This window comes from Mauremys mutica, chromosome 2, assembly GCF_020497125.1.
Source record: "Mauremys mutica isolate MM-2020 ecotype Southern chromosome 2, ASM2049712v1, whole genome shotgun sequence".
NCBI classification, from domain to species: Eukaryota; Metazoa; Chordata; order Testudines; family Geoemydidae; genus Mauremys; species Mauremys mutica.
The window spans coordinates 40,403,908-40,463,413 of NC_059073.1; the positions used below are offsets into that span (position 1 = coordinate 40,403,908).

At 47.3% G+C, this 59,506-nt stretch overlaps 8 non-coding genes across 8 annotated transcripts; all 8 read right to left on the bottom strand.

Moving 5' to 3' along the window:
* Positions 1-12,326: 12,326 nt before the first annotated feature.
* TRNAY-GUA lies at positions 12,327-12,420 on the bottom strand. The gene is made up of 2 exons: positions 12,384-12,420; positions 12,327-12,362 (listed from the first exon to the last, which is right to left on the bottom strand). It is a non-coding gene; the product is annotated as a tRNA-Tyr (tRNA).
* Positions 12,421-13,197: 777 nt separating this feature from the next.
* Positions 13,198-13,270, bottom strand: TRNAA-AGC. Its single transcript has one exon. It is a non-coding gene; the product is annotated as a tRNA-Ala (tRNA).
* Positions 13,271-14,400: 1,130 nt separating this feature from the next.
* On the bottom strand, positions 14,401-14,494 carry TRNAY-GUA. Its single transcript has 2 exons — positions 14,458-14,494; positions 14,401-14,436 (listed from the first exon to the last, which is right to left on the bottom strand). It is a non-coding gene; the product is annotated as a tRNA-Tyr (tRNA).
* Positions 14,495-15,271: 777 nt separating this feature from the next.
* TRNAA-AGC lies at positions 15,272-15,344 on the bottom strand. Its single transcript has one exon. It is a non-coding gene; the product is annotated as a tRNA-Ala (tRNA).
* Positions 15,345-16,474: 1,130 nt separating this feature from the next.
* Positions 16,475-16,568, bottom strand: TRNAY-GUA. The gene is made up of 2 exons: positions 16,532-16,568; positions 16,475-16,510 (listed from the first exon to the last, which is right to left on the bottom strand). It is a non-coding gene; the product is annotated as a tRNA-Tyr (tRNA).
* Positions 16,569-17,343: 775 nt separating this feature from the next.
* On the bottom strand, positions 17,344-17,416 carry TRNAA-AGC. Its single transcript has one exon. It is a non-coding gene; the product is annotated as a tRNA-Ala (tRNA).
* Positions 17,417-18,546: 1,130 nt separating this feature from the next.
* TRNAY-GUA lies at positions 18,547-18,640 on the bottom strand. The gene is made up of 2 exons: positions 18,604-18,640; positions 18,547-18,582 (listed from the first exon to the last, which is right to left on the bottom strand). It is a non-coding gene; the product is annotated as a tRNA-Tyr (tRNA).
* A 769-nt stretch (positions 18,641-19,409) lies between these two features.
* On the bottom strand, positions 19,410-19,482 carry TRNAA-AGC. Its single transcript has one exon. It is a non-coding gene; the product is annotated as a tRNA-Ala (tRNA).
* Positions 19,483-59,506: the final 40,024 nt, after the last annotated feature.

Here is a 59,506-nt window from a genome sequence, read left to right on the forward strand (position 1 = left end):
TAAACAGGAGATGTTCACAAAAAGCATGATGCAACTACTTATTTCACCTGGGAAGCCTTCCCTCATAGTGTAATATAAAATGTGATATAAAACTTGTGTAATCTCTCTCCATTTTCAAAAGGAAAGGAGGAATAAATAAATTAATTGGCTGGTCAAGGCCCTACATTAATTCCCAGGATTTTTTTAAAATGTATTTGCACACAGACACCCAATACTTTAATTAACGACTGTAAGACAAAGTGACTGAAATCCATAATAGGAATCAACACAAGGTTTTCCTAATATGCCTCAACCCCAATATAACGCGACCTGATATAACACGAATTTGGATATAACGCAGTAAAGCAGCACTCCGGGGGGACGGGGGGACTGCACGCTACAGCGGATCAAAGCAAGTTGGATATAATGCGGTTTCACCTATAACGTGGTAAGATTTTTTTGGCTCCCGAGGACAGCGTTATATCGGGGTAGAGGTGTAGCTAACCTAAATCTCCTTTGCTGTAGATAAAGCCCAATACGGGGGGACTGCACGCTACAGCGGATCAAAGCAAGTTGGATATAATGCGGTTTCACCTATAACGTGGTAAGATTTTTTTGGCTCCCGAGGACAGAGTTATATCGGGGTAGAGGTGTAGCTAACCTAAATCTCCTTTGCTGTAGATAAAGCCCAATACTTCTTGTCCTACTTTAAGTTGACATGAAGAAGAGTTGATCGTCAGCCTCACCTTTTACATATTTGAAGACTGTTAACAGATTTCCCCCTTCAGCCTTCCATTGTCTAGACTAAACATGGCCAGTTCTTTCAACCTTTCCTCACAGGTTGTATTTCCTAAACTACTTCTCACTTTTGTTGCTCTCCTCTGGAGGCTCTCCAATTTATCCACATCTTTCGTAAAGTGTGGCACCCAGAACTGGACACACTACTCCATCTGAGGCCCAACCACTGTCAAGTAGAGTGGGGCCATTACCTCCCGTGTCTTACATATTACACTTCTCTTAATACACACCAGAATTATTTTGCCCTTTTCACAACCACATCACTGTTGACTCATATTCAATCACTGATCTACTATAACCCCCAGATCCTCTTCTTCAGTACTACAGCCTAGCCACTTATTCCTCATTTTGTAGTTTGTGCGTTCGATTTTTTTTCTTTCCTAAGTGAAGTACTTTGCACTTGTTTCTATTGAATGGCATCTTGTTGATTTCAGACCATTTCTCCAATTTGTCAAGGTCAATTTGAATTCTAATACTGGGCTCCAAAAGAGCTTGATCAACAGCAGGTCACAAAGGCAGTATGGAATTCAAATTATGTCTGCAAACACTCTTTTAGGGGCATGGGAACTAACACAGTGGCTCAGACCATTGGCTTATGAAATCTGTTGGGTTTTTTAAACCTCACTACTGTAACTCTATGTTCCAGTGGTGGATTAATGCACAGGCCCATGGAACATGTGCCCAGGGACCTCAGCCAAGTTGGGGGCCTCTCAGGAGTGCCAGAACCTGGGTAGAAGTGTGGGGCCCACCAGTGCCAGAACTGTATCCCTGTACCCTGCTCTGTTGTGTATTTGGTTGTCATGGTTTTTGTTGCTATGGCAACTGAGTTAGATTATTAGGGGATAGCCCAGCCTGTTTCGGCCGGTTGGGTGAGCTCTGTGTCTGTAAATAAAATGGTAGTTTTGTTAGCTGTCTGCTGTCTGGCCTCAAGTGATTTCTTCCTAAACCGGCTGCCCCCAAGGATATAACAAGTGGCGACAATGGATGGGATTCTGGTGCTGCTCCAGTAACAGAAGGAAGTAGAAGTCAAGGTAAAGAACAAACAAACAAAAAACCTGCTTGTTTGCACTGACTGTGAAAGTGAAACTAAAAATCATGGCTACTCTGACCAGGCCACTGGAACCTTTTGATGAGAATATAGAGCAGTGGCATGTATATACTGAGCGTTTTGAGCTTTTTGTTATTGCAAATGACATTATAGAAGCGAAGAAGGTGCCAATATTCTTAAGTGTTGTAGGGGCTAAAACCTACTTCCTGCTATGCAGCTTACTACACCCTGTTAAGCCTAAGACTAAATCTTACAGTGACATTGTGGAAATCCTGGGGTTCCATTTTTCCCCAAAACCACTGGTAATTGCTGAAAGATATAGGTTCCACAAAAGAGACCAAAAGGAAGATGAAACAGTTGTACAATTTGTAGCAATTTTAAAAAAGCTAGCAGAACACTGTGAATTTAAAGAGACGTTAAATGATGCCCTGTGTGACAGGTTAGTGTGTGGCCTCTACAGTGAAGCTATACGGAAGTGCCTACCGACAGAGGCTCAGCTTACATTACAGAAGGCTGTTGATATTGCTGTCTCCATGGAACTGGCTACAAGGGAGGCGCAATACATCGATGCATCCCCTAGGGTGCAAAAAGTGTCACAAGAACTGACCCACAAAACTGTGCAGAGTCAAGAATGTTACCGCTGTGGTAAGCCGGGTCACCAGGCATCAGAATGCTGGTGTAAGGACCTGGTGTGTCGACACTGTGGCAAAAAGAGACACATTGAGTGTGCCTGTAAGAAAAAGAGGCTGGTGGTCTGGCTGACAAAAAGAGGAACCCTGCATACCCTAGAGCAGACCCAGGATGACTACACCATCTTTGACTACAGGTATTTTTCCACTAGGAGAGGGTGGGGGTCAAACTGGGAACCAAATTATTCCTGCCATATGCAAATCCTATTTAAGGCTGGGGAGTGAGTGAGTTAATCTGGGTTCTTCTCCACTGCCTCCCCACCCAGGAAGGAAGACTGCTGAAAACACCTGAATAAATGAACTAAGCTGGGGCGTGGGGCTGAACCCAGGCGAGAAAGGTCTAGTCTGTGAAAGGAATATCTGGATATTTTAGCTGCATAGTGAACAACAACATAAAGGATGTGTAGAGACTGACACTAAACACTACACAGAGGTCATGAAAGAGAACACGTGGTCTGGGAGTACTAACAGAGACAAACTCTAATATCATAATGTGGGCAGTTCAGGGCTTGTTCCAAAGCCCAGCAAAGTCAATGGGAAGCCATTCTTAAAGAAAACAGAGTGAAGTAACAATCTGAATAACTCAAGAGGAGGGCTGATCAGATGCTGCATTTATATGGTTATGGGAACACAGCAGAGGCAGATTAAGATTTATTGGGGCCCTGGGCACAAAGAACATGTGGGCCTCCCCACAGCTTGGGGGCCTAGGAGCATCAGAACCAGGCGGGGACATGGGCCGGGGCTGCTCTCTGGCATCTGGGCCCCGACCCAGGGCAGGCGGAGGGTCTGAGAATCCCCACAGAAGCCCAGGCTCCCTGGGCGGCTCTTACCATGGCTCGGCTCCAGCTTCTCGCCTGGCCAGGGGCAGGGCCTCGGTGGGAAGAGGAGGAGCATGTTATATCCTTGGGGGCTGCCGGTTTAGGAAGAAATCACTTGAGGCCAGAGAGCAGACAGCTAACAAAACTACCATTTTATTTACAGACACAGAGCTCACCCAACCGGCCGAAACTGGCTGGGCTATCCCCTAATAATCTAACTCAGTTGCCATAGCAACAAAAACCATGACAACCAAATACACAACATATTCCTCCCCCACCAATAAGAACATCCCCTAAATAAAACACACACTAGACTAGAGAAGGAGGGTAGACTGCCTCCATTCCCGGCTAAACCCTGGGGATTATTTTGCCCCATAACCGTGGGTTCTCGCCCTAGCTAAAGATCCAGCCGATTAGGAGGCCTTCTGTCTCTAGGTGGATTACGGCGAACTTCTGGTGTTGTTGCACCCGAAAGTACCATGGGCTCAGGGTCTGCAGCACGAACAAGTGAGGAGGTGGTATCAGCTCGTGCTGGGCAAAGGGGTATCTCAGCCGCCGGCAGTAATGGAGGAGAACAGTCAGGAACAGCTGATTCGTGATTCGGTGTCTCACCAGAAGAGGTGAAGTCAGACCCCTCAACTGCAGATGTGTCCTGAGGACTGGCATGACCTGGCAACAGCTGACCTACATGTCGCCGCCAGGTAAGATTCTCTGCAGTCCGGACTGTGTAGGAAACAGGTCCTGTTTGAGTGATGATTGTGGCAGGGACCCATTTAACTCTGCAAGTAAAATTCCGAGCCAAAATTGGCTGTCCCGGGCTAAAGGTTCGGTCTTTTGCTCTGGGTGCCCGTCTGATGACTTGATATTGCTGCTGATGTTGCACAATTTGTCGGGGTTCAGCTGTCGTCCCATCATTAGAAAGGCCGGGGATGCCTGAGTCATAGCATGAGGTGTATTTCTGTAGGAAAGTAAGAAGGTATCCAGACGCTTTTGAATGGAGTGTTACCCCCTTGCTGATTTCAAAGCGTGTTTCATTGTCTGCACAAATCTTTCAGCTAATCTGTTGGTGGATGGATGATATGGTGCTGATGTGATGTGGTGTATTCTCTACCTGTTCAAAGTAGAAGATTTCCTTTTGGGCACTATCTTGATGTTTGACCGGCAAAGGCAACCTTGAGAGGCCATCTGCATTGCCGTGCAGAGTGGATTTCCAATATTTGATTTCATATGTGTGTGCTGAAAGTAACAATGCCCAACGTTGCATACGACTAGCAGCTAATGGGGGAATGCCTGTGTAGGGTCCAAAAATTGACGTCAGAGGTTGATGATCTGTGAGAAGAGTAAACTTTCGCCCAAACAGGTACTGATGAAACTTGAAGAATTCACACTTGTCTTTGCGAACTCATAGGCCATACTCTTCCAGTCTTTGTAGGGTAGCCTCTAAATTCTTTAAGTGATCCTCTTCATTTCTTCCAGTGACCAGGATATCATCCAGATAGCACTGAACTCCTGACAAGCCACACAAGATCTGGTCCATAGCCCTCTGGAACAGGGCGAGAGCAGAAGTTATTCCGAAGGGTAGGCGACAGTATCGATAAAGTCCCTTATGAGTCACAATAGTCAACAGCTCTTGGGACTTTTCATCGATGTGCATCTGTAAATATGCTTGACTCAGATCAATCTTACTGAACTTTTGTCCCCCAGCCAGGCCTGCGAAGAGGTCATCGATGCGGGGAAGCGGGTATTGCTCTGCACACAACACTGGGTTGACAGTGACTTTAAAATCACCGCAAATCCGGAGAGAGCCATCTTTCTTCACTATTGGAACGATAGGAGTGGCCCATGAGCTATGGGTAACTGGTATTAGGACTCCCATTGGTGACCAGGCGCTCCAGGTCTGCTTCAACTTTTGGCCTGATGGCATATGGCACAGTTCGGGCTTTCAGATATTTTGGTGGACTGTCAGGTTTAATGTTCAATGTCACAGTGATTCCCTTCATACTTTCCAAATCATCTCCAAAAACAGCAGCATGTTTCCTTAGTATAGGGGTTAGACTGGTTTCTTCTTTAGTCATCCAGTGCACTTCTGCCCAGTTCAGTAGAATCTTCCCAAGCCAAGACCTTACCCATTAAGGCTGGATAGTTACCTCTCACCACAAACAGTGGCAATTTAGCAGCCTGTCCATTGAGCTCCACCTTAACATCAATAGTGCCCAACATGGGCACAGCTTCTCCTGTATACGTCTTCAGAACAGTTTTTGTTGCCTTAAGCGGAAGATGCTGTAGCTTTTCTTTATACACAGTCTCGGAGACCAGCGAGACGGCTGCACCGGTGTCCAGTTCCATGCGTATAGGTTTGCCATCCAACAACGGGGTTACCCAGTATTCATGTGAGCCCACTGCCAAAGACAAAACATGCAGTGGCACTTCAACTTGCGATGAGGTGTCACCTTGATCATCCTCGGGACATACTGCAGTGCAGACTCAAAGTGAAGGAGCTGTGGAATACCTACCACAAAGCGCGGGAGGCAAACTGCCACTCCGGTGCTGCACCCACGAGCTGCCAGTTCTACAAAGAGCTGGACACGATACTTGGTGGCGACCTCATCTCCACTTGGAAGGACCCTCTGGATACTTCATTGGCTTGCGTGCCAGTCGAGAGTGGACCGAGTCAGAAGGAGGCAATCTTGGACAAAGAGTGGGAGGGGGACCCAGAGGCAGAGGATCACTCAGAGGCCAGAGATGTATGCAGTCAGGAACTCTTTTCTACCCTGGAGAAGCCTAGCCAGTCACAGCAATCGGAGCTTGGCAAAGCGCAAACAGGAGAGGAGGCCCCTGGTAAGTGGATCTGATTTTGGGAATTGCTGAAGTGAGTTGTTGTGGGCAGGAGGGTTGCAGAAAGCAGGCTTGTCTCCGACCTCATGTGTAGCCTGAGCGGCAGAACAGGATGTTGATTGACTCCCTCACTTCATGGGAATCTCCCTCAGAGATCTCCAGGAAACTCTTGTGGACATACTGGGCAATCCGCTGCCGCAGGTTCCTTGGCAGAGCTGCTTTGTTTCTTGCCTGATTAATGGTAACTTTCCCACTCCACTTTGCCATGACGGGTGTGGGGACCAATGCTGCACACAGGCTAGCTGCATAGGCGCCAGGGCAGAAGCCTCAGCCTTGGAGAAGACCATCCCTTGATTCCCTGCTCACCCTCAGCAGCGAGATATTTTCCATAATGATCACCTCCTGTGGAAACTGTGGGGACAGGAATGATTATCTGGCCCACCCTACAGTGCTGGCTCTCCCCAAGTGCCCAAGAGCCACATGCCCAGTGTACAGCAGGGTCCAGGAACAGTGATTTACCCTGCCCCTGAGGCTACTCACCATTTTGGGGGTCTTGTGGCTCATGTGTGCTTGCCTGGGGTCAGCCAGTTAGTGACAGGTGTGTGAATACTGGCTGTGTTTTAAAGCACTGAATCAGTGTTGTCTTTGTTGCAAACAATACTACTTCTGTAAAATGTTGCATTTAAACATCACAGATATAACCTTGGGAGCCCAGCCTCCCTCTTTGTTATCGGCGGCAGAATGGCTGAGCAGAATTAGAAAGCAGCCAAGAAGAACTAAGGAGAATTTTATGCGTGAAGTTATGATGCACTCTGTGACGGGTTGGTTCACAGAAACCCCCTTGGGAGCTGCCACCTGATGTGCCAAGACTACCTCTGCTTCTGTTTTCCCTGCCAGCTCAGGACTCCAGCACCCTGTCTTGATGAGCCATACACTCCCGTCTGCTCCAATAAAGACCCAGGGTCTGAATTACTTGCCCCAAAGCTGCAGGTTTACCTGAAAACAGCCCACAGAAGTGTGCTTGTCTTTAGCACTCAGATACCCAACTCCCAATGGGGTCTAAACGCAAATAAATCCATTTTACCCTGTATAAAGCTTAGGCAGGGTAAACTCATAAATTGTTTGTCCTCTATAACACTGATAGAGAGATATGCACAGTCGTTTGCTCCCCCAGGTATTAATACATACTCTGAGTTAATTAATAAGTAAAAAGTGATTTTATTAAATACAGAAAGTAGGATTTAAGTGGTTCCAAGTAGTAACAGACAGAACAAAATAAGTCACCAAGCGAAATAAAATAAAATGTGCAAATCTATGTCTAATCAAACTAAATACAGATAATCTCACCCTCAGAGATGCTTCAGTAAGGTTTTTTTTCCTCAGACTGGACACCTTCCAAGCCTGGACACAATTCTTTCCCCTGGTACAGCTCTTGTTCCAGCTCAGGTGGTAGTTAGGGGATTCTTCATGATGGCTCCTTCTTTGTTCTGTTCCACCCCTTTATATAGCTTTTGCAAAAGGCGGGAATCTTTTGTCTCTCTCTGGCTTTCCACCCCTCCCTCCCCCCCCTCCCCATTGGAAAAGCACCAGGTTAAAGAGGGATTCCGGTTCATGTGACATGATCACATGTCACTGTAAGACCCCAAGCCTTCATTCTACCCAGCCTGACTCACAGGAAGGCTTGCTTGCAAACAGAGCCCCAGTCAATTGTCCTGGTTGATGGGAGCCATTGAGATTCCAAACCACCATTAATAGCCCGCACTTTGCATAATTACAATAGGCCCTCAGTTATATTTCATATTTCTAGTCCCAGATACAAGAGTGGTACATTTATACAAAATAGATTGACCACACTCAGTAGATTATAAGCTTTGTAATCAGTGATGAGCTGCTAAAATCTTAACAACCGGTTCTCTATAAAAAGTTCTGATTTAAGAGATGTGCCAGAGCATGTATTTTTTGTATCAATAGGGTTACCATACGTCCGTCTTTTCCTGGGAGGAATTTTTAAATTTTAAAAATTCCGCCCAGACAGCAATTTAAGAACCGAAAGCTGGACATGTCCAGGAAAATACGGCTGTATGTTAACCCTACCTAAAGTTCTTTTTTAAAAAGATGGGCCTGAACTAGAAATGAGCTCCTTTTCACATGTGTGGGTCCCCGCCACTCCCTTGGGGTGTGCTAGGGTGACCAGATGTCCCTATTTTACAGGGACAGTCTCAATTTTTGGGTCTTTTTCTTATATAGGCTCCTATTACCCTCACCCTCTGTCCCGATTTTTCACACTTGCTGTCTGGTCACCCTAGGATGTGCACATGTGTGGGTCCCAGCTGCTCCCTGTCCCCCCTCATTGAAGCAGGTGTGCAGGATTAGTGCCCTGAGAACTGCAGGGCACCAGTGGACATGGGGCTGGCTGCAGACAGGGGCGTGGGGCAGGGCTAGCTGGAGGCAGGGAGTGTGACACGGGCTGGCTGCAACAGGGGCTGGCTGTGGGTAGGTGATGCAGACAGGGGCTAGCAGGGGGCAGCTGCGGGCAGAGGGTGGCTGTGGGCAGAGAGTGGCTGTGGCAGGGGGTGGCTGCGGGTGGCTGTGGAAGGGGCTGTGGCAGGGGGTGGCTGCGGGGGGCTGTGGCAGGGGCAGGGCTAGCTGCAGGTGGCTGTGCCAGGGGATGGCTGCGGCTGGGGGTGGCTGCGGGTGGCTATGCCAGGGGGTGACTGTGGGCAGCAGGGGCAGGGGGCAGGAGCTGTGGAAGGGGCTGTGGCAGGGGGTGGCTGCGGGCGGCTGTGGCAGGGGCTGTGGCAGGGGCAGGGCTAGCTGCAGGTGGCTGTGCCAGGGGATGGCTGCGGCTGGGGGTGGCTGTGCCAGGGGGTGGCCATGGGCGGCGGGGGCAGGAGCTGTGGCAGGGGCTGTGGGCAGGAGATGCAGGTACTCACACGCGGGGAGCGGCTGGGAGCAGCCCGAGCAGCCAAACGCAGCCGGGGCCCCCCAGGCAGCAGCAGGAGCCCCAGGGCCAGAGGTCCGAGGAGTAGCAGCAACTGGGCCAGGAGGCAGCTCACATGGCTCCCGCAGCAAAGTGCAGCGCCCCCCTGTGGCCGGGAGGAGGAATTACAGGCTTCCAGCCAGAGCCCGTCAAAGCTTCCCTCGCAGGGAAGCCAGTTAACAAGCGGTTCTAAAACTGCTTCTAAATTTAACAACCGGTTCGTGCGAACCGGTGCAAACCGGCTCCAGCTCACCCCTGTTTGTAATGATACCTTACAAGAGACCTTTTGCATGAAGCATATTCCAGCTACATTATATTCACTTATTACCATATTTTATAAAACCATATAGACTGCACGTCACACACTCTGCCACCGAGAAAAAAGAATTGAAGGAGTGATGGGACAGCGAGAAGACGGACCCAAAGGAGAACATGGAACACCAGAAAGAAGCCACGGAGTGGCTCTCAACAGTTATGGAGCACCAAGCAGACACGCTCCAGGCGATTCTAGCTCTTCAAACTGAGCAGGTCCGCACCCACCCTCCCCTGCAGCTGCTGTTGCAAAACTCTTTCCCATGTGCCCTCCCCCCTGCCCAAAACACTCTTATCAACCTCCTGGCTCCACTCTCTACCCACAGCATTCCACTCCTCCCTCCTCATAGTCCAGCAGTGTGGACTCCCACTACCCACTGCACTCAACACCCATCCCTCTACAGTTTGGCCCTGCTGAAGTACAGCACCCGCTGCATTGTACTCCAAAGGAGAAGGTTGGATATGATCTTGGACATACAAATCTGTAGCCATCCCGGGACCCCTCCTCCTCTTGAGACCTTCCCTTCCCCCATCCCCCTCCCTGCTGATGATTTTTTTCATTTGACTCTCTCCCTGGTTGTTGTCTTTCAATTAAATAATTGTGTTTGTTTGAAAGCAATCTTTATTTTATTAAGTGAAAGCAAAAAGAGCCCTGCAAAGCAACATACAATTATGTTAAGGCCCCTTCTTGCATCATGTGCACCAATCACCCCGTGCTGTGCCCCTCTAAGAGCCCTGATCTTTGGCTGTTCAAACTCAGCCTCCAGGCACTGAGCCTCTGCGGTCCAGCCCTGAGTGAAGCTTTCACCCTTCCTTCACAAATATTATGGAGCATACAGCATGCGGCTATAAGTATCGGAATATTGTCATCGGCCATTTCCAGAGTCCCATACAGGCATTGTCAGCGGGCTTTTAAACAGCCAAATGCACACTCCACAGTCATTCTGCACTTACTCAGCCTGTTGTTGAACTGCTCCTTGCTGCTGTCAAGATGCTCCGTGTATGGCTTCATGAGCCACAGCATTAAGGGGTAGGCAGGGTCTCCCAGGATCACAATGGGCATTTTGACTACCCTTATGGTGATTTTCTGGTCAGGGAAGAAAGTCCCTGCTTGCAGCTTCTTAAACAGGCCAGTGTTCAGAAAGTTGAGTGCTTCAAGCAGCTTTCCGGACCAGTCTGCGTTAATGTCTGTGAAAAGCCCACGGTAATCCACAAGCACCTGGATAACCATTGAGAAATACTTTTTGCAATTAATGTACTTGGTGGCTAAGTGGTCTGGTGCCAGAATTGGAATATGCATGCCATCTATTGCCCCTCTGCAGTTAGGGAAGCTCATTTGTGCATATGTCCATCCACAACGTCATTTACGTTGTCATGCAGGTCTCATTTTCATGTCTTTGCGCCACAGGGCTGGAGGAAGCTCATCACACAGTCCCATGAATGTGGCTTTTCTCATACGAAAGTTTTGCAGCCACTACTCGTCATCCCAGATGTACAGCACAATGTGCTCCCACCAGTCAGTGCTTGTTTCCCGAGCCCAAAAGCGGTGCTCCACTGTGGTCAGCACCTCCATGAATGCCACAAGCAATCTCATGTCGTAGCTAGTATGCGTAGTGAGATCAATGTCGCACTCCTCTTGCCTTTGCAGTTTAAGGAGTAACTCCACTGCCACTCATGATGTGTTAGTCAGTGCGAGCAGTATACCAGTCAACAGCTCGGGATCCATTCCTGCAGCCCAAAAGAGGCAGGGAAGAGCACGCAGTACACAAAGCGTTAAAAGATGGTGCCACATGCAGATGGAAGCATAGAGATTGCTGGGATGCAAAGCAAAGCATCACGGGACCTAGGATGCCCCGTGACCCCTTCCACATACTCAAATGTCTTAACAGCAAAAGAAAAAGAGGTGCTCTGTAGGATAGCTGCCAAGACTGCACCACTCCGAATAGTGTCGCAAGTCCCACAAGAGTGAACAGCTCTCAGTGTGAACACACAACAGTGGTTTTCCTTCGGTGCTCTCTGAGGGGCGCTGTAACTGCCGGCTCTGGAGACCGGCCCTCAGAAGTAGCCCTAGAAAACTTCTAAGGAAGAAGAGAGATTAGTATCTTCAAAGACCTACTGTTCTCCATAAAGGCCTATTCCAGACTGATTGCATCTGTATGGTGGGCATTCCCCAGGTGAAAGCAGAGCAGTAATTGTTAAAAGGTCAATATCCCGAACTAGAGGTACAGAAATGAAACATGCATACGAAGTGGATGATCACATTCAGTAAAAAAAACAAACCTTTCCACTGACACATCACACAACTGACCTCGCAAAAAACTTCTCTAAGTAATGCCATATTCAGATTAAACACATATCTCTATGAAGATTATGAAGTGTAGAGTACCAGACACGATGCTATTTTCCCAAAGGCTAGCTCTGGTTAAGACAGAGGGACAAAGGACTTTAAGGGACTAAAGGGCCCTTCTTTATCCCCTACATCCCCCACCTCACTACCACCCCGGCACCTCTGCCCCATGCAAAAAACACCGAAGACAGCTTGGGGACATAGCTACGGACAGGCTATTTTATGACAAAGGCGCCCCGGGCTACCAGGGGGATAAATGGCACTTCTGAAGCCTGACATCCATAGCTAGATGTCTACGCTGTGAGCGCGGGAGGGCGAAGAAAAAGGAGCTCTGCCTCTAAAGGCGTAAACTGGGGCCTAGGTCCTTGGAAGCAGGTGTGGTAGATGAAAGTAGCGGCAAGTGGTGCTTTAAATGCAGCAGATTTCCAACGGCCACTCTCGCACGAATGGAGTAAAACACGGCAATGGCCAGAGTGGGAGCTCCAAAGAAGAGCGTGTCACGAAGGAAACAAAAGCCAGTTCCTTCGAGCCGGAGTTGAACCAGCGACCTAAGGATTCCCAGGAGAATTAATTAAGCCTACAGTCCTCCGCTCTACCAACTGAGCTATCGAAGGAAGACAGGAACAAAGGGCCCAGAGTGACTCAAGGTGTCAGGCAGAAGTGCCACTGGCACTAACTGCTAATTATAGGCTTGCTCGTGCCCAGCCCTTGAAAGGAATAAGTCACACGCACCTATCCCTTCATCCTCACGGCTGCCCCGGGTGGCCGCCTAGTCTACCCTCAATTCACCCAACGGGAAGCCCGCACACATATACCGCTCAAAGGCTCCCTAACAGGCACGGCACGAAGACAACGCCGCTAGGGAAGAACGCAACGCCGGGGGAGCGACGCTAGCCCTGCCCTCTAGCCGGGACGCCGCCTCCCCCCGCTGACCCACAAGGGGCCCCGGATTGTCTCAAGCACGCGCAGCACACCGCTGGGACCCCAGCCCTGATTCCCACCCACAATAGGGACGGTGGTGCAACGGAAAACCCGTCCGACGCCGAAGCCTCCTGCCTGGCTCCAAAGAGGCCTTTGCAAACACAACGTGTTCTCAGACCATTTCCCTTCCCCTTGGCCAATAATGGACACGTTCCCACTCCCACCCTTTCACACCCGACTCGGCCTCCCGCGCCTACCTCAGGAAAAACAAACACTAAGAAAGAGACTCGCAAAAGAAAAGAACTCAGACACACAGGCTTCTGAAAGAGAAGCTGCCCCTTTGGCTGCCTGAGGACAAAAGGCTTGCCGCAAAGCCAAGAGTGGACCAGAACACTCCTTTCTGCGCAGACATCAAGGGTGTATGTGGGTGGGGATGGGAAAGAGAGAGAGAGAGAGAAAGAGCAGCAGCTTGGAGAATGCGGGCATCGATCCCGCTACCTCTCACATGCTAAGCGAGCGCTCTACCACTTGAGCTAATTCCCCAGAGACCCACAAGGTGCCTCACCCTCTCCGCCACCCACTGTCAACTCAGCGCAAACCCATTCCAGAGCTCTCTTCACACCGCAAAACAAACTACCTTTCCAAGGTGCTGGGCAAGCGTAAAAGGACCTCCACTCAACAAGGACACGGGACATAGCAAACAACGCCGCTCCCCTTTCTTGCCTTTCAACAAAATACACCTTTCCAGAGACCAGCAGAGAAACTCACACACGCCCATGCCTTGCACACCCACACGTACCTAACGCCTCCGTTCATGACAACAAGAAGAGCAAAACCAGCAAAATAAAGGGGTCCACTCGCCTCCTTGCCTCACGGCGCCTCTTCGGTGCACAGGCCAAGGACAGCAAAGCTTCAGATTATGTACGGATAGCCCGGCAGCTCCTTGACAGAAATCCCGCGAGATCGGGTTTGTAGCAATTCTCCGCCAGAAGCCTCTTACACACTCTGTGCGATCGCGGTTGCCCAAGAAGAAATCCCAGCTCTACAAATGTGATGGAAAGGAAAGAAATGGAGCCGCGCCCTCACACTACTCCATAAACTGAGCTCTATGACGCGGAGGAAAGGTGGACAAAGAGAGAGCAAACCGTTGAAACGCACACATTGCTACAACGAGGAGCATAACAGCCCGCCGTCAGCAGCGCACACAATCGGTTGAGCCCGAAGGACAAGGAACTCTCAGCCACTAAAGGGCCTTTTCGTTTCCCCTTACGTTCCCCTCCCCTCTGCCACCAGAAACTCAGTCCCCCCGGCACCTCTGCCCCATGCAAAAAACACCGAAGACAGCTTGGGGACATAGCTACGGACAGGCTATTTTATGACAAAGGCGCCCCGGGCTACCAGGGGGATAAATGGCACTTCTGAAGCCTGACATCCATAGCTAGATGTCTACGCTGTGAGCGCGGGAGGGCGAAGAAAAAGGAGCTCTGCCTCTAAAGGCGTAAACTGGGGCCTAGGTCCTTGGAAGCAGGTGTGGTAGATGAAAGTAGCGGCAAGTGGTGCTTTAAATGCAGCAGATTTCCAACGGCCACTCTCGCACGAATGGAGTAAAACACGGCAATGGCCAGAGTGGGAGCTCCAAAGAAGAGCGTGTCACGAAGGAAACAAAAGCCAGTTCCTTCGAGCCGGAGTTGAACCAGCGACCTAAGGATTCCCAGGAGAATTAATTAAGCCTACAGTCCTCCGCTCTACCAACTGAGCTATCGAAGGAAGACAGGAACAAAGGGCCCAGAGTGACTCAAGGTGTCAGGCAGAAGTGCCACTGGCACTAACTGCTAATTATAGGCTTGCTCGTGCCCAGCCCTTGAAAGGAATAAGTCACACGCACCTATCCCTTCATCCTCACGGCTGCCCCGGGTGGCCGCCTAGTCTACCCTCAATTCACCCAACGGGAAGCCCGCACACATATACCGCTCAAAGGCTCCCTAACAGGCACGGCACGAAGACAACGCCGCTAGGGAAGAACGCAACGCCGGGGGAGCGACGCTAGCCCTGCCCTCTAGCCGGGACGCCGCCTCCCCCCGCTGACCCACAAGGGGCCCCGGATTGTCTCAAGCACGCGCAGCACACCGCTGGGACCCCAGCCCTGATTCCCACCCACAATAGGGACGGTGGTGCAACGGAAAACCCGTCCGACGCCGAAGCCTCCTGCCTGGCTCCAAAGAGGCCTTTGCAAACACAACGTGTTCTCAGACCATTTCCCTTCCCCTTGGCCAATAATGGACACGTTCCCACTCCCACCCTTTCACACCCGACTCGGCCTCCCGCGCCTACCTCAGGAAAAACAAACACTAAGAAAGAGACTCGCAAAAGAAAAGAACTCAGACACACAGGCTTCTGAAAGAGAAGCTGCCCCTTTGGCTGCCTGAGGACAAAAGGCTTGCCGCAAAGCCAAGAGTGGACCAGAACACTCCTTTCTGCGCAGACATCAAGGGTGTATGTGGGTGGGGATGGGAAAGAGAGAGAGAGAGAGAAAGAGCAGCAGCTTGGAGAATGCGGGCATCGATCCCGCTACCTCTCACATGCTAAGCGAGCGCTCTACCACTTGAGCTAATTCCCCAGAGACCCACAAGGTGCCTCACCCTCTCCGCCACCCACTGTCAACTCAGCGCAAACCCATTCCAGAGCTCTCTTCACACCGCAAAACAAACTACCTTTCCAAGGTGCTGGGCAAGCGTAAAAGGACCTCCACTCAACAAGGACACGGGACATAGCAAACAACGCCGCTCCCCTTTCTTGCCTTTCAACAAAATACACCTTTCCAGAGACCAGCAGAGAAACTCACACACGCCCATGCCTTGCACACCCACACGTACCTAACGCCTCCGTTCATGACAACAAGAAGAGCAAAACCAGCAAAATAAAGGGGTCCACTCGCCTCCTTGCCTCACGGCGCCTCTTCGGTGCACAGGCCAAGGACAGCAAAGCTTCAGATTATGTACGGATAGCCCGGCAGCTCCTTGACAGAAATCCCGCGAGATCGGGTTTGTAGCAATTCTCCGCCAGAAGCCTCTTACACACTCTGTGCGATCGCGGTTGCCCAAGAAGAAATCCCAGCTCTACAAATGTGATGGAAAGGAAAGAAATGGAGCCGCGCCCTCACACTACTCCATAAACTGAGCTCTATGACGCGGAGGAAAGGTGGACAAAGAGAGAGCAAACCGTTGAAACGCACACATTGCTACAACGAGGAGCATAACAGCCCGCCGTCAGCAGCGCACACAATCGGTTGAGCCCGAAGGACAAGGAACTCTCAGCCACTAAAGGGCCTTTTCGTTTCCCCTTACGTTCCCCTCCCCTCTGCCACCAGAAACTCAGTCCCCCCGGCACCTCTGCCCCATGCAAAAAACACCGAAGACAGCTTGGGGACATAGCTACGGACAGGCTATTTTATGACAAAGGCGCCCCGGGCTACCAGGGGGATAAATGGCACTTCTGAAGCCTGACATCCATAGCTAGATGTCTACGCTGTGAGCGCGGGAGGGCGAAGAAAAAGGAGCTCTGCCTCTAAAGGCGTAAACTGGGGCCTAGGTCCTTGGAAGCAGGTGTGGTAGATGAAAGTAGCGGCAAGTGGTGCTTTAAATGCAGCAGATTTCCAACGGCCACTCTCGCACGAATGGAGTAAAACACGGCAATGGCCAGAGTGGGAGCTCCAAAGAAGAGCGTGTCACGAAGGAAACAAAAGCCAGTTCCTTCGAGCCGGAGTTGAACCAGCGACCTAAGGATTCCCAGGAGAATTAATTAAGCCTACAGTCCTCCGCTCTACCAACTGAGCTATCGAAGGAAGACAGGAACAAAGGGCCCAGAGTGACTCAAGGTGTCAGGCAGAAGTGCCACTGGCACTAACTGCTAATTATAGGCTTGCTCGTGCCCAGCCCTTGAAAGGAATAAGTCACACGCACCTATCCCTTCATCCTCACGGCTGCCCCGGGTGGCCGCCTAGTCTACCCTCAATTCACCCAACGGGAAGCCCGCACACATATACCGCTCAAAGGCTCCCTAACAGGCACGGCACGAAGACAACGCCGCTAGGGAAGAACGCAACGCCGGGGGAGCGACGCTAGCCCTGCCCTCTAGCCGGGACGCCGCCTCCCCCCGCTGACCCACAAGGGGCCCCGGATTGTCTCAAGCACGCGCAGCACACCGCTGGGACCCCAGCCCTGATTCCCACCCACAATAGGGACGGTGGTGCAACGGAAAACCCGTCCGACGCCGAAGCCTCCTGCCTGGCTCCAAAGAGGCCTTTGCAAACACAACGTGTTCTCAGACCATTTCCCTTCCCCTTGGCCAATAATGGACACGTTCCCACTCCCACCCTTTCACACCCGACTCGGCCTCCCGCGCCTACCTCAGGAAAAACAAACACTAAGAAAGAGACTCGCAAAAGAAAAGAACTCAGACACACAGGCTTCTGAAAGAGAAGCTGCCCCTTTGGCTGCCTGAGGACAAAAGGCTTGCCGCAAAGCCAAGAGTGGACCAGAACACTCCTTTCTGCGCAGACATCAAGGGTGTATGTGGGTGGGGATGGGAAAGAGAGAGAGAGAGAAAGAGCAGCAGCTTGGAGAATGCGGGCATCGATCCCGCTACCTCTCACATGCTAAGCGAGCGCTCTACCACTTGAGCTAATTCCCCAGAGACCCACAAGGTGCCTCACCCTCTCCGCCACCCACTGTCAACTCAGCGCAAACCCATTCCAGAGCTCTCTTCACACCGCAAAACAAACTACCTTTCCAAGGTGCTGGGCAAGCGTAAAAGGACCTCCACTCAACAAGGACACGGGACATAGCAAACAACGCCGCTCCCCTTTCTTGCCTTTCAACAAAATACACCTTTCCAGAGACCAGCAGAGAAACTCACACACGCCCATGCCTTGCACACCCACACGTACCTAACGCCTCCGTTCATGACAACAAGAAGAGCAAAACCAGCAAAATAAAGGGGTCCACTCGCCTCCTTGCCTCACGGCGCCTCTTCGGTGCACAGGCCAAGGACAGCAAAGCTTCAGATTATGTACGGATAGCCCGGCAGCTCCTTGACAGAAATCCCGCGAGATCGGGTTTGTAGCAATTCTCCGCCAGAAGCCTCTTACACACTCTGTGCGATCGCGGTTGCCCAAGAAGAAATCCCAGCTCTACAAATGTGATGGAAAGGAAAGAAATGGAGCCGCGCCCTCACACTACTCCATAAACTGAGCTCTATGACGCGGAGGAAAGGTGGACAAAGAGAGAGCAAACCGTTGAAACGCACACATTGCTACAACGAGGAGCATAACAGCCCGCCGTCAGCAGCGCACACAATCGGTTGAGCCCGAAGGACAAGGAACTCTCAGCCACTAAAGGGCCTTTTCGTTTCCCCTTACGTTCCCCTCCCCTCTGCCACCAGAAACTCAGTCCCCCCGGCACCTCTGCCCCATGCAAAAAACACCGAAGACAGCTTGGGGACATAGCTACGGACAGGCTATTTTATGACAAAGGCGCCCCGGGCTACCAGGGGGATAAATGGCACTTCTGAAGCCTGACATCCATAGCTAGATGTCTACGCTGTGAGCGCGGGAGGGCGAAGAAAAAGGAGCTCTGCCTCTAAAGGCGTAAACTGGGGCCTAGGTCCTTGGAAGCAGGTGTGGTAGATGAAAGTAGCGGCAAGTGGTGCTTTAAATGCAGCAGATTTCCAACGGCCACTCTCGCACGAATGGAGTAAAACACGGCAATGGCCAGAGTGGGAGCTCCAAAGAAGAGCGTGTCACGAAGGAAACAAAAGCCAGTTCCTTCGAGCCGGAGTTGAACCAGCGACCTAAGGATTCCCAGGAGAATTAATTAAGCCTACAGTCCTCCGCTCTACCAACTGAGCTATCGAAGGAAGACAGGAACAAAGGGCCCAGAGTGACTCAAGGTGTCAGGCAGAAGTGCCACTGGCACTAACTGCTAATTATAGGCTTGCTCGTGCCCAGCCCTTGAAAGGAATAAGTCACACGCACCTATCCCTTCATCCTCACGGCTGCCCCGGGTGGCCGCCTAGTCTACCCTCAATTCACCCAACGGGAAGCCCGCACACATATACCGCTCAAAGGCTCCCTAACAGGCACGGCACGAAGACAACGCCGCTAGGGAAGAACGCAACGCCGGGGGAGCGACGCTAGCCCTGCCCTCTAGCCGGGACGCCGCCTCCCCCCGCTGACCCACAAGGGGCCCCGGATTGTCTCAAGCACGCGCAGCACACCGCTGGGACCCCAGCCCTGATTCCCACCCACAATAGGGACGGTGGTGCAACGGAAAACCCGTCCGACGCCGAAGCCTCCTGCCTGGCTCCAAAGAGGCCTTTGCAAACACAACGTGTTCTCAGACCATTTCCCTTCCCCTTGGCCAATAATGGACACGTTCCCACTCCCACCCTTTCACACCCGACTCGGCCTCCCGCGCCTACCTCAGGAAAAACAAACACTAAGAAAGAGACTCGCAAAAGAAAAGAACTCAGACACACAGGCTTCTGAAAGAGAAGCTGCCCCTTTGGCTGCCTGAGGACAAAAGGCTTGCCGCAAAGCCAAGAGTGGACCAGAACACTCCTTTCTGCGCAGACATCAAGGGTGTATGTGGGTGGGGATGGGAAAGAGAGAGAAAGAGCAGCAGCTTGGAGAATGCGGGCATCGATCCCGCTACCTCTCACATGCTAAGCGAGCGCTCTACCACTTGAGCTAATTCCCCAGAGACCCACAAGGTGCCTCACCCTCTCCGCCACCCACTGTCAACTCAGCGCAAACCCATTCCAGAGCTCTCTTCACACCGCAAAACAAACTACCTTTCCAAGGTGCTGGGCAAGCGTAAAAGGACCTCCACTCAACAAGGACACGGGACATAGCAAACAACGCCGCTCCCCTTTCTTGCCTTTCAACAAAATACACCTTTCCAGAGACCAGCAGAGAAACTCACACACGCCCATGCCTTGCACACCCACACGTACCTAACGCCTCCGTTCATGACAACAAGAAGAGCAAAACCAGCAAAATAAAGGGGTCCACTCGCCTCCTTGCCTCACGGCGCCTCTTCGGTGCACAGGCCAAGGACAGCAAAGCTTCAGATTATGTACGGATAGCCCGGCAGCTCCTTGACAGAAATCCCGCGAGATCGGGTTTGTAGCAATTCTCCGCCAGAAGCCTCTTACACACTCTGTGCGATCGCGGTTGCCCAAGAAGAAATCCCAGCTCTACAAATGTGATGGAAAGGAAAGAAATGGAGCCGCGCCCTCACACTACTCCATAAACTGAGCTCTATGACGCGGAGGAAAGGTGGACAAAGAGAGAGCAAACCGTTGAAACGCACACATTGCTACAACGAGGAGCATAACAGCCCGCCGTCAGCAGCGCACACAATCGGTTGAGCCTGAAGGTCTGGTGTTTGGAGAGGGCAATCTGTGCACCCATCCATGGTGCTATATCAAGTAGCACCGTGTTCAGAGTTCAGGGTCACCGGCTTCCCCTCTCTGCCTGCGGGGTGCAGCCTGACATGACAGGAGCAGCTACTTCTCTGCTCCTGAGTAGAAGCCCCCTTTTGGCCCCTCACCTTGTGTTCCAGCCTGGCTCCAAGTCCTGCCTCTGCATTCTGTGACTGCAACCCGGGGGGTCTTCCTCTCCTCCTCCAAGCAGATTCTCCCAGCCCTCCCATTCCTCTTTCAATGGGTTGCTGAATGAAAGCCATGGCACCCCATGGAAGCTGCCAATGGGAACTGGAAGTTGGTGATCTCTTTCAGGTTGGTAAGGGAAAGTACTGGGAGCTAAAACTGCTGGGCAAAGAGACCACTAAGTCTTACAGCAGTAGTTCTCAAACTTGGGGTTGGGTCCCTTCAGGTGCTCATGAGGTTATTATATGGGAGGTTATGAGCTGTCAGCCTCCACCCCACACTCTGCTGTGCCTCTAACATTTATAGTGGTTTTAAATTATGATAGACCCAGACTAGTTGGGAACAGCAGAGTAATTTTTTTTGCAGTTAAATCAAAGCTATACTTTAATTTAACTAATTATGCTAAACTTTTAATGTACAAGCATATTATTTTGCTGGAAAATAAGCATACTGTGATAGACCCAGGCCAGTTGGGAACAGCAGTGTAGTAGAAGGCAGATATACTGGCCACTGGATAAGCAGCTTTCTGTTCCCTGAGTGACCAGAGCAGGGGTTGCTCCAGGCTATTGAGAACACCTGACTTCAATTAACCTGCAAGGAGTCAGGTGAGGCTGTTAAGCACCTGACTCTAATTAAGGCCCCTCTGATACTATAAAAGGGCTCACTCCAGTGAGGCCAAAAAGAGCCAGAGGAGAAGAAGAGTGGCTGAAGGGTTGGGTAATGAAGACATTCTGAAACCACTTGAAAAGGAGTCCTGAGGTAAGGGTGAAGAAGCCATTGAGAGAGAGAAGTTGGGGAGCTGTGGGGAAGTGGCCCAGGGAAATTTAGCAACTCTGGCAGTGAAAGGTTGTCTGCCAACAGTTTCTGCCATTAGGGTCCCTGGGCTGGAACCTGGTGGACCTAGGTTGCCCCCAACCTGCTGCTACAGAAACATCTCCTGGGAAGGGAATACAGGCCCCTATCAGGACAGGAGGCTCAACTGTTCTTGAATAAGCCTGTAGGGACAACAGAGACTGTGGGAGTTCTCTCACCAACCTCCTTGCTGGCTTATGATGAAAAGGGCTCAGTAGACTGTACCCTGGCCCTAGAGAGATAAGGGCTACGTGGAGGGTCACAGTGAGCCTCTGTGGCTAGCATAAACCGCCTAGAAGTGTGGGGACCCACAGGGACAAGATCAGAGCTCTGCCACAAAATATAAAAAAGTGCCTTCAATTTATAAGTGGGGGGTTGCACTCAGAGGCTTGCTATGTGAAAGGGGTCACCAGTACAAATGTTTGAGAACTACTGTCATACAGGGTCCTGACCCCATGCCCCAGCTTCTGGAGGACCCTTCCCTATGCTCCCAGCTCCTCTCCAGCCCCAGCTCTGTGCCTAATCCACACAGGATATGGGGCTGGTCCAGCTCTCGGATTGACTACCTACCTCATTAGCTCAAGCTGTAGCAATTCATGCTTTTAGTTCGGAAGGTCCTGGTCCAGTTTCTAGTACTGGCCATTATAGCGGCCAATGCAGACTTACAGACTCTGACCAGACTCTCTGCAGAGCTACAAGAAGACATTAAGTGACATATGCTTGTGATTACTGTTACTGCTTAGAACTGGAAACTCCTGCCTGAAATTTTTTGTTAAATTTATTTGATCCCTTATAGGGTTGGGTGTTTGTTTTTCATATATACAAACCCACTAATGTAATCTGACACTTATCTGGTTTTTAAAATCAGTTTCTGGCCTGGTACCTTTATTTGAAAAAAATACACATTTTTTTACAAGCCAAAAACTAAACAGCCCCACCCTCTAGCAACATAATATCACTACCTTCATCTTCTACCAATATTAACATACACAAATAAGTCTTGCTGTATATTGGTATGAACAGCCTACTACCCTAGGGTAACATTTTAAAGCAGATTGTAATTCTGGGAGCTCAGTTGGTAACAGCATGGGCCAGATTTTCAGAAGTGCTGAGCACTCACAGCTTCCATTGACCTAAGCTAGAGTGGTAGGTGCTCAGCAATTCAGACATGCAAGCCCAATATGTCTCTGGCCACACACCCAACCAATAGCCACTTCTGAAAACCCTGGCCCCCACCATACACCATACCTGTGTGTCTCCTTCTCCCACTCAACCATTTTTCTCTTCATAGGCATGATTTGTCATAGATCCCATAAACTAACCATATATGAAGAACTGAAATACTTTTCTTTGGATGGATAAGACTAGGCAAAAGAAGTATACCATGTATTTGAAATCATTATTAACCATAAATCAATTACCTACTTGTAATTTTTACAAACCTGGATGCATTTTCAACCTAATGAGTTTCATATTTGAAACTAAATTGAACATGGCAACAATATGCTGGTGATAACTTTCATCTCTTAAAAAATAAAAAGAATACTTGAACCCTATTTAGTCTTATGGAGGTTTTTAAAGTTGTGGATAATTTAGTACATTGTTCATACCTTTCACAAAGATTCTGGCTGCAAGCCAGTAGTTGATATGATTAAGATCATTTAGCCTTTCTATAATACCAAGAAAGCTTTCACATTTGTCAAGTGAACTGCTTCTGTTTCTTTTATTCTGCAATCTTTATGCCTATTACAGCTTGCTGCATGTAATTTTGATACTATGAGTTTTCTAAGCCTCATCTATATAACAATCCTTCTAAATTATTATAAACATTTTCATTCTCCACAAAAGCTTTTCAGTTTTGCAAGTACTTTTTGTTATTTCCTTCTCAGAAATCACTGCTAAATTATTGCGGTTGGAAAGGAATCTAACACTGTGATTCAGGTTTGCCACCTACTGATGCTAAACTATTAGTATTTCCATTTCTGTACATTGACATGTGACTCTGCAATCTGTAACAACACCCCCCCCCACCCTGAATTTCCCAAGCTGTGGACAGAATTTGAGCCACATGACTCCCCATTAAAAGAAGTCACTGGGAGTCATGGAACTAAAATTCCATGCACTGCTCTGAAAATGCTCATCCTCACATGCTACAGAGAGTGGGACTCCCCTGCCACATCTTAAATGTTAAAGGCTTAATATAAAAAAATCACAAATGCTTTTCACTGGGATTCAAGAAGGGATCTCTGGGTGTTAGGCACCCTCCCTCATTAACAGTCAATAGGAGTCAGGCACTTAGTTCTCTTAGGCTTCTTTGGAAATTCCAGCCATAAGAAATAAATGTAATGTTGATACAAGCAGCTGCATTGATAGCCCCAGAAAATGAAGTCCTCTGTTTAGCTACAGTACATGCAGAGGTAATGTGTTCACCTCTGCCCTGCCAATATACCTAAACTCTGATTTGAAAGGACTAGCCACATCTGTGGATGAGACGGCAATTCAGTCTTCATGCCCATTCACTTCTTGGCCTTTCTGACAGGGCTGCCAATTATTGGTGATTGTGAAGGTGTGGACAGAAGAAATGAAAGATAATGCTACACAACAGCACCAAAGGGCTTCGGGTATGGTTACTTCCTAGCTTTTTATCTGCATCCGAAAATGGAACCTTTCTGTTTCTAAAGGAAAACACACAGGGCCCAATGCAGACCCAGTGTTGAAGTGGCACCTGCTGCCAACAAATCTGAGTTTGGCCCAATTTATTAAAAGCATTTTTTTTCTTGGCACACAGTGTATATAAGCAGCTATTCCCTCAGCAGTGTATGGGGTCACTCCCTGCACTCACATGGGGCAATGAGACTGGCATCAAAGGCAGAGTGGAGGCATTGAGGGGGGATTCACAACAGGAGATCAGATCTGAGATGAGGGTTAGGGCAGAGCTGAAAAGGGCTTTGAAAGCAAGAACATGGAAGCCCCAGGGAGGGTTTTCATTTTCCCCACAATCCATTGGCTCTGAAGGGCAGTGTGAGTAGATGCCTGTGTGATAGTGAACAGTTTGGTGTTCTTTCGCTTTGCTATTTTCATACAACATTCCTCAAAGGTGAATAGCATAGAAATGCTTTCTCCCTACTAGCATTTTTTCTCTAAAAGACATACACCTCCCTTCAATGTCTAATACACAATGTTTCAAGAAATCCCTTTGCTTACCTTACCAGTTACCAGTGCACAATCAAAATCTTGCCAGGTCTGTGCATGAGCATCCTAAGAGCTGGAGAGGGAGACCATTCACTAGGACTGGAGGGGAGGGAAGAGGAGGAGGGAGGAAACTGGAGCAGTTTAGCTCACTTTATATACAGTGAGCCAAATTCAGCTCTGGATCACACCAATGTAAATCTGGAGTGATTCTGTAGAAATCAGTGGAGTAAATCCAGATTTACAATGATGTAACCCAGAGCAGAATTTGGCCCAACAATTTGATTTCCACAGTTTACAATGTGATGATTTGATAATGGCCCAGGTTTCTGTCACTTACCCAGTCACAGCACAAGTGAGTTGGGCAGACCAAGTTTGCAGCCATGTCAGTGGGAAAAACCTGCAATCACTTAAACTATTCCATAAATCATTCACTAATTTCTTCAGAGGCTCGGGGCACTGCATAATAAATGAACATAACAAATGATATACTGCAGGAAAGCCCCGTGGCTATGTAGTGAATGACTCGCAAGTGAAGATCAAATGACTATTTTTTTATCAACAATTCATGACCATATTTAAAAGCCACTAACTTGGTAAATGGCTTAATTTAAAAAACAAAAAGTGGTGGGGCATACAAAAGTCACTGGAATTGTGGGGCTGGTGACTTTCACAGCCTGTCAGAGGCTCTGCAGAGGGTACAGTTTGTCTCAGGTCCTTGCTGGTGCACAGCAGATATCAGGAGTTTCACCTCAGATACCTGCCTTCAGGAGAATGGAAGGAGAATTTATGAGCTGAAAGCCTGGGGCCCAACAAAATTCATCTTGCTGGGAGAAGCTTGGTGGTGACCAAGGCCCTGTTCCAATTGCAGCTCCAGCTGATTTAAAGAACAGAATTTATACCAATAAGGGATCTGTTGTCGTAACACAAATCATGTTTAATCCCTGTGCTGGAGAATTTAAATATGGCTGTTGCTCAATGGAGCTATGACAAGATTTGACCAGACAGTATGGAGAGGCCAAACCATGGTTTGTAGTTGACTTTGCCTTAGATTTCTTCCTGGGCTACAGCATGATTTCTTCCTCCTTTAACCTGATGTAATTACTGGGCTGCTTCCTGCTGGAGTACCTGAAATGTGCAGAGTGCCAGAAGTATACCTCATGTTCCATGATTCGGAGGCAAGCACTGTAGGTGTTTCGGTTGCAAGGCCTTGTAGACATTAGCCCTGGTGGGTCCCAATAGCCACTCAGACATATGGCTTAAGGGAAAGGGTATTTTACTAGGGCTGTCAGGAAAGGAAAAGGTTGCAAAGAGCTGAGGTAAAGAGGCTTCAACGGTTGCAATTCAAAGTGGGCAATAGTTGCTCTTGTTTGGGCCCCTAGGGAAGTCTAATCCAGAGTCATGGCTCTTCAGGCCTAGTGCTTGGGGTGTCGCTCCAGTCCAGTCTCTCTATTGGAGCAAATAGGAGCTTGTGGGTTTCCAGGCCAGACTCAGTTAGGGTCTCTTATTGGGGCCCCTCTGCACTGGCTCCCTGCCCAGCTGCTGCTACTCCCCTATAAGTCCCACACTGATCTGCACCTAGCTGTGATGTCTGGCACTCTCAGACCGTTCTACAAGCAGCTCTACATAAAGTTCCAGGAATTCCTCTCTGCATCTGGCTTCTCTGCCGCTCCTAGCTCACCACGCAGATGCTACTTCCCAAAAGAGCCTGTGAAGGAGCAGGGAAACTGCTGCCTGGCACAGCAGGAGTTAAAGAAAACCTTTGGGTTCAGCTAGCCCTGTCCCGCTATACCTGCAGCCAAGGCCGGGCCTGGAGGGGGGAGAAAAGAAGGGAGCTTGGCTCAGTTGGGGACTGACTGGTGAGGAAGCAGGAGCTCTCTGTTAGCCTACCTGAAGGGACGGGCAGTGACCTGCCAGCCAATGCAGCCACTGGAGGCAAGTAAGCCTTCCCCTGCCAAGGGGAGTCTGTAGATAAGTCCTAACTGTGGGGCAACTGGACTTGCAGGGCCATACCCCAAACTAAAGAGACTTAAGTAGGAAGGAGCCCAGAGAAACTGGTCTTGACCCCTCCCCCCTGCCAGCAGGAAGACCATCTCCCCTGCTTAGGGATTGAACTACACAGGACCCTGGGCTGGGACCTGGTGGAGAGGGAGGGCCCAGGTCCCCCTACTACCTTCTCTGACCAACCATCTGGCCACTTGGCCACTGAAGGCCCTATCACAGGAACTAACCCTTTCCTGGGTCAGGACCTTTCCCCTTGCCTGGCCAGGAGGAAGAGAGGTGTGTAGTGGGGAGAGGAGTGTTGATGGGAATAGTAGTCCTCTGTTTAGCAGATGCACCACACTGGTATAATGTGTTTTGGCCATTGTTTATGTTGAAACTAGGCATAAATATTGCAGAGCCAATCAATTTCCCTCATCTTTGGGGGAAGGAGGTGTGTGGTGAGGGTGGATCTTTGAAGGAGGATGGCATAGCTTTCAGTTGGTTATTTCTAGTAATGTGAGTGAGGCTAGATGTTCTATGCCTTGTGCAAAGTGGGTGTCAAATGCTACTAAATCAGATGGGTGGAGTTTTACACCCAAAGTGCAACTCACTTGCACTGGTGTAAATGACTCACCAGGGGCTCTATTCTCCATCACGTTCAAGCTCTGCAGGAAAGTTAAAGTGGTACAGCAGGTGTGATGGGTTGGATCAAAGAACCCCCCTTGGGAGCTGCCAACTGATGTGCCAAGACTACTTCTGCCCCTGCTTTCCCTGCCAGCTCAGGACCCCAGCAGACTGTCTTGCTGAGTCAGACACGCCTATCTGCTCCAACACAGACCCAGGGTCTGAATTACTTGCCCCATACAGCTGCAGGTTTAACTGAAAGCAACTTACAGAAGTGTTCTTATCTTTAACACTCAGCTGCCCAACTCTCAGTGGGGTCTAAACTCAAATAAATCCATTTTATCCTGTATAAAGCTTATGCAAAGTAAACTCAAATTGTTCGCCCTCTATAACACTGATAGAGATATGCACAGCTGTTTCCTCCCCCCCCCCCCTCCACAGTTACTAATACATACTCTGGGTTAATTAATAAGTAAAAAGTGATTTTATTAAATACAGAAAGTATTAAGTACAGAAGTGGTTCCAAGTAGTAACAGTCAGAACAAAGTGGACTACCAAGTAAAATAAAATAGAGCATGCAAATCTATGTCTAATACAGTAAGAAACTGAATACAGATAAGATCCCCACCAGTTCCAGAATGCTTCCTTTTACAGACTAATCTCCTTTTAGTCTGGCTCCTGCAATCACTCACACCCTTTGCAGTTACTGTCCTTTGTTCCAGTTTCTTTCAGGTATCTTTGGGGGTGGAGAGGCCCTCTCTTTAGCCAGCTGAAGACCCTTGGAGGGGTCTCCCACAAGTTTAAATAGACTTTCCCTTGTGGGTGGAGACCCCCTCCTCTCTCCTATGCAAAGTCCAGCTCCAAGATGGAGTTTTGGAGTCACCTGGTCAAGTCACATGTCCATGCACGACTCAGTCTTTACAGGCAGAAGCCATTGTCCACATGGTATCTTGTATGTCTCCAGGAAGACTTCGTATGTGGATTAGAGCATTCCAAGATGCATTGTTCCCCAAATGCTTCCTGACTGGGTACTTAACCTTGCAAATTCCTTTCTAAAGAAGCTGACCAAATGCCTTACAAAGCTTACATAGAAATCAAGCAAGTATACAGCCAATATTTTTAATGTCAAGTACAAAAATGATATATGTGTACAAATAGGATGAATAGATATAGTAGACCACAACCTTTACAGAGATATGTTACATGGCACAGGCAGCACAAAACATATTCCAGTTATGTCATATTCCCATAAAGCATTATGGGGTACAGTAGGGGTCAGCAACCTTTCAGAAGTGGCATGCCAAGTCTTCATTTATTCATTCTAATTTAAGGTTTCACGTGCCAGTAATACATTTTAACGTTTTTAGAAGGTCTCTCTATATGTCTATAATATATAACAGAACTATTGTATGTAAAATAAACAAGGTTTTTTAAATGTTTAAGAAGCTTCATTTAAAATTAAATTAAAATGCAGAGACCCCCCGACCGGTGGCCAGGACCCGGGCAGTGTGAGTGCCGCTGAAAATCCGCTCGCGTGCTGCCTTTGGCACACATGCCATAGGTTGCCTACCCCTGGGGTACAACGTCAAAGCAGGGACCTGTGTTGCAGTCATAGAGCATGTTAGAGTAGGTCTCCAGCTAACTTAACTTAACCAGCGAAGGATTGGTACAGCAGAACTCCACTCCTTCTCACACACCCCCAAAACAATCCTGCCATGTCTGATCCCTCCCTGCACATCAGAGGGGTGACTGCACAGGAGCTGTTCTGCTGGCCCTTTATCAACAGAGAGCTGCCTTTCATCAGGGTACGTTTCCCCTGGCCAGCTACAGTCAGAACCCATCTATTTTATGCCACCCAAGGGACACAGAATGGACACATTCTCTGGACAGTGAAAAGCCAGGGCCACTGTTTATAAGAACTTGATTTCAAATACCTGGTAAAGGTGTTGAGCACTTAGGAGAGGTGCCATAGTGAATGGAAATGAATGTTGATCTGGAGCCCAAACTGTGCTTTAGGATATAGGTCTCCTGAGATGGAGGGGTGGAATGTCAGGGGCAGCAAAGTTTCAGCGCACTTCTCTCACCATCACAAGACCAGAGGCTGAATGGGTCCTAACCGCCAAACAATGGAACTATCATCTTAGGTGACCTGGCTGACCAACTGGGAAAAATCCAGCTGAGGCAAAAGAGAGACTTCAGAGAGCCCCTCAAACAAAAATAGTTGGTCAATAGGGTAAATGGGCTCGGGCTCAGGCACAACCAGGGAGGGGGGGATTTTGAGAACAGGATGTTTCCCTGAAAGGAGAGAGCAGTCTGGGAACATATCTCTAAAGAAGATAAATAGAGACCAGACTGGGTCCCAAGAGCTCCTTGGCTTCCAAAAAGAACATAAGTTGAATCTGTTCCATTCCTGTAACCCGAGGGAAGCCCACCTAACATACCTTGTAGCGAGGCATCCAATTAGATGAGTCTAAACATACACATAGGCTGGCTGTTGTTTTAAAAAAACACCTTATACTTTGTTCTATTTGCTAATAAACATATTTGTTTTAGGTGGGCTGCTTTTCACTACAGCATTGGTCACAGGCTCCCAAAGGGAAGTGTTCAGTTGGACTGGTGTGGTAATAAGCTATTGACATAGGTGGGGTGATGTACTCACATCCCAGTCTAAGAGTGGTGAAATTTTGCAGTTCTCTCAAACAGGTAAAGGCACAAGGCCTGACACCCAAGGGCGGGGGGCACTCAGACACCAGGAAGGGAACTGAGGTGCAAGCAGCCCCATAACTGTGACAGATACATTTTTATTTTATAAATCAATAAATAAACTCAACAGTTTGACTTGTGTAACCAATGGTGGCCAACTATGAAGGGGCATATGAATGTTTAGCATATCTGGCACATAAATACCTTGCAATGCCAGCTACAAAAGTGCCATACAAATGTCTGGTCTATTTCAGGTGACACTGTAAATAAGAAGGGACAACATTATCTCACGTAAATATAAACAAACTTGTTTCTCTTAGCAATTGGCTGTACAAGAAATAGGACTGAGTGGACTTGTAGGCTCTCAAGTTTTACATTGTTTTGGTTTTGAGTGCAGTTATGTAACAAAAAAATCGATGTTTGTAAGTTGCACTTTCATGATAAAGAGGTTGCACTATGGTACTTGTATGAGCTGAATTGAAAAATACTATTATCATTTTTACAGTGCAAATATTTGTAAAAAAAAAAATAAAGTGAGCATTGCACAGTTTGTATTCTGTGTTGTAATTGAAATCAATATATTTGAAAATGTAGAAAAACATCCAAATTATTTAATACATTTCAATTGGTTTTCTATTGTTTAACAGTCTGATTAAAACTGCGATTAATTGCAATTAATTTTTTTGAGTTAATCATAGACTTTAAGGTCAGAAGGGACCATTATGATCATCTAGTCTGACCTCCTGCACAATGCAGGCCACAGAATCTCACCCATCCACTTCAATAACAAACCCCTAACCTATGTCTGAGTTATTAAAGTCCTCAAATTCTGGTTTGAAGACCTCAAGCTGCAGAGAATCCCCCAGCAAGTGACCCATGCCCCACGCTGCAGAGGAAGGTGAAAAACCTCCATGGCCTCTGCCAATCTGCCCTGGCAATCAGTTAAACCCTGAGCATGTGGGCAAGACTCATGTGAGTTAACTGATTAATCGACAGCCCTATAAAACACCAGAGACTAATGTCTTATACCCTTAAAATTACTTGCCCAGCTCAACTATTCTAAAAACATTTGCTTCTTGGCTGAACTTTTTAGCCAATTTTTGTATTTTGCTATCCTGTTTATAAAAGTTTATGATGGAAGTAGCACTGCTGTAATGGGGATGCATTTTACAACACTACCTCAGATATGAAACCACTGAGTCTAGATTCCTAATCAGGTCAGCTGCAATATGGATTTAGGGATTTAAAAGAGCTCTAACATGGTTCGGTCCCCCCATGCATACTGGCTGGCCAAAACACATTAGAAACTGGTTCATATTGAAGGGTGTTTATACCCTGCTTCCAAACTGGTTTAAAGATCTGTACACAAGTGGCCTGTAGGCGAGGCAGCATCTGCAATAGCTGTCTGGAGAGGGGAGTTTGGGGGGCCAAATAGCATCTGAGTTGAAATTTACCCTTCCAAGAAGAGTGAACTTACTGAGGCCCTAAGGAGCCTCTGCAGGAGACTGAGAAGTGAAGCTAAGGGGGAGGCCCCTACACACTCTCTCACCATAGAGGAATCTGAACTCCTAGCACACAACAGGATGGGCGCTTGAGAACTCTTTGGCAGCCTCCCCTAAGTCTTCACCAACAAGATTCAGTTCTTTACTTTGGACCCAGTGCAGCTGCAGAGCCACAGATACCTAAGCCCCGTTGGGTAAGTGGCCATATAGTTGCTAATCTGATGCAGAAAGGAACCTGACTGTAGTGTATAATCAGAGTAGCTTTCCAAGTGTTCCATGGTGAGAGCTGGAATCTATGGAGATCATTATGCCAAGTAACTTTACACTGAAAGACTTTATATATCCTCAGTTCTAAGGTTGCTATATATAACAGACCTGGCTTATCAGCTTCTGAATCTGCCTTCATTTGAAAATCATCCCTATTTTTTTCATTTAATAAGGCAATACGTTTTCCTAATGCTTTCCTGGAGCTCGTAAAATCAAAGATGTGAAAATTCATCTACAGATTTACACTACACTGTCTTATGGCTTTGTCATGGTACTTGCAAGTGGTAAAGGTGGGGAGTAGCCTGCTTCTTCTTCCTGAGTGTTCCACACTGCCTCTTGCATCCCCTTCTGACAAGCCAGAGAGTCAGTTCTCAAAGGCTCTAGCCAGATTTTCAGCTGCATCTGCAGCATCAATATGTAATAACGGAGTAATTTTAAAAGGTAATTCTAGGGTTATTTCTGTCCTCAGAAATAAAGTGCTACCTCATAATTAAAGAATAAAGAGAATAACATTTCTAATCACCAGGCTTTAATTAGACTGACAATTATGAATACAGTGCTGCAAGAACTGTATTCTCCATATTTGTTATCATTCCCCCCATAGAAATTTTAACCCATTCCTTGCTACAAAGCAGTATAGTGGCATTCCTTTGAAACACAAATGTTCCATTATAATGTACCTACTAACATACCTTATATGTGTACTAGAAGCTAATGTGTGTTTTTCCCCGTGTGTCTCATGAGCAGTGGAATGGGAATCAGAGGCCTATGGTCCCTGGAGTGACTATTGTTGAGGGAACACCAGGAGAACACATGGAATTAGGCTGGAAGCAACTTGGCCACATGGACAGAGTAGAGCAAAGGGTTTAATAAAGTTCCATTTGTTCATCTTAATGCGTGTTCAGCTTCACTATTTGCTAATGAAACAACTAACTAGAATGGTTGCCATGCCTCCCTGCTGTATCTTCGTACGAAGTGTCATAGCTTTCTGGTTTTATGTGATTATCCTGCACACTATTCTATTCAGGTTCTTATGACACCCTAATCACCAAAGTACCCAAGAGCCTTCCAGTAGTGTATTAAACACAATGGCTAACATCTGTCACATGTGATTCTCTCCTCCCTTTTTCTCACTAAGGGGAAAATTGAGAAGTTGTTTGATTTTTATGTCAGCCGTGCTGTGTGTGTGTATGTTATTGAAGGCCACGTCAAAGTACTTCTTACCCTAGTCTACATTGTCTATGAGAATAGCATAGCTGAAGTCAACGTATCTTAGATCGACTTAGATTGACTTACTTCACGTCCTCGCGGCATGGGATTGACTGCCGCCGCTCCCCCGTGGACTCTGCTTCCGCCTCTCACCCTGGTGGAGTTCCGGAGTCGACGGGGAGCGCATTCGGGGATCAATTTATCGCATCTAGAAAAGACGCAATACATCGATCCCCGATAGGTGGATCACTACCCGCCAATCCGGAATGGAAAGTGTTGGTGTTTGATATGGTTCTTCTATCCTGTGGGAGTACATTCCACAGCCTGGAACAGACCCAAAGAAAGCTCTGTCTCCTATTCAGAGAGATTTACGCTGGTCGTGGACAGCTTCACTGTACCTAAGGAACAGAGTTGTTGACATGGTCCTCATCCTGGAGCTTCAGGCGATCTTTTAAGTATCCTGAACCATTGAGCTCCTTGAAGATAAAAGGGTGTTACCTGTCAGCTCTGTGTTCTTGGGCAACCAGGGCACAGTATCCAGCCAGTCTGACTCACAAAGGACACCCCCGCCCCCAGCCTCTACTTGAACTAAAACCGATCAGCAGAAAGACTTACAAAAAGCAATGAAAAGGCAGTGGGAGACACACCTAAACCCCTCTGAACAAGGGTGACAGGATTAAGGCAACTCCCCTACCCTCATTTGCATTGAAGATGGGACAGGGAGGCATCTCCCTTGGCATACAGAATGGAGAACAGAGATTCCAAGGCAAGAACCGCACGGAACTCTGGGACCAGAAGAGCAGGGAAGCACTGCATGATGGGGGATCTCTGCTCCAGATGTTAATGAACCCGCCTGCACACACCCAGCTCAGTAGTTACCAGACCAATTCTAGTAATAAATCCTTGATTGGTAGCCAAAATACTGAAACTGCCTAATTGTATTGTGAGCTCCCTCCAAGGAACACTGCCCACAGCCAAGAATGATCAGTTCCTATTATCTAGTCTGAACAAAACAACTTTGGTATACTCCCTTGTGCCATCAGTTTACCTAGAAACAAATCTAGTGTTCTCCCTTGAACCATTGTTACTTCTCCTACAAAAACCCCTCCCCATGCTCAAGTAAGTGTTCTGATGCCTGGATCCAAAATCTGCATCAGTTCCATTGAGACTTCATCTTCTTCTGACTGATCGTCCTGGGGGCTCTGCCTGTCTCCAGCACTCCAGACCCTCAGCTACCACCACCACCTGGGAACCCTGAGCAGTTGAAGCTTCACAGAGTGGTGAGAATCCATCTCTCTCTCTCTCTGGTTTTTTTTTTCCTACTCTAGGTATAGCTTTCTAACCCTGACCTGTGTTATAGGGTATAGTTTTCTAAACCTGACTTTTGTCATCAAATTTAAGCTACATTTAATATTGCAACTGTTTTGTTTGTTTGGCTCCCTTTGTGTAGTTATTACATGGCAATATATAACTTTTATGGTTAAGCTGGTTACTACCCTCCGTGTGTGTGTGTGTGTGTTTGGCTTCCCTATTTGCTCTGCAGCAATGTTCCTCTTACCTAAGCTACAGATCCCTAAGCTAAAAATCCTGTGGGGTTTGCTCATCAAGTGGGTTACTACCAGAACATTTGTAACATGAAAGTGGAGATAGGGGCGTGCTGAACCTGTGGCATAGGAGGGTGGCAGCTTGGAAGTGCTGTTCGACCCAGCCTGCGGAGTCCAGGGGCATATAAGGGGTCAGCTTGGGAGTGCTGATTGACCCAGTCCACTCAGACATGCTCTATTAGTGTGTGTGTGTGTGTGTGTGTTCATCTGATTCTGGGGCTGGAGGAACTTAGGTCATGCAAGATAGCTCCACTGGGAGGGAACTTGCAGAAGGGAGAGTAGAGCTGCGTATGACAATAGAAGTGACACAAGCAGTACATTGATAGAATTACAAAATCCCTCCCCCCCCCCCGAGAAGAGTAACCCTAATAAATGAGCATACTACAACGTAACGGGCAAATCTGGTAATAAATGGTGGAGAATGCAGGGAGCACGTGACCCTATCATGTGGTAATTGTTCAGTAGTTGCTGCAGAGTGGGAAAACTGAGGCATGGACCTGAGCAAACTCTCTCTTCCTTTTTCAGACTAAGCTCCTTTAGCGAGGTCCCTCTCTCATAGAATATTTGGTAACATCCTGTAACTTTTAAGTTAAGAATCGTGCTTAGAATAACTGTAGAACCATGCAATAAGGAGTTAAAGAGATGTGCCTTAAAAGTAAAGATTTTAGAGCAATACTGTGACTGCGTGAAAGGGTTTTTGGTAGGGATCATTAGTGAGAAAAGGGAAGTAGAGATGGCTGAAAAAAAACCCTTGGCTGCTTGCTTGAGACAGGAGAAAACCAACAAGTTAGAGTGATGGGTAATGAAGAAGGGGAAATGCTCCTGGGAAAGGGGATGCTTTAAGGGTAAGAATCCCTTGATTGAGGCGAGTCTGAGTTTGGAACAATATTGCACAACCATTAAACTACATGGTAGCACAAAGGTTGTGGCTGTTGCATCGGCATTATTTTATGCATGTCTGCAAAGGTTGACATGGTAAAGGGAAGGCAGGAACTGGAGCTGGAAAAAAGCAGTTACAACAGCGTTTGTACAAATGTGAGACAGACGGGTGTGAATTTATAGCAGAAAAGCTTAAAATGGTGTCTGTACTTACAAATATGCAAGAGGAGAGAGACAAGGCAAGCAGAATAGTATAGGAAAGAGTTAACCCACACAAAAATTGTTTTAGAAGAAGCGAGAGCAGCCACTCGCTTCCTGGCAGATAAAAATAAGGCAGCCAATGCAGCAGCAGGCCATCAGGAGTGTGAGGCAAAGATTTGTAAATTGCATGCCCAACTTAGTGCCCATAAGGGGGGTGGTAGCTGCTATAAGATTGAGAGGATTGTGATTTGGAGCCCCCTAGGAAAATAGAGACCCCCCGATGCTGTCCCTGATTGGCCACACATGCATCCTGTTTCCCCTGTTCCACCAAGGAGGTTAAACACATAGTTGCAGGAGTTGATCTTCCCACAACAGAGCTGGTCACGGACGTAGTAAGATGGTCTCTTAGTCAAGCCAAGGCTATTGCTGAGAGACTGGGGCCACTAAACTGTGGGTATGTCTACACTATGAAATTAGGTCGAATTTATAGAAGTCGGGTTTTTAGAAATCGTTTTTATACAGTCGATTGTGTATGTCCCCACACAAAATTCTCTAAGTGCATTAAGTCGGCAGACTGCGTCCATAGTACCGAGGCTAGCGTCGACTTCTGGAGCGTTGCACTGTGGGTAGCTGTGAGCAGCTATCCCACAGTTCCTGCAGTCTCCACTGCACATTGGACAGCAGACGGTGTGTTACGATTGGTAGCCATCATCGTCATAATCCTGGGTGCTGTTTTAGCCGACCTCGGAGAGGTCGGTCAGGAGCGCCTGGGCAGACATGGGAGTGACTCAGCCAGGTCATTCCCATTTTTTGCTGAGCACCCAGGAGATGATGATGGCTAGCAGTCATACTGCACCGTCTTCTGGTGAGCAGCCAGGAGATGATGATGGCTAGCAATCGTAATGCAGCATCTTCTGCCAAGCACCCAGGAGATGACGATGCTAGCAGTTGTACTGCACCATCTGCTGCCAGCCTAAGATGTAAAAGATAGATGGATGGATCAAAACAAGAAATTGACCCGATTTGTTTTGTGAAATCAACGGCCTGCTAAACCCAGGGTTTTGAGTTCAATACTTGAGGGGGCCATTCTGTGTGACAGTTGTTTGTGTTTCTCCTTGATGCAAAGCCACCCCTTTTGTTGATTTTAATTCCCTGTAAGCCATATCATCAGTTGCCCCTCTCTCCGTCAGAGCAATGGCAGACAATTATTTTGTGCCTTTTTTCAGCACAGAACCAGAAGCTGCAAAAGCAAAACCAGGCAAGGAGGCGACGGCAGCGCAGTGACGAGAGTGATGAGGACATAGACATGGACATAGACTTCTCACAAAGTATGGGCCGGGCAATGTGCCCCAGCAATGTGCACATCATGCTGATGAGCTCTGCATGGTCACCTGTGCTGATCAGCTCGCCACGCTGGCCAAACAGGAAATGAAATTCAAAAGTTTGCGGGCCTTTTCCTGTCTACCTGGCCACTGCATCTGAGTTGAGAGCGCTGTCCAGAGCAGTCACAATGGAGCACTCTGGGATAGCTCCTGGAGGCCAATACTGTCAAATTGCATCCACACTACCCCAAATTCAACCCAGCAAGGTCGATTTCAGCGCTAATCCCCTCATTGGAGGTGGAGAACAGAAATCAATTTAAAGAGCCCTTTAAGTCGAAAAAAAGGGCTTTGTGTGGACGGATCCAGGCTTAAATCGAGGTAACACTGCTAAATTCGACCTAAAATCGTAGTGTAGACCAGGCCTGTGACACCGTTGTTGCGTGGCTGGCTCGCATTTGGCAAATGTATCCCTCTGCTGATAGCATGGGCTTAACCCAATTGGTTCAGTTATGCACCTCTCCTTGTAATTCAGATGCTCTGGACATAGCCATAGGTTCTTGGGAGCTGCTAGACCCTGGGAATGGATAAGTGATCTTAAAATATTACTGCCTGCTTCTTCCCTTAAGAAACTATATATAATGGAAAAGCAGAAACCAGGAGAGGCCCCTGAAGCTTACCTAATTTGAAAGAAGATGCTGGCAGCTCTCTCTGATTCATTACCCCAGACAGAAGAAAATGGGATTATCACTTCCCATTATCAGGGACCCAAATTAGTACAGAGCTCTTATGCAGGACTAAATTCTCAGACAAAAATGATCATGAGGGCTGTGTACAGAGGTAAAAGTGGTCTGGTACAGTCCGGTACAGCGTACCGGCCTGAACCAGCTTCCCCGGCGGTGATTTAAAGGGCCCAGGGCTCCAGCCACTGCAGGGAGCCCTGAGCCCTTTAAATCACTGCCGGTGCTCTGGCATCTGGGCTCGGGTGAGGATTTAAAGGGCCCGGAGCTCTGGGCGCTGCGGGAAGCCCCAGGCCCTTTAAAGCGCCACCACCAGGGCTCAGGCAGTGCTTTAAAGGGCCCAGGGCTCCCCACAGTGGCCGGAGCCTCTGGCCCTTTAAATCACCACCTGAGCTCAGCAGCTGGGCTTGGGCGGGGATTTAAAAGGCCCGGTGCTCCGGCTGTGTGACGGAGCGATTCTGGCGGGACCCAACTGAGAGTGCCAAATCAGGACCAATTGCTCAAATAGGGCAGTCACAGCCCTAGGCTGGGGTTTTTCCACCTCTAAGGCCAACCAAACCAGCCAGACAAAAAGGACTTTGGTCTCACCCCACTGGCTAACCACAAGTCACACAAGCAATTTCCTTAGACACTCCAGTCTCCCAGCATCACCACCAGTGCACTCGTCCTGGGGATGAATGGTTATGAAAACCAACACCCCAATAAAAGAAAAAGGTTCCCTCGATCCCAAAGGACCAAGCCCCAGACCCAGGTCAATATACACATCAGATCTTACCCACAAATCACGCTGTTGCCAATCCTTTAGAATCTAAAATCTAAAGGTTTATTTACAAAGGGAAAAAGGTAGAGATGAGAGGTAGAATTGGTTAAATGGAATCAATTACATACAGTAATGGCAAGGTTCTTAGTTCAGGCTTGCAGCAGTGCTGGAGTAAACTGCAGGTTCAGATTAAGTCTCTGGAACATCCCCCGCTGGGATGGGTCAACAGTCCTTCGTGCAGAGCTTCAGTTTGTAGCAAAGTCCTTCCAGAGGTCAGAAGCAGGATTGAAGACAAGATGGAGATGAGGCATTAGCCATATATAGACTTTTCCAGGTGTAAGAATCCCTTTGTCTTCACTGTGGAAATTTACAGCAAAATGGAGCCTGGAGTCACATGGGCCAGTCCCTGCATACTTTGCTGAGTCACAAGGCGTGTCTGCCTTCTCTCCATGGGTCCATTGTGTAGCCGATGGCCCTTAATGGGCCATCAAGCCAGCTATGCAGGGCTGACATCAGCTTGTCTGGGACACTTCCCAGAGGCAGAGCATAAAACAAAATATAGACATTACAGAGCCAATACTTATAACTTCAACTACAAAATGATACACAGACATACAGACAGCATAATCATAACCAGCAACCCAGAACCTGGTCTTAGACACCTTATATGACCCCCTTTACTTAGGATTTGGTGCCACTACAGGACCTTGGTTGCAACCCATGTTCTATATGGTCCCCATTTATATCAATAACGTCACACCCCCAACGCAAAATTGATGCAGGAAGGGATGACAAAATATCGCTGACTGCATCCCAAGAGCCCCCTTTCCTTGGGTCTGTCTCACTACAGCTAGTGTTGGGCTAGAGGCCGTACCAGTGTATAACCGAAATGGTTTATCAAAGTCATGTTCAATAACATGAATGAATCTCTTTACAAACTCAAGGTATAACTTGATTAGCTTTTGCAGCATGGTTCCTATATGTTTCATGTGATCTTGCCAAGAGCTAAAGAAAACAGCTACTTTATCCATACCAGCTCTGGCCAATGTTTTGGACCCAATTAACATTAAACCCATGTAGATATTGATGTTGTTCATAGTACAGGACTCTTGGCATTTAGCCATGAAAGCAATATGGTAGTGTGCCTCAGTTTCCCCTTTCATACAGCACATCAGGTCTGGAATGTATTTTCCCCTGTGAAAAGTTCCAATACCGTTCACAGGCATTAACTGTGAAACATCAGTATAGCAAGGCCCTTTAACATAAAGTGTGTTTTCATGTATTCCTTCCAACATGTTCAAGGGATTTTCCAAAAGATTAGGCACATTGTACATTGTTACAGTTCTTGGCAATAGCAACACATTAGTTACAAAAATTAGCATTAGCAATAACAACAAATTCATTGCAAGTGTCCATTTACAATCATGTTTGTCATGCCACACCCTTGGCTCAATACCATTGGAGTTTGGGCATTTTAGGGTTAACCTGTGGCTTCCCTTTGCAAAATTCAGTCTTCTCTTTCCTTTTGGATTAAACCCTGATTTCTCTTGCTTAACAGAATTCACTGGCTGATGGGGTGGGCCCTCCGTGCTAACAGCTCTTAGCAATTCTTTCTTCTCCCTGCCAGCCAAGTAATTTGCATTAACACAGACACTAGCTTTTAACTCTTCAGCTGCAGTAAACTGCTTGCACAGGCTACCATGAGGATTCCTTTCCCTAGGGGCTTCTCTAAGCAGCAATTCACCCCTCACAGAAATTCTGCCCTTCCCCTCTCCGCCTAGGGCTTGCTCTACAGGAACACTTCCCTGAGCAACCACAGCCGCTTTCTGGGTCTCACTTACACTTAGAATCACTTCAGGCCCAATAGGCGGATTTCTACACAATCCCCTTTTAGGCACACCTACAGACTTTCTAGATAACAGGTCAGAAGCAGTCTCCTTCCTTTGGCCATGAACAAGTTCAGGAATCTTTTCCTTCTTGCTACAAGTTGTCAAACTGTCAGTAGGTAACACACTTAAATCACCTTCATGCTCTCCTTGTGCCCTGGCTAGGGTATCACCCTGATCAGACAGAGTTGCTGCACCCTTTTCCAACCACACATTAGCAACTGGCAAACTACAAGCACCAGAACTGTCTGGTCTTTGGGACCTTGCTATGACACTAACTGGATGCAACCTAGTCACAGTGCCATTCTCCCCAGCAGACACAAACTTAGGACTATTCCCTTCCTGGGCTTTAGCTGTATTTACAACCAACTCCGAGACAACTGAATCACCCTCAACCATCACAGGCTGAAAGGCCCCTTCTGTTTGCTCCACAGACACAGAAGAGCCGGAGACACATTCTCCTTTACCAGACACACAGCTTGGGATCTCATTTCCCTTGTCCCAGCACACAGGGCTGTTCACAGACAACTGCTCGGAGACCGAGGTAGCTCCCTTCATAGGCAAGTCAATACCCCTGACAGAGACAGGCACATTCCCTTCACTGTCACATTTCTCCACACAGGAAACAGGTAAGGGATATGGACACTCATCTTCCACTATCCCTCCCTTCCCAAACTGCTGATTAGACAAAGCCATCAGCTCACAAGGCTGCCTAGGGTTCTCCAAACTTTCCCTACCAGGCACATCGCCTCTACCAACAGATAAGCAGCTGCTCTTTTCACTACACTGAGCTACTTTTAGCAAATCACAGTTACCCATTTCAGGTTTACTTCTACAAGCTGCACTAGCCACCAATCCATTACCCATTACAAATTTACCCTCTCCTTCCTCAGTTAGGGATTTAACCTGAGAAACATTTTCCTCCCCAATGAGATCTTTCTGCTCTTGATCTAACTCCAGATTAACTTCTGAGACATCAGACAGACATTCAGAAACTTCATTCCCAGACACACTGCTTATTTGCACAGACAAACAGCTATTTCCCACCAGGTTAGAATCCCCCTCTCCATAGCCATAGCAAAACGGGTTAAACACAGAGAACTGCCCAGAGTAATACCACATATCAACACAGTTATAAACTGGATTTTCCAGAGGATACAGTCTCTGCCGTTCTTCCATTGCTTTTTTGACTTGGAGTTGGAGTCTAGCTGTCTCTTGTTGTATTTTGTGAGTCTCCTCCTCAGCAGCCAGCAGCTCCAGACGTCCCTTACGAGCTTTTTCTTCTCTCTTAGCAGCCTCTTTCGCTCTCTCAGCTGCCTCTCTCTCCAGCTGGGCCAAGACTTGCTTCTCTTCCATTCGAATTTTTGCCAGTTCTTGCTCATAATCAAACCGCAGGCTGTCTCTCAAGGCTTGCAGTTTCCTTGCTTTTCCTGATGCTTTCTGTCTCATGGTCACTGACCTTTAACCAACCAAACTCTCAATCCCAAAGTTAAAATTTGGATAGCGTGGGGTTCTGACCCAAAGCTTAATTGACCTGGTTCTGTGGATCCAAGCACGACTACGCCACTGTGACGGAGCGATTCTGGCGGGACCCAACTGAAAGTGCCAAATCAGGACCAATTGCTCAAACAGGGCAGTCACAGCCCTAGGCTGGGGTTTTTCCACCTCTAAGGCAAACCAAACCAGCCAGACAAAAAGGACTTTGGTCTCACCCCACTGGCTAACCACAAGTCACACAAGCAATTTCCTTAGACACTCCAGTCTCCCAGCATCACCACCAGTGCACTCGTCCTGGGGATGAATGGTTATGAAAGGTTCCCTCGATCCCAAAGGACCAAGCCCCAGACCCAGGTCAATATACACATCAGATCTTACCCACAAATCACGCTGTTGCCAATCCTTTAGAATCTAAAATCTAAAGGTTTATTTACAAAGGGAAAAAGGTAGAGATGAGAGGTAGAATTGGTTAAATGGAATCAATTACATACAGTAATGGCAAGGTTCTTAGTTCAGGCTTGCAGCAGTGCTGGAGTAAACTGCAGGTTCAGATTAAGTCTCTGGAACATCCCCCGCTGGGATGGGTCAACAGTCCTTCGTGCAGAGCTTCAGTTTGTAGCAAAGTCCTTCCAGAGGTCAGAAGCAGGATTGAAGACAAGATGGAAATGAGGCATTAGCCATATATAGACTTTTCCAGGTGTAAGAATCCCTTTGTCTTCACTGTGGAAATTTACAGCAAAATGGAGCCTGGAGTCACATGGGCCAGTCCCTGCATACTTTGCTGAGTCACAAGGCGTGTCTGCCTTCTCTCCATGGGTCCATTGTGTAGCCGATGGCCCTTAATGGGCCATCAAGCCAGCTATGCAGGGCTGACATCAGCTTGTCTGGGACACTTCCCAGAGGCAGAGCATAAAACAAAATATAGACATTACAGAGCCAATACTTATAACTTCAACTACAAAATGATACACAGACATACAGACAGCATAATCATAACCAGCAACCCAGAACCTGGTCTTAGACACCTTATATGACCCCCTTTACTTAGGATTTGGTGCCACTACAGGACCTTGGTTGCAACCCATGTTCTATATGGTCCCCATTTATATCAATAACGTCACAGGCTGCTGTGGGGAGCCCCGGGCCCTTTAAATCACCGCCAGACCTCTGGCAGCGGGGATCGGGCGACGCTTTAAAGGGCCTGGAGCTCCACGGCAGCTGGGGCCCCGGGACCTTTATATCACCCCTGAGCCCCGGAGCTCCCAGCTGCCTCTGCAGCTGGGAGCTCGGGTGATTTAAGGCCACCCAATCTAACCCTGCTCCAAGTTGGCTCCCTCCATTCTCCACTCTGACTTGCCCTAATCCCACATGGGGATGATGTGTATTTAACTTTGTATTTCTTGGCTTTCAGAGGTTGAAGTTTAGCTACTCTCCACATTCTGGAAGGCCACTAGGCAACCTCAACTCTGTGGGCTTGGCTACACTTACAAATTTGCAGCGCTGCAGCAGGGTGTGAAAACACACCCTCTGCAGCGCTGCAAATTGCGGCGCTACAAAGCGCCAGTGTAGTCAAAGCCCCAGCGCTGGGAGCCGCGCTCCCAGCGCTGTCCGTTATTCCCCACAGGGAGGTGAAGTACGGACAGCGCTGGGAGAGTTTTCTCCCAGCGCTGGTGCTTTGACTACACTTAGCGCTTCAAAGCGCTGCCGCGGCAGCGCTTTGAAATGCAAGTGTAGCCAAAGCCTGTGTTAATTAAATTTTGGGGGCATTTAATTTCCTTGATTTTTTTTTTTTTAATTTTCAGCACCCTTATGTACCACAGCCCAGTTCTCCTCCTCTGCTACCCCTGGTTCCTTCGCAATGATTAACCACCAAATGGGCTGGCTATATGATGGCCACTTTGCTGCCTCTGCATCATCTCCTCTCTGCCTTTTCTCTGCTGGTCCAGCACAGCCTGGTTTTCTCTCCCCAGCTGTTCACCCCAGGGAGAGGCAGGCATCAGCATGGGACCCACAGTTTGAGAAACTGGGGAGAGGATGTATGAATATTGCAGAGACTAGCATGGGTCAGTGGGGACATTTTTGAAGGGGGACATTGACATGGGGTAGGCATGAGAAGAAGGGTGGTCCTGTGTATAGGACCAGGGCTTTGGAAACCTGGATTCAGTTCCCTGATCTGCAGCAGACTTCCTGTGTGACCATGGGCAAGTCACGTAGTCTCTTTGTGCCTCAGTTCCCCATCTGTAAACACGGATAATAGCACTGCCCTGCCTCACAAGCAGGGGCGGCTCCAGGCCCCAGCACGCCAAGCACATGCTTGGGGCGGCATGCCGCGGGGGGCGCTCTGCCGGTCGCCGGGAGGGTGGCAGGCGGCTCCGGTGGACCTCCTGCAGGCGTGCCTGCGGAGGGTCCGCTGGTCCCGTGGCTTCGGTGGAGCATCCGCAGGCTTCGGTGGAGCACTGGCGACCGGCAGAGCGCCCCCCCATGGCGTGCCGCCGTGCTTGGGGCGGCAAAATCGCTAGAGCCGCCCCTGCTCACAAGGGTGTTATGAGGATAAATACATTAAAGATTGTGAGGTGCTCGGACACTACAGTAATGTGTGCCATATAAGTATCCATCACTGATTGATTTGATGGCTGTGAGGGCTTTATGGGGCAGATGAAGCCTCCCCAACATCCCCCACTGTACTGTCCTTTCCATCCCACTTTCCCCTGCGTTATTCAAACACTCCCCCTTGCTGCTCCAACCCCCATATCCCCCCAGATAATTCAGACTCCCCTACCACTGCTCCATGCCCATTGCCCCAGGTCCCCTCCTCACCTCTGCCCTGCCCCATGCACCTGTTAAGATGGCAGCACTGGGAGGAGTGTGTATACCAGCTTCAGGCAGGAAGGGGTAGGAGAGTGGGGAGGCAGAGTCCCTACCCCAGATCTGGGTCCAGTATATGGGGAAGGGGACTTTCAGCTTCCCTCTAGTTAATCAATGCTGATTAGGGTTGCCAGGCATCCAGTTTTTGACTGGAACACTAGGTCAAAAAGGGACCCTTTCGGCTCTGGTCAGCACTGCTGACTGGGCTGTTAAAAGTCCGCTCAGTGGCACAGCGGGGCTAAGGCAGACTCCCTCCCTGCCCCAGCTCTGTGCGGCTCCCAAAAGTGGCCGGCATGTCCCTGCGGCTCCTAGGTGCAGGTGTGATCAGGGAAGCTCCGTGCGCTGCCCACACCCTGAACGCCATCTCCACAGCTCCCATTAGCCGGGAACTGTGGCCAATGGGAGCTGCGGGGATGGGGCCTGCTTGCGTGGGCAATATGCAGAGTCCTCTGCCTTCCCCTGCACCTAGAAGCCAGAGGGAAATGCCCGCCGCTTCCAGGAACCACCTATGGTAAGCACCGCCCAGAGCCCAAACCCCCTCCTACACCCCAATCACCTGCCCCATCCCTGAGCCCCCTCCCACACCCAAACTCCCTCCCAGAGCCCACACGTCCTCCCACTTGCCAAACCCCTTGACCTCATAGCCCCCTCCTGCACCCCAAAGCCTGCATCCCTGGCACCACCACAGAGCCCTTACCCCAGCCAGAGGCCTCACCCCCTTCTGCACCCCAACCCCTTGCCCCAGCCCTTTGAAAATGAGTGAGCAAGGGTGGGGGAGAGCGAGTGACAGCGGGAGGGGGATGGAGTGAATGGGGGCGGGGCCTTGGAGAAGGGGAGGGGCAGAGGCAGGGCCTTGGGCTAGGGGGTGGGGCATGGGTGTTTGGTTTTCTGCAATCAGAAAGTTGGCAACCTTAGTGCTGATGCTCTGCTGTAATAATCCCACAGGTAGGAAAAGTAGCCATAAGCCGAGCAATCATTCTCTCATGTGCATAGAACATGTGTAATTTATGATCTTTCAGAAAATAGTTAGAGCTCCTTCTAAATTCGCTGTAGAAATTAGTAGCACACATTTCACAAAACCATAACTCCTTAACAGAGGCAGGTTTCAGTGGGCCCAGCATATTTCCTTGAGCCACCCTTCTAATGTGATAACAGGCTGCCTGGAATTGCTTGCCCTAGTCTGCTGAACATGCACGTTTCAATCTCTTTGGCATGTGAGTGTTTTGCACATACCTATTTTATATAATTACAAACATAGTTGAGTCTGTAAAATGCTTTTTTGGGGGTAGGTTGTAACTCAAGACCCAGGGTTCAAATTACCCCAGATTTGGAGCAGTGACACTGCCCATCTCCCCCATGAGGTACAGTACATTTCAAAATAATCTAAGTAAGCATGTAGATTTTAGAGCACTTAAATGAGTCTTCCTTTAAACATAAAGTGCTGCTCAACCAAAACTATAGTGGAGCTGGCTCTACCCTATAATATATATCTATTCTTCACCTCTGTATAAGGAGTCATCACCTGGTCACCTAAAGATGACATATTGTCTGTATTACATGTGGTCTAGTAGCCATTTTACATCGTAAGCTCCTTGGGGCAGGGACCAAGTCTATTTCACATTCTTTACAACTCTAAGCACTTTGGAATCCAACAAAAATATAAGGGAATGGTAAAGATGGCTGCAAGAAACTGAAGAATAGTAGTTAGTTCTTCAGAGATACTTATTATGGGCTTCACGATCCAAATACAATTGTTTTCCATTAATAAAGTGAAGTAATGTTGATGAGGTGTGTTGGTTTGCTGTGCAAGGAGGTTAGATAAGTGGAAATATTACCCATCTTTTTCCTGTCCAATTAAAGGACAATAAATCTCTCAATAACTTCCATTTCTATCCAGATTTTCAAAATAAATGTTGCGGGATGTTTTGTCACCTTGCCCAGTATGATAGGATCAAAGGAAGGTACATGAATGACTTCCAGCGACAAGAAGTTTAGCAGAGTTCCTATTGGTTCAGCCATGGCAAGACTTGCTTTTTTTGGCTCAGCTACCAACACAAAGGTTCTAGTTCAAGCCTCAACCATGGCCAAATGCAAGGCACACACACAGAGTTAAAGCACCAGATGAAGTATTCCCGTAACTATTTAAATCTGCTTTAGTATCTGGCTGTTAGTTGGCTTGCGTGTTTGTATTCTTCCCGCATGCTTTCCCAGCTCTATGCAGATAGCTGGTTCAGCTAAAATCTTGTTGCCTCAGTAGCACTGTTTAGGCTGCTCAGTGCTTCTGTCCTTGAAGCTTCAATGTTATTAGTAGATAGCATGGCATATTAGTTTAGCAGACTTTGATGTTACTCATAAAGGAAGACCACAGGCATGGTTTAGTGGCTAAAGGCACTCGGCCAGGTTTATTGCTGTTTATTTACCCTCCTAGTGACGGCCTAGTGCCCTGGCTCCATGGTTACAGGTATGCTAACACATGAGTGCCCTGAGGCAAGGAATGACTCAGTCAGTGGTGGAACTTTCCGCTGCCCTCTCGGCTGCACAAAGAATTAAGGCAAAGTACCTCTACATTTATAAACTAAAACAAACAACTAACCTACAAAACTTACACACCACCTTACGTATTTCATGACATCTGTTTGTTACTTCCTCTTGTTCCTGATATCTTGGAGAAAACTTCCCTAATCATTGTTTTGTCAGACCATCTTATCTTATACCAGATTGAGATGTATCTGTACTACCTGGAATATACTTAGGTAAATATCTAGTGCCTAGTACACATGCAACAGCTTTGCCAAGTTCATGTACTGAACAGTGAACTTGTAAGCATCTGCTTTAACACATGGCCTGACTTTGCTTCACAGCCTCTGGTTCAGGCCTCAGACCATACCCCAGGCCCAGTGCTCCAGCTGTCTCTCTCTACTACACTGGCCACATTAGAAGACACTATTGTGACACATAGGTCCATTGGTGCCCATGGGCAAAGAGTTCAATGTTCATTACAAGCAACCCCTGTTTCAGACCTGACAAACTCACTACACCCAATACACCACTTTCATGGTATTTATCCATAAAGGCTAGCATGTGTGGTCTCTACTGAAGTCTTGTAACTTATTGATACACATTGTGAGATGTGCATATGGATGTGACATACCAGGGTGCAATCCAGACCAGTAAGGGCTGTGTCACCCTTCCCTGCAATCTTGGATGCCTTACAATACCCTGCTGCATTGGCGCCCATGTGGGCCACTCACAAACAGCCTGCCAGCATGCAAGCCATACTCTGGGTGTCCAAGTATAACCGCAGCCTGCCAGCCACACTTTTACCAGCCATGGTTACCTCTGCAGGGTGACCCCAACACACTCCCAGTCCCAGATTTTCCCCAAAAAATGTATGTCTTGTACTTTCCAGCCCTTTCCTGGACAGTTTCAAATGTATTAAGTCTATTATTTAAGAAATAATATATACTAGCTTGTTGCCTTAAATGGAGTTGCCCAGACACTTCAACTTAAGCACACTGGATTAGATAAAACAATAAAACAAACTACAAAGAGGTAGATTTTAAGTGAGTGCAAGTAATGAGGCACAAAAGTCAGAAATGGTTACAAGAAAAACAAAGATAAAATGCTGCCTAATCTAATAAACTCTTTTAGATTTAAAGCAAAGTTTCTCACCATATGCTTCCAGCAGCATTACTGACCAAATCCTTCACGTCAGGACCCCTCCTCCAGAGTCCAGCAGCTGCTTCTTTTGTCTTCTCAGGTGCAGAGAGGGATGGGGAGGAGGGGTCTTGGGGTGTTTTCCCCTCCTCTTTATAGTTTTTGTCCTTCTTTGAGAAGCATTTCCAGCTGAGATCCAAGAGACAGGGAATCTGATGGAGGAAGGAGACTTGATGTTGTTTCTTTGCTAAGCTGCAGAGCTCTATCCCTACCCCTGTGTAGCAGGGTGGACCCTGCTCCTGTTGTGAAGGGGTTTAAAAAGTGGCCTGGCAGGGCTTGAGAGCAGTGGCTCTCAAGGCTGAGCTGATTGGGGAAGTGGCTGCAGCTGGGGGCCATGCCCCAAACAGAGCAACAGGGCCTTATAAGAAGGCAGGGAAGCCAGAAGACAGTCTCTCTCTGCCTTCAGAGAGAGATGGGCCTGGCTGCTTAGTAGCTAAACAAGGTACCTAGGGTGAAGCAGGGCTGGGGAAAGGCTGAGGAGCTGAGGAAGCTCCAGCCTAAGAAAACCCCAGGCTGCGGCCTAGCAGAGGGCTAAAGGTACTGGGGGTTGCAAGGGGCAACCTAGGGGTAAGCAAAGGCAGCAGGTCCAAACCCCCTTTGCCGATGATGAGTACTGGATACTGCAGTCTGCCCCAGCGAACGGGGGCTAGATAGAGACTGGGCAGTAGCCACTACTGAGGCAAAGTGGGGATAGTGGGGTGGGGGTTCCCCAAGGAGGGGAGACCCTAAGAGAAAGGGGTTATTGCTGAGGGCAACACCCCATGTAAGAGGGCACCGGGGTCCAGGGAGGGACTCGGGGCCAAAAGACAGGCGGTTCACCGGCCTGCAGAGGGCGCTCCGGGCTGGAACAGAGCTAATTCCCAGAGTCACCAACAGGAGGCGCCGCAGGGGTGAGTCCGACCCGTTACACCCTCTTTCTTGCCAAAGAATGGCCACTTGGTAGGTGATGGCTCATCAGCTTTGTTGACACCTGACTGGGGTGTCAGCTTGCCTTTTGTTTTTGTCTTTGTCACAGTGTAGCTGGCTGACAGGATCCAAGAGGGTATGGCAGTTTCGTGAGTGGGGGGTATCAGACTTGTCTATGTGAGAAGGAGGTTGTGGGAAGGGGAAATCCAGAGAGTAACCATGGGTTTGTCAGCCCAAGTGCTGTGATGGGGATTGCTCATTTGTTCCGGGGGCCTTCTCAGTGACAGGAAGGTGTCTGTAGGTTTGTCAGTGTGGGGAGACTAAGAAGGGATTTTAGGATTGTCTTGGGAGATATCTTGTGGCTTGTCACAGGGTGAGAGAAGGATTGTGGACTTGACACTGAGAACACTGAGACATCTCCATGGCTAGGAGATGTCATCCCATCCTGGAAAATGAAGACCTGGCCTCAGTTACATACATCTTCATCACCTCCCATGTGGACTACAGCAATGAGACAGACCTGAGCACAAAGCCACCGGGCCTTAAGAAACTCAAACTAGTACAGAACCCTGCAGCACAACTCTTCAGCCACACAGGTTGCTGCAAGCACATCAAATCTCTGCTTTCTGCCCTGGCTTTCCATAGAATATTGAGTCAAGCTCAAGGTCACAGGCCTTTTCTTCCAGGTGTTCCACTGCATGAGCCCAAGATATCTAAAAGTCTGCCTGAAGCTCTGAGATGAAGACCATGTTCAGTCATTCCTCTGCTCAGGCACAATGGAACCTTCTACCACAAGGATAAATCTCATTTGTGGAAGAGTCAGAACTTTCCTGGGGTCTGGCTCCCACAGAAATTAAGGCCCATTGCAAACCTCACCACCACCTTCTGCTCCAAGTGCAAGGTGCATTTCTTTGACCTGCCTTCTGTGACATAAACACAAGTAGAATGTACATTAACACAAAAACCCTAAACAAAACAGGAGTCTCCATTGCACATGCAATGCTACCCATGAAGAGGATGAGAGAATGAACATGTGACAGCTGTTAGTCTCACTGCTTAATGCACCATTGGAATGCACTCGGTTACTATGGTGATGAGGGAGGCACAAGAACCTATATAGAACAGAAGTGAGTGTATGGATGTTAAAAGCACACGGATGCAGGTATTTGCAAGTCTGATAATCAGATCAGTGAAATCAGATTTTGAGTGCTGTCCAGATGCACTCTGAGGTGTGCTCTGGATTTAAAAGTGTGAACATTTTGAAGTGCATGGATGGAAGGACAGATAGATAAATGAGGGGCCCAGCAGAAATTCCAATGGACCTGAAGGGAGAGTCATTAAGACATCTACCCATCTCCTCCACATACACTACCATTCAGCTGGCAGCAGAAGGAGTCCAACTAGTCCCCCACCCTGCCATCTGTTGCAGATGTTGCAATATCTAAAAGGCATGAAGGACTCCAGGGCAAAGGGAGCCCACACATGTCTGAAATTTGAATTCAATGTGTGATGACAACTTTTTGGAGAAAAATAAATGGAAGACAAGAGTATAAAGGCCAGAATGTGCATTGAAATCAGTAAGGGAGCAGAGAGGTTTTGCTTTGTTTTAATGTACAGTTCTAGATCCCTTCAGGCATCTGCCTGGTGTAGGAGACAAGAAGGCAAAAGTGTGGTAGGAAGAATTTTCCAAGCATGATTAATACCTCTTTTAAAAGTCCCAGATCTCAAAATCAGCTTTTCTACTTCACATTACAGTTGGACAATAAGTTGTCCGAGGGCTGCCACCCAACCATATCCTCACAACACAACCTGAAGCAGAAAGGACCTTTCAAAAAAATTATGGGGAGTAGGAGAAATTGGGAACATAATGGAGGGCAAGTGACAGCCTGACCTGGGAAGAACCTGTTGTCTCTTCATAATATAAACTTTGATTAGGCTGTGACTCAATTATTATTAGTAGAGATGGGCCAAGAGTTGAACCTCTCAGATCCAAACCACCTGAGATCAAATCTTGCCTCAAGTTCTGAGATGTTCAGATCTGAGATTTAGAGGACTTGGGGGACAATAGCAAATTTCAGATCCAGATCAGAAGTTCCCCAGAGTCTTAGGGGGGGTTGTGGTTCAATCTCATCTGAATACTCTTCAGAGGGGAAGAATGGCCTTGTGGAACTCAGATTTGGGTTCAGTTCCTGGCTCTGAGCCAGACTCCCTGTGTGACTTTAGACAGGTAACTTGGGGCCTGATTTTCAGAGGTACTGAGCTTTCAGTGGAAGTTCTGGATGCTCAGTGCTTCTCAAAGTCATCACTGACCTGATATATTTGCACCTCAGTTTCCAGAATATCAGTTACTGTACATAACTTGTACAAGAGAAAACCACTATGGAACAGACCCATCAAAATGAAGAGAATGACAACCAACCTATGGAATTTCTAAACCAACAAACTCTGTGCCAGGGATATAAATCTCTACTCATGTCTACAGGATCCGTTAAAATTTCTGTCAGAAGGATCTCATTCTCTGTTGAATCCTATTGGATTTTAGATAAATGTCTGAAGCCTTATTTCATGCTATAGAACCTTATTGGTTTCATCCCTGTTCAATTATAAGGCTTTTTCTTATGGATTAAGGGTTTATTTCTAAAAGGTGCTGAGCACTTTGGCCCCACTCTAGTAAAGCAAGCATGTGTTTAGCTTTAAGCATGTGAGGAGTCCCATGGAAATCACTGTAGTGTGCTTAGCATCTTGCAAGATCAGGCATTGAGCATGCTACTAAGACACAGCCACAGAACTGCTAGTGTCCTCAGCACTGGTGCTAGTCAAAGTAATTGACTGTTAATTTACTTCTGAAATACTGAATTTCATTACAAACATATTAGCTCACTGTAACACCTGCCTCACTTTTTCCCTTATTTATACAAATAAGTGCAGCAGTTCAAAAAAAAAGGCTTAGTATTAAAGCAGGGAAATGATGACAAAGCGAGAGATATTTGTGGCAAAAAATAAGGCTTGCATAGCAAAACAGCAATCCTATTATCTCATCAACATGGCACAGACTGAGGTGGAATTATAAATAGCAGCAGTGGTAATGCCTGGGAGTTGCAACTTGGCGCTGCTGCTGGCCACTTCTTTCTGGCTGAAGTTCAAGCTGACATAAAAAGGGTAGGAATCATAACAGCTAGAGATGGAAAATACCTATCAGCTCACTGATTCCATTCTCCTGCAGGGGCAGGACATAGTCCTCAAACAGAGGATGCATCAGATACAAAACTGGCACTTGGGCCTAGTGAAAAGGCCAGCAAGGAGCAGAGGAGTTTATTTTGTTAGCAAATGCAATTTTAATGCTGAAAATAACTGAAAGACACAAAGGGTAGAGCTGGGAGCCTAAGAAGGTTAGTTGTTTTTAATGACTTGTCCTGACAATTATGGGTATGTCTACAGGCAGCTTGGCTGGGATTGTACTTGGGCAACTAGTCCCTCCCCCGGCTTGCACTGCCATGGTTAGACTCTATTTTTAGCATGCTATCTCCATCAGAGCTAGGGCAGGCATGTCTCCGCGGGCTGGGAATCACACCCCTAGATTGAAGTGTAGACATACCCTAAGAATACAGGGATCTCAGCCTAACCATACTATGACCCTATGTTACATTAGGAAACTATTTTTCCTCCCCTTACCACCTGCCATCTAACTATAAAGAACAGGAGGGGGGTTCACAACCTCTTTAGAGTGCTCATGACCCCCCAGTTGAAAATTCATTCATCCCTAAAGGAAGAGTTTTGTATAAATAGCCAAGAAAATGGACCACGTGCAGCACGGTAGCATGTAATGAATGAATATATAGTGCCTTGACTGTTTCAGCCCTTTTCAAAAAGATGCAGGGACACACTCACCTTTGTATTTAGCCACTCTCCTTAAATGCTGGAATTCCAAAGCTTGTCTATGTACATTACTTTTCTTTTTAAGTTCAATAACTTCCATTGGCTTCAATGGGTTATGGATCAGATGCTGCATGAGGAGTGCTGAGTGGTGCCTTTACTTCCTACCAGTGCTTGTTCCTAAAGTGCCCTCTTCTATTCTACAAATGAATTAATAATGAAACTTAGTCTGCACTGTGGTCTGTTCATCTGAGCATAGGTTAATCATCTATATTTCAAGAAAAGAGGACAACTCGGGGGCGGAGGGAACAGTGCAAAGCTTATTTTTAAGGGACAGAACCTCCGGAAGTTTTAATTGTGATACAAACTTATGCACAGCATAAAATCATGTATTTGTATCCCAGTATATGATCCTTTTCATGATTATTGCTGAAATATGAAATAAAGTATATGCTATATTGACTTGATATGGGACATTCTGCACCAAATAACAACAACTTGTCACCTTAACTGGGAGCAAGGGACTTTTTAGATCTTATTTTGGCTCCACTGCTAATTCCCTTTGTGGCCTAACATGTCACTTAATGTCTCTGCCTCAGTTTCCCCATCTTCAAAATGGAGATAACACTATCTACTTCTCAGAAGTTCTGTGAGGATTAGTTAGTACATATTTAAAAAGCACTTTCTGGATGAAAAATGCTGTGTGTGATTTCAGTTGTCCTGCATATAAGGCAGATTAGGAGGAAACCATGCAAAACCTGGAAATTAGTATTTTACTTTCTGCACCAGCTCAGAAAGCCAAGGTAGAAGAGGGAAGCCATCACAGTAACCAAAAGACTGTAAATGACCTTCTTATTGAAAAGCGATAGCTGTGGGAAGAAGCCAAGGAAAACATAATCCAATCAGTCTATCTAGAAAGTGTTTTAAAAATGTAACTCCTTGAAGAGGAAGGCTATTGATGGGGCCTTTTTATGAGCATCTTCCAAAGGAAAAAAGGATAATGCTCAGGGATATGTAATTTCCAGATGCCCACAGACCTTGTAACAAAGTATTGGACTGAGGGAAGGGACCATTTAATAAAGCAAAGTTTGCAGGAAACATCTTGTTCTGGAATTGGAAAGAAAAGAGGTCTCCTTCCCCTTGAACTGAATGTGTGTGGAACCAGCACCCAGGCCTTCTATAGCACTTTACATATCCAAAATGCTATAGAGACAAGTAAATAGTCTTCACAGCACTACTGTGGAACTGATAGCAAGAAAACAGTCCGAGGATTCTAGAAGTGGTAACATTGCAGTCTGTTCACTTTGCCGTTTTCTCCTTTGTGTTTCCTTGGCAGCTCCAAATTATGTGGCTGCTCTCTGGTGGCAGCGAAATGACTGTACAGCCACAATAGTACTGCTCCTTCAGAATGTGCGGCATTACAATGCATTTATAGGGCTTAGCTGTATCTTTTAAAAAAGTATCTCATTGTATATGTAATATAGTGCATCACTCCAGTGTGTAATAACAAAGAAATAGCAAAGCTTCACAGATTGGATGCTGCAGCAATGAAACTTTAGAGCTCTTTCATATATGCAAATGGACAATATTTCAGAATAAAATGGGAAACTTAAAGCAATGATAGTCTTGAAGCATCTATTTGGGTTGGTTTGCTTGTTTCTAAGCTAGCTAACTTGTCCTTAATGACCAGAGCTAGTCACATAATGGAAACATGGGTTGCAAATATGTATTTGATGAGAAAAGGACAACATTTGCAATGAATGTCCCCTCTCAAGGACTTGCGGTGTTGATGGTGAGTGACAAAGCTAGAATATCATTCAGGGGTCTTGATTTAACTTGCCCCTCAAGGGATTCAGCAAGATTGTAGTGCCTGGATGGGGGTTACCTGCAGCCACGTAGTCCTTCTATTTGTGATTATTTTTTATTTGTTATGTCCTTGTGTTTCAAGTAGTCTCTGTTTGTTAGGTCCTCTCAAGTGCTCAGGGGTCAGTATCCACTCTCGGCCCTCCTCATGCCCTTGGCCTGTCCCCAACCCACACCTTACACAATGGGGAGGGGGAATGGGACTCAGTTGCAGAGAGCTGGCTACAGCAACCTGACCCCATCTGGACAGTCCACCTCATCAGGAGAATTCCCTGGCACGGCAGCTCTCCTTCCCCCTTTGAACTGCTGGAGAAGTGCAAAGGAGATGGAGCCAGGATCTGGCCCTCCATCTTTCTAAATCACTGTGTTTATGGTGATTGTAAACATTTTTCTAAGGGGAGGGAGTTGTGAGGGAGAGAGAGAGTAAAACAAAAGCAATAAGGGAGGAGATGTGTGGTCCATATAGTCTAGTATCCTGACACAGATACTTCTGAGGAAGCTGCAAGAGACCCCTGTAATAGAGAGTTAGGGGATAACTTGCCCCCAGGGAAAGTTTCCTTCCAACCCCCAATAATTACAGGTCGGTTTGTGCCCCAAACCATGCGTGTTTATATTCCTTCTATCTAGATGAGCCAGAGGGCCCAACTGTGCAAAATACAGATGTCAATGAAAGTTAAGGGAGCTCAGCCGCTCGGCTTGGGATCAAAGAGGGGAAAATGAGGATGGGGGAAGGCAGAGAGTGGGAGGAGTGACTGGATGAGTATGGAAGCAATAGGGGAGAAGAGGCTGGAGTGCTGGATGATTGTGGAGGAGTGAGGTAGAGCGATGCCATGAGGATTGAAGCATAATGATGGAAGCAGCTGTTAGAGGCCAGAATGAGAAGTCCACCAGGACTGCGCTCTGCTCCTTGAGTGTTTGAGCCATCCCAAAAGGGCATGGAGGATGCAAGACCATAGCCTCAACCCTCCGCTGCCAACACACCAGCTAGAGTAACTGGTCAACTTCATAGAGGAGAACATGCTGCATTCCTACATGGGATGGCACAGTGGGCATGTTCCCACTGCATCCTGGGAGCTCCAGGAAGCATTGTGCACCCAGTGCTCCACTTGGACAATGTACTCTGTGTTCTCTTTGATACAGTCAGAACAGTCAAATTCCAACTAACGCAACAAAACACAGCATTTGGAACTATAGGGAAGCAACTTTATAATTCATGTAAATAAAGCTGGCCAAAGCCAGTTTTCCCCCTCTAGAGAAAGCAGAGTGTTTCATCCCTGTAAACCTTCTAGCTCTAAGGCTTACATTAAAAAATGTGTTAGCTGTCATGGTTCACCCTGGTCGGGGAGTATGGGTGGGGGAGGGTGAGTGATTGGTAGTACATTGGCATCAGTATGTAGTTTGATTTAGCAGAACCCCCTAGGGTAGTAGTTTCCAATCTGTCGTCCGCAGACCATGTATAAGAGGTCTGTGAAAGATGACTATGAAAATAAAGTTTCAGATCCCAGAAAAACCATTCCATTTTTCTGATCAATCAAAAGTATGTGAATACTCCCACCTACAGGTCAAAACCTGAAGGTACTGCCGTTACCATAGAAGCCCACAGTTTAGCACCCTTTTTCTCATGCTGCGTCAAATGCCAGGCCGAGGACATGCAACATTTATACTTTAAATCTGTTCAGTCACTTTTCAGTCTAAGACTTCTGTGATAGGGGTCCGCGGACCACAGGTTGAATTTCCAAAGGTGTCCGCACCTCCATTTGAAATTTTCTAGGGGTCTGCAAATGAAAAAAAGATTGAGAACTGCTGCCCTAGGGTTAACCACAAACAGCTAATGTGCTTTTAAACATAAGTGTCCTTGTCCACGCTACAGGCAAAGTTGTGTTTAATATTTTGTGCTAGTTAAAATGTGTTGTTAATATGGTTTTTAAGGTCTTGTCTACACATAAAAGTTGAGCCGCTTACCATACAATCCTCATAATACAGACACAGTTTGTCAGTGTAAAAGTGCTTATACCAGCATAGCTTATTCCCATATGGAAAGGGGGAATAACTATACAGGGGTAAATCATCATTATACCAGTATTACTGCATCCACATTTGGGATTTTACTGGTATAATTATTTCACTAAAAATAATCACATCCTTAACCTAAATAGTTCCACTATAAAACTTTTAAAAGCAGACCAGGCCGATTACAAAAGGCATTTTCTCAGCCCAGGACAAGGGCAATGTGTTGCAAAAGTATAAAATAAACAACATTCTTAAGATCTGGGGAAAATCCCTGCAAAAGTCACCACAAAGCCTGAGCAGAATTCTTGCAAACTTCACCTTTTTTCCCCTGAGGTTGCCCCTCATGGGTAAGCAGAGCCAGGGATAGAACATGAGCTACATGGGTTTCCAAAAGCTGTTGATTCTAATGTCCTACTTAAAGTCAGTGGTGCAAAGATCAAAGGAGAAAATGAGACAATTGAATAAAAAACAATCCAGCGTTCTAGTCCAAAAGAACCCATCCCAATAGGAAGTCTGCTGTCCTAGCATATTACTCATCTACAAAAAATGGTTCTGCTGGCTAATTAACTGCAAGTGACTGTATTCTCTCTTGTACAGTTGTGTGTTATTGTCACTCTCTCTTTGTATTCTGATTGATAACACCTCATGTCATTGTAATCCAGACAGTACTGTGCAGTGGCCAGAGCAACTTTCACTGATGACGCATTTTCTAATCTGTTTGTTTAATCACCAGAAGTGGTTTCTCTCAGTCACATACCAGACTTCTATCTCCTTTGCCTGTCACCCATCTCAGCACCCTTCTGATTTTTCTGCCTCTTTCCTTCAATATTTGTTCTTTCCACTGAGTTACACGAGGCCCAGCGTTTTTGTATCCCCAGTGTGCCTCAGAATCTCAGCTGCCATGACACAAACAAGAGCCCTGAATGTATTTTTTTGTTTTATCTTTTTGTTGAAGGCAAGGATATATGCAGAGCAAGCATGCATGGTGGGAATACATGTATCAAAAACTCAAAACACAAAATAGCAGAGAAAATATTTCAGAGGACATGAAGAGATACAGGGAAGTATAAAAGACATTGAGCAAAGGCACCCTCCTGAGTTTGATATGATGCCAGAAGACCATAGGCTGATGGTAATTCTGTCATTTTTACCATGCAGATTGGCAGTCCATTTCTCCAGGTTTGCATTATCATTCATTTGGCAGATCCACTGTCCAACTCCAATGCAGGTTTACAGAAACAGGAGAATCATAGGACTGGAAGGGACCTCGAGAGGTCATCTAGTCCAGTGCCCTGCACTCATGGCAGGACTAAGTATTACCTAGCCCATCCCTGACAGGTGTTTGTCTAACCTGCTCTTAAAAATCCCCAATGATGGATATTCCACAACCTCCCTGGGCAATTTATTCCAGTGCTTAACCACCCTGACAGTTGGGAAGTTTTTCCTAATGTCCAAACTAAACCTCCCTTGCTGCAATTTAAGCTATTGCTTTTTGTCCTATCTTCAGAGGTTAAGGAGAACAATTTTTCTCTCTACTCCTTGTAGCAACCTTTTATGTACTGAAAACTGTTATCATGTCCCCTCTCAGTCTTCTCTTCTCCAGACTAAACAAACCCAATTTTTTCAATCTTCCCTCATAGGTCATGCTTTCTAGACCTTTAATCATTTTTGTTGCTCTTCTTTGAACTTTCTGCAATTCAATTCACATCTTGCCTGAAGTATGGTGCCCAGAACTGAACACAATACTCCAGTTGAAGCCTAATCAGCGAGGAGAAGAGTGGAAGAATTACTTCTGGTGTCTTGTTTACAACACTCGTGCTAATACATCCCAGAATGATGTTTGGGTTTTTTGCAACAGTGTTACACTGTTCACTCATATTTAGCTTGTGATCCACTATGACCCCCCAAATTCCTTTCCACAGTACTCCTTCCTAGGCAGTCATTTCCCATTTTGCATATGTGCAACTGATTGTCCCTTCCTAAGTGGAGTACTTTGCATGTGTCCTTATTGAATTTCATCCCATTTAATTCAGACCGTTTCTACAGTTTGTCCAGATCATTTTGAATTTTAATCCTATCCTCCAAAGTACTTGCAACCCCTCCTAGCTTGGTGTTGTCTGCAAACTTTATAAATGTAGTCTCTATGCCATTATCTAAATAATTGATGAAGATATTGAACAGAACTGGACCCAGAACTGATACTTGTGGGACCCCACTCAATTTGCCCTTTCTTGAATGCAAATCACTAATAACTACTCTCTGGGAATGGTTTACTGACCAGTTATGCACCTACCTTGTAGTAGCTCCATCTAGGTTGTATTTCCCTAGTTTGTTTATGAGGTCATGTGAAACAGTATCAGAAGCCTTACTAAAGTCAAGATATACCAGATCTACTGTATCCCCCCATCCACAAGGCTTGTTACCCTGTCAAAGAAAGCTATTAGGTTGATTTGACATGATTTGTTCTTGATAAATCCATGCTGACTGTTACTTATCACCTAGTTATTTTCTAGATGTTTGCAAATTGATTGTTTAATTATTTGCTCCATTATCTTTCCGGGTACTGAAGTTAAGCTGACTGGTCTGTAATTCCCCAGGGTGTCTTTATTTCCCTTTTTATAGATTGACACTATTTTTGCACGTTTCCAGTCCTCTGGAATCT